The 62,261-nt window shown below is 32.6% G+C and overlaps 5 protein-coding genes and 1 long non-coding RNA gene across 13 annotated transcripts in view; 5 read left to right on the forward strand and 1 right to left on the reverse strand.

The window, feature by feature from the left end:
• Nucleotides 1-785, forward strand: part of LOC107933861 (WD repeat-containing protein 48 homolog) — a 9,708-nt gene extending 8,923 nt beyond the window's left edge. The window contains exon 19 of the mRNA XM_016866161.2: nucleotides 354-785. The gene's annotated coding sequence lies outside the window, so the exon portion shown is untranslated. The remainder of the gene's footprint in view (nucleotides 1-353) is intronic.
• Nucleotides 786-28,305: 27,520 nt separating this feature from the next.
• LOC107933867 (double-stranded RNA-binding protein 2) lies at nucleotides 28,306-31,323 on the forward strand. 3 transcript variants are annotated; one of them, XM_016866169.2, is made up of 4 exons: nucleotides 28,306-28,469; nucleotides 29,007-29,254; nucleotides 29,443-29,662; nucleotides 29,953-31,323. In XM_016866169.2, exons 2-4 carry the CDS (start codon nucleotides 29,009-29,011, stop codon nucleotides 31,074-31,076), a joined length of 1,590 nt encoding a protein of 529 aa, XP_016721658.1. In that variant the 5' UTR covers nucleotides 28,306-28,469; nucleotides 29,007-29,008; the 3' UTR covers nucleotides 31,077-31,323. The 3 variants fall into 3 exon arrangements, with proteins under 3 accessions (XP_016721658.1, XP_016721659.1, XP_016721661.1); XM_016866170.2 differs by having other exon boundaries at nucleotides 28,468-28,781; XM_016866172.2 differs by lacking the exon at nucleotides 28,306-28,469 and adding an exon at nucleotides 28,522-28,643.
• An 8,911-nt stretch (nucleotides 31,324-40,234) lies between these two features.
• LOC107933838 (probable nucleolar protein 5-2) lies at nucleotides 40,235-43,842 on the forward strand. Of its 2 annotated transcripts, none has more exons than XM_016866132.2 (9): nucleotides 40,235-40,386; nucleotides 40,680-40,785; nucleotides 40,967-41,008; nucleotides 41,092-41,271; nucleotides 41,359-41,523; nucleotides 42,058-42,258; nucleotides 42,423-42,920; nucleotides 43,002-43,133; nucleotides 43,217-43,842. In XM_016866132.2, the coding sequence occupies exons 2-9, from the start codon at nucleotides 40,708-40,710 to the stop codon at nucleotides 43,622-43,624; spliced, it is 1,704 nt and encodes a 567-aa protein (XP_016721621.1). In that variant the 5' UTR covers nucleotides 40,235-40,386; nucleotides 40,680-40,707; the 3' UTR covers nucleotides 43,625-43,842. The 2 variants fall into 2 exon arrangements, with proteins under 2 accessions (XP_016721621.1, XP_016721622.1); XM_016866133.2 differs by having other exon boundaries at nucleotides 40,299-40,484.
• Nucleotides 43,843-49,856: 6,014 nt separating this feature from the next.
• LOC107933837 (probable serine/threonine-protein kinase At1g54610) lies at nucleotides 49,857-54,490 on the forward strand. 5 transcript variants are annotated; one of them, XM_016866129.2, is made up of 9 exons: nucleotides 49,910-50,010; nucleotides 50,104-50,238; nucleotides 50,348-50,821; nucleotides 51,103-51,387; nucleotides 51,488-51,805; nucleotides 52,039-52,266; nucleotides 52,414-52,514; nucleotides 53,091-53,205; nucleotides 53,850-54,490. In XM_016866129.2, the coding sequence occupies exons 3-9, from the start codon at nucleotides 50,462-50,464 to the stop codon at nucleotides 54,189-54,191; spliced, it is 1,749 nt and encodes a 582-aa protein (XP_016721618.1). In that variant the 5' UTR covers nucleotides 49,910-50,010; nucleotides 50,104-50,238; nucleotides 50,348-50,461; the 3' UTR covers nucleotides 54,192-54,490. The 5 variants fall into 5 exon arrangements, with proteins under 5 accessions (XP_016721619.1, XP_040960547.1, XP_016721620.1 ...); XM_041104612.1 differs by having other exon boundaries at nucleotides 49,916-50,010; nucleotides 53,853-54,490; XM_016866130.2 differs by lacking the exon at nucleotides 50,104-50,238 and having other exon boundaries at nucleotides 49,857-50,010.
• A 1,091-nt stretch (nucleotides 54,491-55,581) lies between these two features.
• LOC107933839 (uncharacterized) lies at nucleotides 55,582-57,943 on the reverse strand. The gene is made up of 2 exons (XR_005920685.1): nucleotides 56,749-57,943; nucleotides 55,582-56,045 (listed from the first exon to the last, which is right to left on the reverse strand). It is a non-coding gene; the product is annotated as an uncharacterized lncRNA (long non-coding RNA).
• Nucleotides 57,944-58,589: 646 nt separating this feature from the next.
• Nucleotides 58,590-59,782, forward strand: LOC107933841 (cuticle collagen 2). Its single transcript, XM_016866134.2, has 2 exons — nucleotides 58,590-59,010; nucleotides 59,292-59,782. The coding sequence occupies exons 1-2, from the start codon at nucleotides 58,745-58,747 to the stop codon at nucleotides 59,380-59,382; spliced, it is 357 nt and encodes a 118-aa protein (XP_016721623.1). The 5' UTR covers nucleotides 58,590-58,744; the 3' UTR covers nucleotides 59,383-59,782.
• Nucleotides 59,783-62,261: the final 2,479 nt, after the last annotated feature.

The following is a 62,261-nucleotide window of genomic DNA, read 5'->3' on the forward strand; positions in this document are numbered from 1 at the left end:
TGGGGGGCCAATTTATCTTTATTTAGTATTCAAATACATATAAATATATATTGTAGAGAACTTCAGAACAATTTTGGCAATGAGGCTTTTGCCTCTGAAGTTATTCTTTGGGGAATATATTTTCTTGTGATAAAAGTAGGGAACTTGTATTCCCTTGGATTTGTTCTGTTCCTGAAAGAAAAAAGGAGGTTGGTTATCTGTTGGAGAGGATACATCCGATTATTTTAATTCTTCCCTCAATATTTCTGCCAATTTAGCATTGAATCAGACAGTCAGCTTTTACTTCAAACATATTCGAGTTTTTTTTTTTTAAATAGTTTGAACTGCATCCTCTTATATTGTTGGGCTTGCAGGTTGGTCCTCCAATGAAAATCTCATGCTTTTTGCCAAGTGTTAGGACATATTTTTCTGAGGTTGCCTATCATGATCAGAAGTGTCTGTGGATGTGGATCCTTGTATATTTGGAAAGACGTCTGGTTTTCAAACCGGGGGCATTCTCTACTCTGTTGAGAGGATGGTGGTTAATGTTAGACGTGCATGCATTAGCCATACATCAGATAAAAGCTGTAGGACGGACATGCAAGTGGCGGAGCAGTTTGCAACTCTGAGTGACAATCAGCCAGAAGAACACCGGGTACTTTCTTGGACAAAAAGAAAAGGTATATGATGTCGAAAGCTCTGTATATTTAAATTGTGGGGGTACAGGACATAGTCATAGAACTGTTGTCATGAAGTTGAATATTTTTGTTTATTATTTCCTGGAAATAAAACAATCAATTTTGCAATGAATTAGTGCTAGAATATCTAGAAAATTTCCTGTCAATGATTGGTTGTGCATGTTGGAGTAGTTTGCGGAGGCAAGAAATGAAATGTTAAGGAATTCATGTAATTTGATTTTGCCGAAGTGGTTTAAGGAGTTGTGTTGTTATTTTGTTATAAATTGAATGGTGGAAGGCAGAAGTAATAGGTGAGTTAGTTCATTCACCTGTGTAAGCAGATCTAATTTCAAAATCACGAAGGGGGTTTGCAGTAGAAATATCGGAATCTCCTAAGGTCATTAAATTCATATGTCACTCTTTGTTGGATGTTCAAAGCCGCGTAATATTCTGAATTCAATAAATAAACCATTTACTTAGCATACAGATCTATGCATTAATAATAACACATTAAATTTGCAGATTAATTTTTTTAAGTTAAACGATATTTAAACACATGAATTTCTCATATTAAGATTACCAAATAAACACAATTATTTATCATGATGTTGTCATCAATCCTAAGTTGGTATCAAGTTAATTTGCAACATTATTTTAATTAACAACATTAGTAATATAAAAATCTTATCACATGTATATACGTGTGGAAATCACAAATTCTAAACACAAATGTGTTTAAAAATATCATGGTTTCAAACTAATTAATAATAACATATGAATATATGCGTCATTAAAATTTAAAAAATAGATTAAATTGTTTATCATGGTATTGACATCGGCTCAATCAAATACATTATTAATATATATGCAACTGATGGAGATAATAAAGTGTACATAATAAAATTAAAATGTATAAAACTATTAAAATAAAACTTTAGTTGAGTGATAAATTAAACATTTTACTAATGTAATTCGTGTGGGTTTTAATCTCAATATATGCATATTTTTATTGGTTTTTTAAAATGAAAAGTTAAAACACCCTCGAATAATATTACTTATTTTAATTACGGAAAAGAATTCTGGTAATTTCTTAATCGAATTGGTATCCAATTGATTTGTGATACCAATTCAATCAAGAGTTTAAATAACAATATAAATAATGAGAACTAAAATTTTTTATGCTTTTAAATTAAAATTGGTTTTTATAAGCCTAGTAGATGTTGTCAAAAGTATAAGGAAGAACTGATTAGTATCTTTTGTTAACAGCTATATGTCGTTTTTTTTAATTGGCTTTTTAAGCCGTTTTTTTTTAAATTAGGAAAATAGGACTTTTTGGAGAGAGCTGGACACGCTTTCCTCTAGCGGTCGTTTTCCCCAACGACCTTTTAAATATTGGCAACGGTAAAATTCTTTTAAAGGGTTAATGGTAATATTTTTTCCCATAAATATCAGGTCATTTTTCATTCTTTTTCACTCAAATTCAACCTTCTCTATTCTTTCTAAACTCTCAATTCTCTCAGTTCTCTCAAATTTCTCAATTTTTGTTTGAAATTTTCTTATGCAATCTATTTAAAAATACTATAGTTTTATTTAATTATTTCATATACTCATTTCGATTAAATTTTCATGAAAGGTAATCTCTTTGATTTGTTTCGACGACAAGCATATTTTCACCGCTCAAGCGATAATGATAAGACAAAATTTTAAATTTCGTTATTTTCAATTAAGTTAAAATTAAAGTTTTTTAATTTTTAAAATATTTTATTTTGTCGATATAAATAGGCGGATAATCGTGTTTTGGAGGGGTTCATACATAACTTGTCAAAGAGTCTAGACACCGAAATGCGTGGTTACTTGCAAGACATGGGATTCTTGCATGCCTCTCGTATGCTCGGGGGCTGTAAACTCGATCCTACACTCATCAGCGCGTTGCTGGAAAGATAGAGGTCTAATACACACTTTCCATCTTCCATGCGGCTAGTGTACAATCACACTCAAGACGTAGCTTTACAACTTAGTTTACCGGTGGATGGGCCAGTCGTTACGAGGTCAGCGGTCGTTCACAGTAAAGACGACCTTTGCGAGGCATTTTTGGGAAAGGTGTCGAACAAGTTTCAAGGTGACCGGATAGATATGAAGTGGTTGGAAACCAATTTCAAAGATCTTCCTTCGACCGCGTCCGACGTCGTCAAAGAACAATACGCCCAAACATTCATCCTGAGGTTAACCGGAGGAATTCTAATGCCCGATAAATCTCAAAATTTGGTATACATAAGGTGGCTACTACACCTAGTCGACTTCAAAGAATGCAGATGACTAAGTTAGGGATCAGTCGTGCTGGCCACATTGTATTGGGAGTTTTGTCGGGCAATAGAACCGGATAATATGTCAATTGGTGGTTGTCTGCTCCTGCTACAGTTATGGGCGTGGTGGCAGCTATCATTTCTATGTCCCTGAGTGAACGACCCTTATATATTCCCATTGGTGACAAAGTAAAAATCATTTGATAATAATATGCAGTTAATATAGTAAATGTTGTTTATTTATTATATGTTTGAATTAACATATCGCTTCAATAGGTGGAAACATGGGACGAGTTACATGGGACTACCAAAGCAGCTTGAAGATATTCGGTTGCTATTAGATCAACACTCGAAAGCCGAGGTAAGTTACTAATTTTTTCAAACCTATAATAATTATGCAAAGATTTGTAATTTAAAATTCTATACATAACATAATTTACAATTATGCACTGCAGTTTAAATGGATGTCATACGTCGATCCGGATATCTTAGAATGTGTCCCACCAAAATTTTTGGTCATTTGGAGTATGTAGGACATGAAGGTGCCATTGATAGTGTACGCGACTGTAACACCCCTAACTCGAATCCGTTGTCGAAACAGGGTTAGAGAGTATTACCGAAATTTACAGATCAAATAACAAACATTTCATATCATTTAGCACTCATATCAGAAACTAATCCAAATCCATCATATTGTCCCTTATGTGAGCCCTCAAGGCCCAAAATACATGTTAGAAATAAGTCGGGACTACCGGGTACTCAGAGAATTCTTTTAGAAAACATTAAAATTTTTCAAAAGTGCAGGGGACACACGCCCGTATGGCCAGGCCGTGTGTCTCACACGGCCAAGAGACACGCCCGTGTCTCAGGCCGTGTGGACATTCGAAATAAGGACACACAACCATGCCCTAGCTCGTGTCCAAACTTATGACCTCTCTGACTTGGGTCACACGGTCAAGCCACACGCCCGTGTGCTAGGCCATGTAAGCATACTAACTTGCATTAATAAGATGCAGGGGTCACACGGCCAAGCCACATGCCCATGTGCTAGGCTGTGTGAGCATTCTATTTTGCACTAATTAAAAGATACAAAGGACACATGATCATGTCACCTGGCCATGTGTCACACACGACTGAGACACACGCCCGTGTCTCTGCCCGTGAGGACGAAAATAAGCCATTTTCCAAGCCACGTTTCTCACCCAACTTGTCATCTACCTAACTCAACATTTTTACCCAATAACAAGTCATAACAAGGCATTCAAATCAAGCCAAAATCAATACTTAAACATGACATATTACCACATATATACAATTATCCAAACTTACCAAATTAACCAAATTCACATATATGCATATTTTATCAAATGTACTAATTCAAACCAACCTTCAATATACCTAATATTTATCCATCATTCAACCATTACAAACACACATCAAAATATATATCCAATACAAGCCATTCAAATGGCTAGTTCCAACAAAATATTTATATGCCAACATTGGCCAAATTAACCTATACATGCCATTATAACCAAAATTGATTTACTATATAAACCGAAATGGGTCGATGGATAGTGTGAAGTTGCTTTGACCAGCTTCCAACCAAAATGAGCTTCCGAATTACTACAAAATAAGGAAAATAAAACAGAGTAAACATTTCATGCTTAGTAAGTTCGTATAAAACAGGGAAAATAAAACAGAGTAAGCATTTAATGCTTAGTAAGTTCGTATAACATGGAATCTAACTTATCATTATTTTATATATAAGGTAAGCATACAAGAAATATCCAAATAAACTTAGCCAAAAGCCTAAACACATATCCTTATCATGTTAGCCATGTAAACACATATAATAACCCATAAACATGGATGAACATAGTCACCAAGCAATTTCCATACATATATCATCCATCTCATATTTCAATAAATCATGTAATATCATTTCCATGTAATTTCATGTATATATTGATAACAGTTCATATCAGATTCACATTTTCTTATAATAGAACATTGCCCGTTGAATCATTTAAAATATCATTAGATACACAGGTAGTACACATGAAGTGTACAAATCTGTAATCCGTCAATTCATATACAGGTATTCTCATACGAGCATGTAATCAGGAAGCTCTTCTGAGCCATGTAACGGGAAGCTCATACAAGCCATAAACAGGAAGCTCAAGAGAGTTATTAATCTTGAAGCTCATGAGAACCAAATATTGGGAAGCTCGTGGGAGCCATATAACAAGATGTTCATAAGAGCTAAATAACAGAACGCTCTTGTGATCTGTGGTGTGTCCGCAACACATGCAGGACAACAACCAATCGGGAACCCTTAATGACATGTCATTTGTATCCATCAAATTTCTAATGCTCAAACAGGATTTTGCACTTGTCGGATATGTGATCAATAATATACATGGAATTTTATAAAAATCACACACACAACAATATTCAATTCAAATCATACAAATATACAATTTAGTTACACGAACTTACCTCGACAATTATACGGAGATTTGTAAGCTACTAATTCAATACTTTTTCTTTTCCTCGATCCAATTCCGTACTAGGTCTATCCTAATCTATACGAATGAATTTAGCGCAATTTAATACAATTCAGTCCAATACACATATTTGGAAAAATTACTATTTTGCCCCTATACTTTTAATAAATTATGATTTTGTCCCTAGGCTCGGAAAATAAAATTCATACAATTTAATCCTTATTCCAAGCCTAACTGATTTTTATATATAACAATAGCAGCTCATGTATTTCATAAAATTTAGAATTTCTCCATGAATTTTCCATCTTTTCAATTTAGTCCTTAAATCATAATTTCATCAAAATTCTCTTTACAAGAGTTGTTTATCTATCAACAACCTTTCATTTTCTACCATAAAAACTTCATAATTCAACTATACTCATCCATGGAAAAACCCTAATACTTTAATAGTTTTGACAATTAATCCCTGAGATAGCTAGATTAAGCTATTACGATCTCGGAAACATAAAAATCATTAAAAACACGACAAGAATACATACCTAATTAAGCCAAATAAGTTTGCTAGAACTCAACTTCCATGGCTAGGGTTTCCATGCTTTTATTTTAGAAAAGATGATGAAAATTATATTAATTTAATTATTTATTTAATTTATCATCATTATTTTATCATCTTTCCAAAATTAACCTTAAAAATTTACTAAATTCCCATGATGAATAATCATCCTTATCTACTAACTCCTCTAAATGGTTTATTTTCCATATAAGGAGCTCCAATAATTTCGTAGCTATTTGATACCTTTAGCTACTAGAATTCAACTTTTACACTTTATGCAATTTGGTCCTTTTCATCAAATTAGACATGTAATCGGTAAAATTTCTTAACAAAATTTTTATAGGATAGTTCTATCATAATATAGACCATAAAATAATATTCAAATAAATTTTCTTCTAACCTCAAATTTGTGGTCCCGAAACCACTATTTCGATTTCACTAAAAACGGGTTGTTACAGCGACAGTGGAGATGCATGAATTGGACCGAGTGATGCGACACTTCGAGTGGAGGCAAAAAATTTCCACTGCCACTGCGAGACATGGAAGCACTGCACAAGTTGGATCTACGGGGGAGGACCGACGAAAATTGGCGAGATTACCACAAGGAGTACATCGACATTTGAGATTGTAAGATGAAATTCTTACCCATCTGCAAACCTTTTTTCTCATCAGACATGGCGCCCTGTTTAGAGTGCATGCCCTGGTTTAGAGCCTCCGACAAGCCATATTTGCTATAAGTGGAGGCGAAAAGTAGGCAACTTTGTCAAAAGAGGCCACGACAACCACCCTAGCAACGTAGGTCTAGAGGAGGTGCCATGAGGGTTCGTCCCCGACTCCAACCCAACAACCGCCACAATGTCTACACCACATCTCCGTCTACTTATTCCTATTCATTTCACTAACCACGCATTTTTTTCACAACTACCACACTATGCACCACCGCAACACCTTGCATCTACACCTCCTACAGGTACATTTTTCAGGGCACCTCCTTCCCCATTATTTTACGCCCTCATACCGACATCGATACCGACACAAATACTGATACATATATCGACGCATGTACCGACACCGATGTCGACATCGATGCCACCATCAATGCTGGCGTATTTGGGTTTTGTTACATTATGCGGTTATTCCCCGATAGTGTCACAAACACCCACTGCACCGCTATTTTATTGAGGTGGGTCATCGACGCAACAACCTTCTCGTGGAGTGAAGGAGACACAATGGAAGGCTAGGACGACAGCACACTTAAGCATGAAGGAAAGCAATAAAGATGAAGTTGAAGCCAAGTGTAGAGATGAAAATTAGTACTAGGGTGGAGATGAAGATGAGTACGAGGGTAGAGGTGAAGATGAAGAAGATGATGACGATGATCACGATAAAAAGGAGTCTGCACCACTAGTTGTATGTAGAAACCCTACGCGCACCCGTCAACCACAGCCCTGTGGCACACATTCGGCCCAACAATGTCAATGATGTATTTTCGATTTGCTTATTGTGATGTAAATATAAATGACATCAATAAAAAACGATCAAAATTTTTTATATTTTTGTCACAACTCATATTTGTGTTTGTTAAATTCTAATGTAAATTATACATAATTTTCCATATATAATATTTGATATGAAATAAGTAACTTTGAATAGGTATCTTTATCGAACTAATGATTAATAAAGGTACAAATACTAACTCGAAAAAAGGGTAAAAGTTTAATCGCCAAAGAAATTGTAATTGGTACTTGAACTAGCGTTTAAAGTAGCAATTTTTTCACTACATAGATGTTAGTAGACGATGGCAAATACAATTGAAATGCAAAAAAAAAAAGATGTCAGATATCTACATTGCAAGCTCGAAATTCTTCCCCGACTCAAACCCCAAACTTTCCTATTGATTCTAGTCTGTAGCTCACGCAATTGAATGTTACGGTTAAAAGCCAATTCCACGGACTGGGCTCCAGCAAATAAGACCCCAACTTTCATATTACAGATTTGATCGTCGTAGTAAATGACGGATTTCATTCGTCGATTCATTTTAATTTAAAATGAATTAGATATTTAAAACAAAAAATCTTCAAATGGTTATCTAAAGAAATGCAGACGACAATCGCAGTGAAACTCTTCAATGTTTGATATGAATTTTTTGTGTGTCTAAGTTCTGAATATATTAATACTTTAATAGCAAAATAGAACAATGAGAGAAGAAATGTGTGCTTCAAAATGCGTTTCAGAAGATGCACTTTCGTCGAATAATAATAATGAAATGCTCATTGGTGCTCGAAAATGTATTTCACGGATCAAATAATTTCATTAGACGCGTACTTGAAAGGGTATTTGATGCCTTAAAACGTGCTTCAAATTTTACTCGGGATCAGGGTACTTTTTTTAAAAGACTTTAGTGGAAATGGTAAGAAAGCTCATCCAGCTGTGTGAGCTTTCCTATTGACATGGCAGAAAAGCACGCCTAGTTGGACATGCTTTCTTACCATTTCTACTAAAGTTTTCCAAAAAAGTACCCTGATCCTGGGAATCCCGGGTAAAATCTAAACCATGTTTTGAAGATATTTGATGAAAACACTGGTCCTGCGATGCGTTTTTAACCACAGGAATTTTTTCCTTTGCAATCTCACCCCTCCCCCATGCCTATAAAAGGGGGCTCCCCCTCCATACTCTATCATCCCTAAACCCATCATCTCTCTCAACCTCTATCCCTCCAATTTACAATATTTCTCTCTCTCGATTTTCTTCCCTTCTTCAATGTTAAAAAAAATTTCGCTAATAAAATTTTTGATTTGAGGTATTATTAAGTCGTCGGTGATGCGATATCACTTCAAGACGCATACATTTCATATATTTTTCTAAGATGAGACCATTACCTCAGAAACCTATTCTTTAGAAGTCGAGTTCTGGGGTGATTTTGCCTTACACGGTCACGGGTGGAAGTCTACGTAGAGGTTTCGGTCGATAATCGTTATAAGGTCATGGATCGAAGTATAATAAAGGATCCAGTTGATGGTCGTTATGTGGGCATGAGCTCAAACTTTCCATGTAGAGGCCCAATTTAGCCCGGGACCGATTTACAAACAAAAATCATTATTAATTACAAACCCAAAATAACAAGGCCCAAATGGCCAAAACTTTACACATTTTCAGAAAAACAAAACCCTAGCCCCATCCCTTACGCGACTGCCTCCACATGCCTCCGCAGCACGCCCACCACCCGAGGCCTGACCCTTACACGAAAACAGCAAGTCCACTCCTCTGATTGACCTCGCCACAGACCTGCAAACAAGGCAAAAAAGGAGACAAACACAGGAATGGAAACAGAAATAGTAGTAGAACGAAAGCAAATTGCAACAAGAACAGTGATATAACAATGTAATCGTGGCTATAAAAGCCACGAAAATAACCATGTATGTTTTTTACAGACAATCGAATACAAAAAAAAAGAACACACAGCAAACAAAACAGAAAATTATTGAGAGGTAGTTTCTTTATTCTTTTTTTATTTCGTTTATTTTATTTTATTTTTTTAAAGAAGGAAACAAAAAAATAAAATAAAAGAGCCGAAAGCTTACCCTTTTTCACATTTCACACCATTGTGGGAGGCCAAGGTTCGTCGTTTTCGATGAAAAACGACATTTTTGGGATCGAGGAGTCGAAAAGGAAAAAATGGCCTTTTCGATTTTTAGGCCACCGTGGACGGCGACGCTGTCACCGACAACCGGCGGCCTCCACGATGGTCCGGTGACCGAAGCCATGGTCGGATTCTAGAAGGAGGGGAGAGAGTTTGAAAGATTTTTAAAGTTTTTTTAACAAAGGGGTTAAATGATTTTTTCCAAAAAAATTGATTTAAATAGGCATAAAAAACGACGTCGTTTTGGGCATGCCTCTCAGACTCCAAAACGACGTCGTTTTGAGGCCAGACCTTCGCGCTAACCCGACCCACAAGGAAGATCTACGTGTTTTTGATAATTGGGTTATTTACCCTTTCGGTCCTTCCGCTTCTTCGGCCCGCTTCAATTAGATCCTTTTTGTTCTTTTTTTCTTTTGATTTTGCCCTAGGATTTTGCTTTTATTGCATTTTAACCCAGCGTAAAGTGCTGTGTTTTGGAGGGCGGGAATATTTTCCCTTTTAGTCCCTCTATGTTATTCGCGCTTTTCAATGTCGTCCTTTACCTCATTTTTATTTCAATTTATGCCCCATAAATTTCATCCGAGTTTCAATCTAGTGCTTTTTGTGTTTGTTCATTTATTTTATTATAATTTAGGTTCTAAATTTCATTTTAATTCCAATTTAATCCTTATTCGTTTAGTTTCAAGATTTTGTGTGTGTGTGTTGTTTTGTTTTATTTATTTATTTATATATATATTTTACTTTTCTTGTATTTAGAATTGATATTGTTATTTATTCCTTTATTTATATATTTCATTATTATTATTAGTTTTTAACTCACTTTTATTATTTTTAATATTAGAATAGTAGTTTAAAATTATTATTGTTATTATTATTTGGTGTTATTATTATAATTTCACCATTATTATTGTTGTATTCCATTATTTACTGTTTACCCTTTAAATATTCTACTCATATAGTTATTTCATATTATTTTATTATTGTACTATACATTACGTTTAAAAAAAAACACTTGTTCGCTTTTACACGATGTTCGAATAAATTAAACATGTATCTTGTTAACTATTACATTAATTTTTACCCAAATTCGTAAAAAAGGAAAATCTTGAAAATAAAGGCAATATTCCATATTTAGAAATTCGAGAAGTTGTGCCCTAACTTACTGGGTTTCGATTTTTCTCGCGTTGAACCTAAATAACCAAATATCCTTTTAAAACTAAAATAAATGTGTTTTAAATAAAAATAAAGGAAATATTCCGCATTTGGAAATTCGAGAAGTTGTGCCCTAACTTACTGGGTTTCGATTTTTCTCGCGTTGAACCTAAATAACTGAATATCCTTTTAAAACTAAAATAAATATGTTTTAAATAAAAACAAAGGCGAGCTTATTCTCGAAAATACGAGGTGTTGTGTCCTAACTTACGGGATGTGACATTTAGTTTCTTCGAGATAAGGAGGCATTTTACATATTACAATTTATCCGAGTAATTTTTAATTAATATTAATAAAAAAGGATCGTATTCTAAGTTCTTTTCGAGTTTTCAATTTTCGACACTAAGACACTAATTAATCAACTAGGTACCAATTTTGGGCGTTACGAGGGTGCTAATCCTTCCTCAAACGTAATCGACTCCCAAACCCATTTTTCTGGATTTCGTAGATTAAAATTGTTATTTTGATAAATTAAACCGTTACGAGGTGACCCGATCACACCTCATAAAAATGATCGGTGGCGACTCCATTTTTCGTTTTCAAAATTAAAGTCGACCCTTTTACAAAAAAATTGGTTTCGACATTCCAGATACCTTATGATGTTGCCTTATAAATATCATACAGAAGTTTAAGGGCATAATCATAGGGAAAATTTGTGGGGCTTCCCGCTATAATTGACGTAATTTTTTTCTTTATTTCCACGCAGTTGATATCTTTAACCTTCCTTCTTATCCGAAAGTCAGCACCACCATGGACGTAGAAGGACTTTCAAGTGGACAGCGGCTGTTGTGGTGTAGTAAAAGTAATACTCCTTTCGGGGTGACAATGGTTGTCGTTATTAAACAACCCATTAATAACTACAATCGATGCCGCGCTGACCCAAGTTTGACCTCTACTGTGCCGGAACATCCACTTTCCGTCTGAAGGCCCTCTTGTGTCCACCTGTCACCCTTTAGATAAGAATGAAAGGTTAAAAATACCGGTTGCTTGAAAATAGAGAAAAAATTACATTGATTACATCGGAAAAGCCTTCATTTTTCCCTATGATTATGGCCTTAATCTTATGTATGGTATATATAAGGCATCATTTGCGAGTATCCAAAAAGCTTGAACTTGTATCGCATAACGACCGTCAATTGGCCCTTAGTTATACTCGAACCCATGACTGCATCACAATTACCGACTGGGACCTCCACTTCGACTTCGACCCTTAACTGTATCAAACACTGTCACCCTAAAACCTGGCTTCCATATGATGGGTTTCTAAGGTAATGGTCCTATCTCAGCGTGAAATATGAAATGTATGTGTCCTAATGTGCGTTACTGCATCCTCGACCCCTCAAACCTACCTATAAATTTTCACGGTTTCAGTCCTAAAACCGTAACTCTTAATTCTTAAAAAACACCTAACCCTAAATTATTTTTTTTAGAAAAATTCAAAGAGAGAGTGTGAAAGTGTGCCCAACTGGACACGCTTTCATACTCTCTCCAAAAATGACATATTTTCCTGATTTTATTTATTTTTTAAACCTAAAAGGCTAATTAAAAAATAAAATATAAGTCTAATTTAGCCTTTGTTAACACTCCAATAATTAGAATTTAAATTTTATTGTTGTAATTCTTCCTCTCTCAATTTCTAAAAATATTATAGAATAAAAAGTCAACAGCGTTTTTTACATTAAGAAAAGGAAAAAATATTTACCTCAACTTTCTTTCCAAAATTTAATTATTTTTCTTTGAAAGCAAAGAGTTAAGCTAATTACCCATTTCATAATAAATAAATAAATAAATAAAATTAATGACACATGTAATAAAATTACTTATCCCAATCAACTTACTAATAAAAAATATGAATCTTTTAAAATTATATTTAATTAATTAAATTTATAAAAGATTATATATGTTTAAAAATTGTTGCATTCAAAATTTAATTATTTTGTAATTTTAAAATTTTTATAGATGATATATTTATAATTTATTCTATATTTATTTTTAATCAACTTTTAAGATATATATGATCCATTCACAAAATTTTGATATTTCTTAAATTTTATTTTATTTAATTTCTTTTATATATAAGACATGCGTTTTATTTTTAAATGATTTATATAAAATAATTGGAGTACATATCTACAACATTCTACAAAGTTAAATCCTAGCCATATCCAATTTCAAGAAACATAGTACCTAATCCATTTCATGTCCCAGCAAAGGTATATTTATATATTTTTATCTATTATTTCTGCTTTTCGATATATATTTTTGAATACATGTTTTTATTGTTGTTGGTTTTATATTTTGTTTAATTCTAAATGTTTTGCAAGGGATACCTTTGATTTATCTATAATTTGCAGCAGAAAATTAATCAAAATAATGTGTTGGTACGAAGAAGAGATTGTGGAAGTTCATGATAATTTATTCGATAGGTGGAGAGTCGTAGGTAGATTAGGATGATCAAATATGAGGGCCGAGAAAGGATTGGAGAGGAGGGGAAAAAAAAGAGTCAAGAGTCTTAGAGGCAAAAGTGTCTTAGCCTCTTTTCTTCATGTCAATAAGCCTTTAAAGGGTTGTTTCTTATAGTTTCCAAGGTGCCACATGTCACCTGTATACTACTTTCGAACTCTTAGGATTTTAGCTGGCCTACTAATGCCTTGACGTACGTATGGGGTATCATGTCTAGAGAGCAAATATGTGTGGCATGTGAATAGAAAACCTCTTATCCACGTCAAACATAAAGTCCCATTTGTTTTATATTATGAGGTATTATGCTTACATGGCCTTAGGATTACAAGTGCCCTAGCTTGCAAAGTGTTTTCCTTACTCAAAGGTGTTGACTAATGGGATTTTGGGCTTGTGAGGTATAACAGTTGTCCTCCTAGCCGAAGGGGAAGTTATAAAGTGACCTTCCCTAAGACCTTAGGTTTCTGCAATTTTTCATTTGGGATGGTTAAGATATGTTTAAATGTAGCAAGGTGACTTGTGTTGTTGCGAGGCACTTGATACTACAAGGTGTTTATTCCTTAAGTGGTGTAGGTGTTTGAACTTCGAAATTTTTTTTGTAGATATTTTAGGACTTTTGAAATTAAAAAATATTTGAAATTTTGAAATAAATGTTAGCATAACTAATGTGAGAGGAGGTTTTTATTGGGTGATGAGCCACATGTCACTCTTTGAATGGTTTGGTAGGCGATAAACTTGGAAACATGTTGCCACATGCCTAGGGCATTATTGAGTGGTTGCGAAACTTTTGTGACATGTTTTGTTTCTTAGGCCTTTATAAAAAGGTTCATTGGTATCGGGTTTCCACGCTTCAACCATTTTCTTCAAAATCTACGCTTCAACCATTTTCTTCAAAATCTTATTATTTCCCTTGAATTTTCATATCACTTTCATCATTTTTTAACTTAAAATTTCCATTGTTTTCCTTGGACAATGTTGTTACGTTTACTTTTGGGTAAATTTAAAATACCATTTCCTTTATTTTTGCTTCATTTAACATTTACTAATAAACTGGTCAGGGCAAAGATGGCACAAATTCATTGACAACGATCCCACAGATTTTAACCAAAAGAGATTGGAAGATGTAGTGGTGATTGGTTCGATCCTAAGGTGTACCATCAAGAAAATGGAGATGTTGCGATGTTGCGATGTTGCGATTTGCACATCAACAACTATGGATTCGAATTCATTCGTCCCTAGGGTTTCATCTTGTAACACCCTTTGCCCGACCGATCGTCGAGTCTGAGCTATTGGATGTCACATTTATTTTCAGGGAAACTACAATTAACTACAACATAATTTATTTTGATTCGACACATATATCCATAAATATAATTATTATATCATTATATTATAACGTCTAATCTGATCTAGGGTTTATACAAGCTTAGAAAGCTCTTTTGATAACTTGAGACCATTTGAGTACTAAAATACAAAGTTTCACAATATTTTAGACTAGAGTCACGACTTTCAGAGTACAATGTCACGACCTCCAAAATGGTAGGCAGCCATATAAACTTAGGGACTAAACTATAAAGTTTCGAAACTTCACTGAGTGAGCATCGCGACCTTGGGGTTCAATGTCGGGACATTAAAGGCTTGTGTCGCGACATCCATAAGGTGGTGTCACGACCATAAGGACAATCTACTATAAGTCCATTTCATTTTTCAACTAATGTCATGACATCCATGAGATAGTGTTGCGACTCTATAGGCAGTAAACAATAATTTCAATCCTTTTTTGATTCATCTCAACATATCACATAGTATACAACCTTTGTGACTTTAAATAGCATTCATTACTATGAATTTTGATGCCAATTTCATCACAACATCATATCATACCAATCCAAACCAAATTAAACTTATCACACTTATACAATCAATGCTCAAATGGCACAAAACACCCATAATCATAATCTAGCTTATTCAAGCCATTCATATTCCTTAACATACCAAGTTACCATATTTCCTTCAAACATATAAGGTCCATGTAACTTTAGAATCAAGGATTCCAAAGACATTTATATGATCAATTTAGGCTTATACTAGATCATATTTCGAGCTTTTCAAACAAATATAACCTTAGCCAATCACACAACATTGGAAATCACAGTTGAGGATGACCATTCACATGCCAAAAGACCCTATATACATGCCACAAAATTAGGACTCAAAATGAACATAATTCTACCATCTCAGTGATAGTATGTGATTTGTACTGATACGGCTTGATGAGTTCCGCAAGTTGGAGATCTACAAGTAGGGAAACAACGATCGTAAGCATTTAAATGCTTAGTAAGTTCAAATGGAAATTGCAACACTTACCTTGCTCATAGATGAGCATGCTAACTACCATAATTTTGGCACACATTTGGCAAAAACTTGACACATAATGTGCAATAGCTCGATTTTCAGTAGTGTCAGAAAATGTGATTTTGAAATCTCATTTCTGTAAACTGAGTCTATAAATATTTATGGAGTTGGTATAAAAGTATATTGATGTTTGTTACATTAATTTTGTTAATAAAATAGTCAATTTTGGTGTAGGGACTAAATTGTAAAGTCTAATCACTATAGAGTTTTAATTGTCAAAAGGCTTGGGGACTTAAATAGAAATTGATCTAAAGGGGAAAATATGGTTATTAGACCACTTTTGGATAGGAGAAAGTTGATGATGATGGTGAAACCCACTAAAATTAACTAATGTTAGATTAAGCTAATTAAAATATGTCAAGATAATTAAAATAAATTAATTAATCAATAAACCTACTATGTAAGTTAAATTAAAGAATGAAAGTCATCTTCTTCATCTATTCTCTATTTTTGTCTAAAGAAAAGAAGAAAACTTAGGAAATTTCTAAAACATTCGACCTTTAATTGGTAAAAAATTTCAAGTCATTTTCATGTAATTTTTATATTTTTGAGGTCATGGAAGCTTGAATTAGCTAGCTCATGTACCAATTTGTAAAATTGTTGAAGTTTTTGAAAGTTTTCATTATTGGTTTCTTGAAGAATTTGGTGTGAAATTGATAGATTTTAAGCTTAGATTATGAGAAGGACTCAATTGTAACATTTAATTGTTAGTTTTGTACATAGGGACTAAAGTGAATAAAATGTAAAAATATTATGAAATTTTAGCATAAATAGAAATTATAGGGTCCCTAATGAATGTATGTGAAGTTAGATTTTAAATCGAGACTAAAAAAATTAAAAGATATGGCTATTTCGAATTCAGTGGCTAAATTGAATAAAATGTAAATTTTAGGGGTATCAAAAAATGAGATTATATAGGTTCATTCATGTCATGTCATAATATGAAAATGTTTGGTATTGATGGATTGTATAAAATAATTGTTTAGATGTATAACCTGATCAAAGCGAAGATAATCGAGGAAAAGCTAAAATTGTTTATTAGTCCTCAAAGAATCAACTTGTTTGGCGTTTTGATCAAGTAAGTTCATATGGTACTTATTTACTTAGGTTTTTATGTATTTGATTTGTATATGTATGTTTGATTTTGGATTAATTAATTGTGAATTGGTAGGAAAGGTTAGAATTGGACTAAATTGAAATGTGGTGTTTACATGTATAAAAGATGCATGTGTGAGCTTAGTAAATGTTAGGATACAATTGGAATGCCAATAGGGTCTTGTGTGCGCTTGTACGGGATTTATTACAGATGTTACCTAGGTCTAACATTTGTTATGGATTCTCAAGTGTTATGTGACACGAGTTTAGCTTGGACGAGTAATTTGATGTGTCATTATAAAGGTTTAGCCCGAACAAGTAACTTAATATATATATTCAGTTCGGATGAGAAATTGGTCTAATGTAGATACCTTTGTATCCGAGTCCATTTGCTAGGGTTTACTGGGTGAAACAATTTATATGAAATGAGAAATTGAAACGGGATGAAATGAACTTCATGTTCAAATGGAAAAATATTGATTGAATTGAGCATGAAAAATGGATTGGAGTAATGTCTTTGACATGTATGTGATTATATTATCCTTTTATTGAATGGTTTTTTGAGATTGGTTATCTAAAGTGACATGAATTGGCATGTTAAGTAATTGTGGCATCATATGGTTTTGATTATAAGTTAATGCTTACCTTGTTGATGTTTTGATTTGTCATGTCTAACCAAGTCATGTCAAGTTAAGGTAACTTGTAATGTCTAGATAAAAGATAAGGTAAGTCTTGTACTATACATAAGAACTTACAAAGCATTTTATATGTTTATGTTATTTTTTTTCTCTTTCCTTATAGATCATCACCTTACAGAACTTGTCAAGTTGGATCGTCTCGAAGCTCACACTATCACCGAATCAATAGTTATACGACCATTTTGAGTCTAGGTTTGTGGCATGTATATAAATATCTTGGTGTAATCCTTAATGTATATAAGTATCTTGATGAGTTGAAAAATATGATGAATGTGGTATATGATGGTTTTGAATATTGGTCATGGCATGTAATATGGTTGATGCATGATTTCGCAATGTTTGATGCTTTTGGAAAGGAGAAATATGAATCCATCTAAACCTGGTATGTTATAATTGGAAGAATATGGTAAGTAAAATAGTTAAGTTGGTGCCTAGTTGAAAATGCTAGGTTTGATTGTCACGCTTGAGATATGTGTTGGTGTATGGTTGATTTTGTTTATTTTAAGGTAAGGTGAAGTAGGTATTAAGATTGTATGGCATGCCTTAGTGTGTTTTGACATAGATTCATTTGGCATTTGATTGAATATATTGAAATGGATAGTTTTGTAATAGGTTGAACTCATATTGAATTGGTTTTTATTAAAAATGGCTAAATGACTTGTTTTGGTATGAAGTGTTATGAGTTTGGGATGTTTTTAGGTGTACTAAGTTAAAAAAATATATATTGTAGGTTGTTTGGCTCACTTTGAATTGGGACTCAAAATGGCATTTTTTATACCAAAAATATGAGCACAATTGTACAACATCGTAATGTGGTGCCAACAGTGAGAGACAACCGACATTGATATACTCAAAGTCACGACATAACTCACTATGATATGCTCAAAGTCACGACATAACAGTGAGAGACAACCGACATTGATATGCTCAAAGTCACGACATAACTCACTATGTTGGCGATGTCATGACTTGGAGGATGTGAGGTTGCGTCGTCAACCCTGAATTTTCAAAACCTTACAATCTGTTTCTAATACAAGTTGGGTTAACAAGAGCTTTCGTAAGCTCGTATAATACCCGAAATTGTTTGTTTAACATAATTTGAACATGATTGACACTTAATTTCATGTACGAATGTTTAAATGTTGTCTAATTAACTATTGTTGCTCCAGCAACTAATGTAGCATCTTGTAGTTTAGATCCGACAATCGAGTCAGGCAAAGGATGTTACATAATGTCACAATTAGTTGCCTAACAACGTAGGTATCCAAATAGGTTAGGCATTATAACATATACAGAACATCATCAAATCATACCAATTAATGCAAAATCATAACGATTTCATATACTACCATCAATTTAAAAGTTTATACCATTTCAAATGAATTACATATCATATTAGTTCATCGAGTTCATTTCATTTCATTTTCCAATTTTCAGATTCAATTTCAATGTTTCACTTAATGGAACCATATTAAAGCGGACTCGGATACACAGGTGAATTACACCACAACAGGATAGCTCGTATGAGCTTAAACTACACCACACCAAGGCATCGAAGTGCAAAGCCCATAAACATCAAATGTTTAAAAATTTTCGATTACATCCCTCCACCACACCAAAGTCTCTGTAGAGACTAGAGGTGCTCATGGGCTGGGCCCATAAAAATTTTTAGCCCGGGCCCGGCCCGGCCCATTTTTTAATAAAATACCAAAAATTTATTTTAAAAATTAAAAAAATTAAAAAAAAAGTATTTTAAAAATATTTTAAAATTAAAAAAATTTAAAAAAAAGTATTTTAAAAATATTTTAAAATTAAAAAAAGTATTTTAAAAATATTTTAAAATTAAAAAAATTAAAAAAATAAATATATTTATTATATCAGGCTGGGCCGGGCCGGGTCCGAGCCAAAAAAGTTGTGCCCGAGGCCCTACCCGTTTTCTAAACGGGCCTCATTTTTTTGCCCAAGCCCATATTTCGGGCCTATATTTTTACCCAAACCCTCCCATATTTCGGGCGGGCCATCGGGCCAGGCCGGGCCGCCCGGCCCATGAGCACCTCTAGTAGAGACAAAGAATACTCAATGATCCGCAATAAATGTTATACAAGTGCACATATGACCATATTGCATGCCAGTCGTATACTAATCTTTTACTAAGTTTGCATAGGCATCAATATTCATATTTGCATTATCATACCCTATAATTATTCATATTTGCATATTCATTCACATACATATCATACCCTGTAATATTTCACGTTTGCATTTTCATACCTTGTACATTGTACTATCACATAGCAACCACTTATCTCATTTCATTTCAAATTCTATTTCTTTTTAATAATCATATATGCCAATGTCTATTAACATATCAAATTATGTTCAAGCATAATTACAATGAAATAAAAATAAGCATACATATAACACAAGGAAATTTAGTAAGTTTCAAATGAACTTACCTTTTCAAAACACAAAACGAGTAGATTCTTCAGAGACTATTCCACAATTTTTTATTTTCCTCTATTGGCTCCACTTTGGTCCAATTCTTGATCTAGATGAATGGTCGAATGCTAGGAGGGTTTTGAAGCTTTCTTCAATATTTTTCTATGATGGACAGTAAAGGAGGAGGAAGATGATGGCATTTTTCCACTAACTCTCTATTTATACTATGATTAATCTTAATTAACAAAATCTTTGATTTTTTTTATTTTAATTATCATTAATCAAGTTAGTGGTAAACAACATCATCATCCACTATCCTATGATTCAAAATCGTTTAATAACCATTTTAGCCCCTTTGGATAATTGCTACATAGGTCTTCAAACCTTTTCTTAATTAAAATTTAATAGCGATTAGACTTTTACAAATTAGTCCTTGAGCTTTGGTTAACTATTTTATCGATGAAATTACTCGACCATTCTTCAATATATTTTTATATTAACTTTGTAAATATTCCTATTTAATATTTACGAACTCGATTTACGAAAATAGAGTCCCAAAACTGCATTTTTCGATACAACTAAAAATCAGGTCGTTACACATCTTCTTGAGCAACCTAGCCCACAACCCTGATGGAAGCCCTAGTTTCTTTTTTCCATTATATGTCTTTGAAGTGGGATTCTACTTGCCTCTACACCTTTTTTTTCAAGGGGTTTCAATGATAAGTAGGCTTGCATAAAATAGGATCGTAAATTTGTCCAAGTTGCAGATTTGACTTAGTGCTCTAGATGATCGAAAAGAAACTTGAATTTTGACACAAACTGAAACACAAACAAATCCAAGTCAGATTTATGAATGAAAAACACAACAATTAAAATAAAAAATTAAGATGAAAAAAATGAATAGTTAAATAAATCAAAGATTTGTACAATTAAACAAGAATAAGATAGAATAAAGAAGATAAATGGAAAAGGTGAAAAGTGGCGTGTAGAAGTCCTAAAGAGCCTTAAAAACCAAATGAATCTACAACCCCCTTCAAACGACTTTAATTTCTCTTTCAAGAAAGAAAACTTGGCAAGAAAAAGCTTGAAGATGATCCCACAATTTGAAAAGATTGTTAAAACTCTTCTAAAAGAAAACTTAAGAGAAATTCTTAAAAAGAAAACTCAAAAAGAATTTTATTAAGTGAATAATGAATGAAATAATTCAGTTGTGTACAATAAAGAGACCTTTATATAGGCTAGCTAAGTACACCTAAATAAAACTCTCAAGTATACTAAAGCTCTAGTTAATATAAATAACAAGTAGTTTTAAGCTAAACTTTCTTATTGACATAAAACTCCTAAATAACTTTAAATACTTAAAAATTAACCAAAATTCAGAATAAATAAATAATAAAATAATAAACCTTAATAAATACAATATTGGGCTCGTATATAGTAAAATTTAAGCCTGAAACTCGACCCAATATGATTTAAACTCAAATAAAAAGCCTGAAACTCGTAATTTTCGTAATAATCCCGTCCAGAAATTCTGTTCATGCAGTCTTCACTAAAACGGTCATAACTTGAGCTCTCAAACTTGAAATTGAGTGATTCAAAGTGCGTTTTGAAGCTAAGAGACAGTTATTCAAACTCTATGCAGACATCTAAGCCCATAAATTCCTGGATTTTATCCAAAATTTTGTCGCAATTTGACTTAGCTTTTTAGCTTGAAAATTGTCAGTTGCTTCGATCTAAAATCATCCACTTTATATGATCGCCTATACGGATCTACTAGATATATAGACTTTAATTTCATACATTCGTTCGGTACCGATCCACTTGCTATAATTCATTTAACCTTATACCATGTTTACGTATGCATACGAGGGGCTTTTTCATTTATGTTCAGTTCGGAGAAGCCGGATAAATAGGTATCCATGACATCTAAGTCTTGAAAAAAATAGATAAGATTTGCTCTTGGCCCCATCGACTTGGATAAGGAAAATTTTGCCTTGATTCGCCATTGACTTGTTAAATTCTTTGCCTAAAGATTTAATTTATTGTATGATTTATTTATTTATTTTGGTGAATTACAATAATAGGGTAAAGCCCGAACAACAAATGCGACTAGCGCGACTCGAACCAAGGTCACACCTAGGGCGATGAACGCCCTTGACTATCAGGCCACCACATGAGGTTCTGTATGATTTATTTAATTTGACTATATTTTGTATAATCAATTATAAATTTATTTTTATTCTGAGTTGAAATATATATCATGCAATAGGATTAAATTGGATCTTTTTACTTCCAAATCCTTCAAGATTTTAATTATTCAATAGTTGGTCCCTCTCGTTAGCTTTAATTGGGTGAATCAAAGATTAATAATTTATTTTCGCTTTCAATCATTTTTTAATACTGTTATCTTGATTAGATATTTTATTAAGTGTTAAATCACAATTTTTTATCTCCTTTGAAATTTTAATTATATGCAAGTTAACCCACGTTTTCACGATGTAAGTTTATTATATTTTCATAATTTATTTACAAATTAAATTCAATAAATTTTATTGAAACATATATATTTGAAGAAATTATGTTTTTAATATACTAAAACTTCCATAAGTTTGAAAATGTATTTTAAAAATGTAAAACTTATTTAAATATATTATCAAAGCAATATAGTAATTATAAATCGAATTAAAACATAATATTTTTATTATTAAAACCATTATTTAATTCAAAATAATAAAGACATAATTAAAATCATTATTTAAAAATTAAATTACACCATAATAAATTTAATAAATTAAAAACATTTTGATATACATAGTTTAAACAACATATTAAAAAAATAAAAATTTGATGGTAATAATATATTTAATACTTTTTTTAATAATTATAAGAGATAAAGGATGGGCATAATCGGATTTAAGCTCATATCAAACAGATATATGACAAAAACTTTAATTACCATTCCACGCAAATAGTATATATATCTATTTTAATTTTTAATAAAAATAATTTAGAATAATTTTATTAATATTTACAATTAATCCGTGCATTATATATATATATAAATTAATTATTATATTTTTTTATTAGGGGTAAGGGTCTAAAATTTGAACACAATATCTAAACTAAACATATATTTAAGCAACGCAAATTATTTCACACTCCAATTTTTTCCCGAAACTACATCAATTAATTATTACATTCAATATTTATTAATTGGATAAGTGTTTCAATTGATTGGTGAACTAAAATCATTGTTGTCTAAGGGTGACTTTGGATAGGCGGTGCGTTTACCTGCGATTAGTGTAAAAACAATGGTGGCGTTGAGATTAGATGCTGTAGCGATATTGTAGCGTGAGATAAAAAATAAACTAAACGCATCGCACCGCACCCAATCGCCCATCCAAACTTACTCTAAGTTAAGCATTTTTGCACAAATGAGGGGACAATGACTTTCCATTAGATTACTGTGTCGATTGCTGCCATCCCTATTTTAAGCTTACAGTATATAATTGGGACCCAAACAAAAACAACACAGTGGCCCACTACCCAAAATTCCTTACTCTTTTCAAACAAGTATCATGATTGCTGTTTTACTGTTTTAAAAAATTAAATTATTTTTTTTTGTTAAAAATTTTATTTAATTTTATTGTTAAAATTCGACATGGCTGTCAGAATAATCAGATAGTTGCACGTGGCATGCTACATGTTAGGGGCGAAACCAGAAAATTTTGTTAGGAGAGCGAAACTAAATTGTAATTTTTACGATAGAAAAATTGCAATTCCACCATTTTAGTAGACTATATCTTTATAATTTTTAAATGATTAAATCAAAATTTTATATTTTTAGAGGGCCAAAATATAATTTTATCTTTATTAATTTAAATTTTTAAAAATTTTAAAGGGCATATAGAAAATTTTTCATTTTATGGGGATCAAGGCCCCTACCAATCCCCTAGTTTCGCCATTGCTACATATACTTCATTTTAATGTATAAGAATCAATTTTTAATAATAAGAATGGATAAAATTTTTATTAAAACGATTGGTTTATTCTTTAATCTAATGTGTAGAGAATAATTTTTGTATTTTTAAATAGAATAAACAAAATGTAATCCACAAAGATTGAATAGAGCAGACCAACCCACTGAAAGCAGAAGTTTCCATCCTTTTTCAAAGTTTAACCATTCGCGCAACAATAATACAACCTATCTCATCTAACAAATCTTTCTTTGTTGGTTGGACCGTTACTAAAATGCCCAATATCCCTTAAATAAGATTGAGGTTTGAATTATGTGGACGGAGAAAAAACTGTTTCAACTTTAAATTTAATCTTGGATACAAATGGAATAATTTTTTTTACAAGCTTTTACATGATATAATGGTGAAATTATGATTTTAGACTAAATATATATTATACTTAAATAATGGGCAGCCTAGTACATCAATTAACAATTTAAAAGAGTAGATGGTTAAAACTCTAGTTTGAAGTTCAAAATTCAAATCCTAATTTATTATCTTAGTTGAAATATGCTTTAAGATTCTTCCTTTTTTTTTTCATCACGGATTTGAGTTATTAAAATGGTGGAAGATGAGATTCACGATCATCTCGTGGTTTTTCAAGTTTTTCTTTGGAGCTAGGATCCTTTTCTTTGATAAAGAATCACGTCGATCTTTAATCTCTTTTGTTAGGATTCTTTTTTCTGATAAATTGAATCGAATCAAAATCATAGATAAAAAATTGCACAAAATTCTAATTCATATATAACATTATATATTAGATCAAAGTTCATGTGCAAATTTGACATTTATTCTTAAATTTTAATCAACTTAATTTACAATCCTAATTACTTAAATTTTCACGTTTAATAAATATAAAAATAATGGTATTGTTTTGGTTTTAATCTCTTTACTATATTAAAATTTGAGATTTAATCCCTCTATTGATAAACATTTTAACTTGTTTCTATTAAAGTGATAATGTGAATTTTTACCACAAGAAAATTATCCAAATTATTTTAACTATAACTAAGTTATTAATTGAAAAATCTGCATCATCATGGTAGCAATGTTATCAATTTGAGCCTTTCTTTTGAGTTAAAATGTGAGGCTGCCACGTATTGCTATGTTATTTGTCGTCAATTCAATATTAATGTATTTTAACAATATTAGTTAGATACCTAAAAAATAACAAGTTAGCTTATGATTTTTAAGTTTAGATATCAATTAAATCAAAAAAAATTAAATACTAAACTGATATAAATTGTCAAGTTCAAGTACTTTCATATATATTAACCCTTTTAATTTTTATTAAAGATATCTATTCCATATTCAAATAATCAACAATCTGATAAAAATATTTATATTATGACATGAGAATTTGGCTTCCATCACTAACAACACCATCCTAATCTAAAATATAAAAAGAAAAAAACCCTTCAAATCAGTGGTTGCTTCAATGGTAGACTATACAGCGTACTGCCACTGCCCATAGCCATCGCCAAGTGGCCACAACAAAGGCAGCCAGCACCCATGCCCTGCACTTTTTCCACCATTGCCTTTCACAAAGTTTACGTCCCCCTAAATTTTAGCCTCCGCAAAACAATATTTTTCTTTTGGCATGAGGATTTATTTACTTTTTTTCACTTTAAAAAAATATTTTAACCTTCTGTTTAATTTTTTAACCCTTAAAATTATGTTTTTGATAAAATAATTTAAAAATAGATAAATAAATTCATGTTTGTTAAGTTTATTGATATGATATACATATAAATTGTCACTTAGATGACACATCAGTATTTCATTATTTTTTTAAAATTTTTAAAAATTATTGTTGTTTGTACAATATCATTATAGACTGTCCCTCTCCAACCCATAAATAAGAAGATAAATGCACTTCAGTGCCCTCGAACTCATATTCTCCTGTATTGGCAACAATGTTCATACCAATCGAGCTAAGATTTAATCGTTAAAAATTCTAAAAATTATTTTTAAAAATTAAAAATCATTAAAATTATTTAAAATAAATAAATATATAATATTTTAAAATATTAATTAAATGTTGACATCTCTTTATGTAGCAACCCAAATTTATACAACATCAACAAAGTTAACAAACATTAATTTTTCTATCAATTTTGGTATGATTTGATAAAAAATGCAAGTTCAAGATTAAAAAAAACTGAAAAATTAAATGAAAAATTAAAATATATTTTTTATTAAGTTGGATAGCAAAATAAATCATTATACATTTCCCTCCTTTTATATATATATTTGCTATTATCTACATACACTTTCTTTATTTTAATTTCTCCAAATTCAATTTTTTTTTATCTTAGCTAGATTTCAACCAACGTGTACAATCAGAATATATTATCAAAATAAATATATAAAAAAATATTTAAAAATATAAATATTTTTTATTAAACTCAATTATCTAAATTTCAAAAGATCCAATTATATATTTTTTAATAAATCTGTAAAATACTGAAAATTAATTACTAAATTCGTTTGAATAGATATATTAAAAAATTAAAAGACAAGCATTTGGACGTGGTGACTGACATTGTTGTAGAGAGATAGCAACTCTATGCTAGACCTGTCCGTCCATGGGCCGGGCGGCCCGGCCCGGCCCGACGGTCTGTCCGAAATATGGGAGGATTCGGGTAAAAATATAGGTCCGAAATATGGGCTTGAGAAAAAAAACGAGGTCCGTTTTGAGCCTCGAGTACCACTTTTTTGGCTCGGGCCCGACCCGAATATAATAAATATTTTTTTTTATTTTTTAATTTTAAAATACTTTTAAAATTTTTTATTTTTTATTTTTAAAATAATTTTTTAATGTTTATTAAAAATGGGCCGGGCCAGACTCGGGCTTATGATATTTTCCCGGGCCAGGCCTAGGCAAAATTTTAGGCCCATATTTCGGGCTGGGCTGAGCCCGAGCCTAGGAGGCAGGCCGAAAAATTTTCCGAACCCGGCCCGACCCATGAACAGGTTTACTCTATGCCCACTATACCACCCAACCAAACCCGCCATCTTTTTAACTCTTAAGTAATTATGAAAATTTAACCCACAGCTGCCAAATCCAATGTAATAATCAATAGTTAAATGGTTGTTTGTCAGAAAACATTATTGGACCTAAAACCGCCTTCATTTCGCTATTTGTCTCTCCGGCAAGAAATTCTAGAAGTATAGTATATGTTTTTGGAAGACCCTTAACTTTGTGGTATTTCTTTGGCACAAAAGTGTGATTGTTTGGACGAAGCAGAATTATTGCTAGTTGGGAATAAAGGGTCTAAATGCTGTGTTTTTGGTGCTTGAGAATGGGTATTAACGATTTACAATAGTTGTGAGTATGAGTAGGAGTAGGAATGATGGGCAATTGTGTTTTACCCCCTTTTGTGTCTTCTGGTTTTAGCTTTTTGGTTTTGTTTCTTTGTCCCCTTTAATGTTTTAATAGTGTGTAATAACAACTTCATTTCGTTTTCTATTTGTCATCGATAGTGCAATTGCAGGGATTGATGGTGTTTGGATGGGGCATGCTCTTGGAAAGGTAGTCGTGTCTTCACTTCCTAATTTTTTATGTTGATAAGTCACAATTCCATTACATGATGCTAAATGCTAATATGTTGGACCAATGAGTTGTGGTGCGAATAGTTAGAAAAATCGCATTAAGTTTAATTTGTAAGAAAGATAGAGAGGTTATAAACGTTTCCACCTAAAATTTAATTTCTTAGACAGAATCTTCATATAATGTATTTTAATATCACAAAATAAAAACAATAAATAATACTAGAAATTTAATATGGTTTGACAAATTATGAAAATGAGAGAAAAAATCATCTCACGAAGAAAATGATAAGTTTTGAGATAATTTAAAGGTGGATAACTCATTTAGTACAAGCATTCTACAATCTTATATTATGCTATTTCAAAGTAAACTTCACTTTAATAGGAGTAAGTGGAAATAAGTGACAAAACTAATTTTTAAGTATAAATCTATCTCAGACTTGTAAAATGCGATTACAAAATTAATGACTATTTTGGAATATATTAAAATAGAGGGAGGAAAAGTGAAATTAAATCAAATTTCATAATGTGTAGAATTTTAAGTTGATGAATCGTCTAGTTATTTTTTTATCAACATTGAGGGTTTTACGAATATTAAGTGCATAATTTGCAAGAAGAATTTCTTTTTGTCATTATCGCTAAAGCCAGAGAGAAATCTAAATTTCAAGTTTTCAACAGGAAAAAGAAGAAGAAAATAAAAAAAGCTGTCATTTTTTACATTTTGAATGCAGTCAAAAGCCAAAACTCCAATTTTTATTTTATTTTTAAAGTGTTGAAAGAAAATGGGAGAAATGCTACTGCTAACTTTACTAGTGTCATTTTCACACTGAAACCCATTATTTTCTTTCCATCACTTTCCCTAGAGTTTTTTTAAGTACTCACCAATAAAGAAATACCCAGAAAGCCTACATACCCAGAAGGTCAGTTAACCTCTTGTTTGTTTTGGTTTATACCCAGATCGATTTAGGTTCAACTTTTTTTTTTTATCTGTTTACTTGGAATTTGCTTTATATAGGAATTGGGTGTTTGGATCATGTGATCGAAACTTTAGTTTCTGGTTGGTTGATTAGAAAGTGAAAGAACAGAAAGAAAATGTAAGGTCTTTTTCGAGTTTGAGGCTATTGATCATTTGAACAATAGTGAAGAAAGCACCTCTTGGAATAGTTAGATTGAGATTTTCATTTTCTGATGAGTCTTATGTAATTGTATGGACTCTGTTTGAGATTAATGATGTGAGTTTTGATTTAAATGTCTTGCAATTTAGCTGTTCTGATTATCTGTTAATCTAATGTTGCACTTTTGAGAATTTGGTGAAATCTTGCACTACCTGATGATTTTGATAATCGACTATTAACCTTCCTTATGTATTTTGCAAATGTATAAGTATGGAAGTGAAGTTAAATTGTATATTTTTCGTTTCAATTTCAATCGTTAACAAATATGTGTTATGTTTGTAGATATGTACAAGAACCAACTGCAAGAGTTGGCTCAAAGAAGTTGCTTTAATCTGCCGTCTTATTCATGCATCCGAGAAGGACCTGATCATGCTCCTCGGTTTAAAGCTACTGTCAATTTTAATGGAGAGACTTTCGAAAGCTCTACATTTTGCTCTACTTTGAGACAAGCCGAACATGCTGCAGCTGAAGTAGCTCTAAATACGCTTGCCAACAGAGGCCCTTCCAAAGCATTGGCTGCTAGAATTTTGGTAAGCGTTCAACTTAAATTTTATCTACTATTGAGCTAGACTTACTTAGATGCCATTTTCCTACTCAAATTTGCATTAGGCAACCAATTGTTTTGCATCAGTCTTTGAGCTGGACTTTGCAGTTATTGATTATTCATTTCGGGAAAAAAAAGAAGCTAAACTCTTTAGAGTTTATCTCTACTGCACAGGATGAAACTGGTGTCTATAAGAATTTGCTTCAAGAGACTGCTCATAGAGCTGGTTTAAATCTTCCAGTCTACACAACTATTCGATCTGGACCAGGCCATGTTCCTACCTTTTCATGCATGGTTGAGCTCGGAGGGATGAGCTTTACTGGGGAACCAGCTAGGACGAAGAAAAAAGCGCAGAAGAATGCGGCAATGTCTGCATGGTCTGCCTTGAGAAAGTGTATGATACCTTTCCTTTTTATTAAAAGGCTCCTACTTCATTTAGAATCAAACAATTGCATTGTTTATTCCTTCCCTCGGGAGGCTTTTGAGGTTAGACAATGAAGAAAACATACGAACTTAGCTAGGCAAACAATGTATGTTTCTTTGTATTCACCCACATTGAAAAAGGTTTCAATCAAAGGTTAAAGAAAGATCATTTTAATATTAGTTGTTATTAGAAAAACTTTCTTATTTATTTTCTATGGTTTGAAGTTTTTCTTGGCACTTAATCTAGTATTGTGGTTGCAGTGTCTAGGTATGGTTCATCTTCATCTTCACCACCTTCCTTGGAGTCTCAAGGAAGAGAAGAACAAGTGCAAACTGTCATTGCTCGTTTTCTTTCATCATTACAACCATCAGAATCAAAGCAGTGTTTGCAATATGATTGCCAGTATGGAAAGTCTAGATCAATTCCTGTATGTATAGACCTAACCCAATCAACCCCGAACCTATACTCAATGCAGAGTCAAAGTTGGCCTTACCGTTTCTCTCCTGAAATATCCGTTCCTATATACCAAATATGGCAGCAAGAACATTTAATGCAGCTGCAAAACCACCTGTTTACATTCCCCGTTCCTCCAGTTCCTCTGCCTAGACCTCAGATTCTTCCATATATGCAGTCAATTTTACAACCAGGTTGTCACCCGCCCTTTCAAGTTCGAGACCAAGAATCTAATGTTACTACACCCAGACTAGGAATTGCTACCTCATGCCCTCCTCTTTACCTCTCTAATCCCTCCACTTCTCAACCATTGATGGGTAGATCTACTGTGACCATTCAAGAGATACACGAGGAGATAAAAGAAGAAGCATCCAAATACACTCCTTCTGATGTCGTTCCCAGTCAATCTAATGTCGAAACGTCTGTTGAAGAAACGAAACAGGATGTTCGCAAGCAGAAGTATGTTAAGTTGGAAAGCAAAGTGGAAAACAATCATAGGAAATCAGGTGCTGGTTCCCAACATGCTGTTGAATCTAATCTTAGACCACACTATTCTTCAAGAGCAAGTTACTATAGAAATTCTCGACCGCCATCCTCCGAAGCAGTGCCTATGCTGATCAGAACAATGAGCCCTGTTTCTTCCACGAGACTGAACACTCAAAAGCCGACATTAACTCAAGTGCCTGTCCCACCAAGAATGAGAACAGGAGCTCCACCATTTTCAACCAGACCCAGGTTCGAAAGAACGAACCTTGGCGGTATGCGTCCCACTTCCATGGCACCACCAGTTAGAATAAGATCAGTTGTACCAGTGTGCTCGGCTCCACCACCACGAAAAACACCAAGTTTCAACCAGGACAAAGACAAAAAGGATAATGTTTCAGAGGATGTTTCAACTGCAACTTCGGAACTCAATAAGCTTAGCATGTAGAGGGAGAGCTGTTTCATCTTTTCTTGAAGTAGTTAGAATAAATAAAATAGTTGCTTGCTAAAATCTGTATAAAACTGAAAATTCATATTTTTAATTTAAGATTGGCTCTAATTACTATAATAATTATTATAATAGTGAGGGTTAAAATGTAAATTTGTCACTACACTACCAATGAATATTGAAATTGGTCACTATACTTTATTTTGATTAATATTTGCCATTATATATTAAAAATATAATTAAATTTGCCACCCGACTTTTATGTGATTCAATTTTATTATTAAACTTGAATTTTATTGAATTTTACCACTAATCTTGATTTTTTAATTAAAACTTATCAATTAATATTGATTTTGATGATTTGAAAGTAGGTTTTTTTAAAAATATATTATTTCAAATATTTTATTTTAGTAATTAACAAATTAATTTATAAAATATTAAAATATTATAAATTAACATAGAATTTTTATTTAATAAAAGAAAGACTTGTAAAATAAAAAACAAAAAAGATTTAAGTTTATTTTTTATAAGTAAATGTTTTTATTAATGCTTGATGCTATATTAATTTATTATTTTTAAGTATTAAATTATAATCTTAATTTTTATTAAAATTTTCATCTAAATATAACTAAATTAAAATTGAATTGTAAAATTCAATAAAAAATCAAATTTTAGTGACAAATTAAATAAAACAAAAGTGAAGTGGCAAAATTCAAAATAGAACTAAAATATAGGGATAATTTTATCTTTTGTTATAAAATAAATACATAGAGAAAATAAAGATGAGAGAGCGTATTTTCTTGATTTTCCAGATAGGTATAAAAAGTATAAATAAAGTAGAGATCTTCTTCTAGAATTTAAAGTTGATCAAAACTTATTTTGATCATGATGGACATCTACTTAAGATATTTATAATGTCTTTAACTTAAAAGTACAACCATAAATATCAATAAAAAAATATAATAAAAATTTTCAACATTTAACATAAAGTATAGTACACATTAACCCTAATAATAATCATCATCTTCTTTTTGCTCCCAAAAAGACTTATCTGGTTATGCATGATGTATCATAAAAGTAAAGTTTTCTCATCCTAAAAATCTCATGCATATATTTGGTTAGATTTAATTTAACAATTTGGTTATGGATTTGAATTACATTTATGTTACTTTTATATATTATAATTATATTTAAGATATTATATATAAACGTGTTCATGAGTTAGGTCGGGCCGAGTTTGGGCGGGGTCTAAGAATAATATTAACATACTTTAGGCTTGCCTAAGTCTGGTCCGGCCCAAAATCTGGGTCTAAAATTTTGTCCAAATCTGCCCATATTTGCAAAAGAGTAACCTAAGCTCATTTTAAGTTCATCCATATTATTTTTTAATTTTTTAAAATATTTATTTTATTTTATTTTAATATTTAATAATTTTATATATTTTTATTGAAATTTTATATATAGTCATCTTAACATTATTTTAATATTTACATTAGAGTTGTATTATATATTTAGTATAGGTTTGTTTTTTTAATGTGATCTAAATTACATAATATATAAAGATAACATACTATAAACTAAAAACAAAAGAGAAGTAAGTATGTATTAATAAGATAATAAGGCTTGCCTTCTCTGGCACGTCTCTATCTGCCTTCTCTAGTAGGGTTTTGTTTTATTGTTTTTTCAATCTATTGATTTAGCGGCGGCAGCTGGTTCTTTCGTTTTATTTTGCTTTTGTGATTTGGTGTTTTGGTTCGCATACGTCTACAATTATGGAGACAGAGTTTGCTGGGCTGAAGATTAATGAGGAAGAAGAAGAAATCTTACAGTTTCAATTTGAGCCAAGAACAGAAACAGAGGTAGAGACTTTTAAATTAGTGGGATGTTTTTTAACTACTAGCACTATTCACTTTCCAGCGATGAAGAGCACAATGGCCAATCTATGGCATCAGTTCGGGGGGTGCAAATTCGAGATCTAGGAGGGAAAAAAATTTCTATTTCAGTTTTTCCATGTTATGGACATAAAGAGGGTGTTTAAGGGGTCCCCGTGGACATTCAATAATCATCTACTGCTTCTACATAAGTTGCAACTGACGGAGGATCCATTAATTGTTCCTTTGATCTATACCCCTTTTTGGGTACAAATTCATGATATTCCTGCAGGTTTTTTTTCAGAAAGGCTAGCAATTCAATTGGGAAACTTTATAGGCACTCATATGGAGTATGATGGATCAAATCTGGAAAAAGAAAACCGAAATTTTATGAGAATCAGAGTTCAAATTGATGTAAGATACCCTCTAAAAAGGAAGAAACAGATCTTATTTTTGGCAAATGTTCATATGTCAAATTTAGATACGAATGACTATCTCTTTTTTACTTCTATTGTGGGTGATTGGGACATAGCGACTCATTTTGTGAAGCGAAGATGGCATTAGGAGTGGAAGTTAGGGAGATGGGATGGGATCTATCTTTAAGAGCTCAATCTCGAAGAGCTCTAGCAATGAATAGCGTTTGGTTGCGAGAAGATGAAGAAGATTGGGGTGGAAATAAAGAATAGCTTCAAGTATTAGAATCTAGTACGAGAGATTTAAGGAGAATCTTGGGACAAAACAGAAATATAGATCCAATATTAGAATTTAATCTGGAAGGACAATCATTGATATTCAAAAAGGGTGAAACTTTGTATACTTTGATGGATCATGATTTAGAGGATAGGGTGTTTTCTGTGGAGGAAGGGAAGAAGAGAGCAAGGGGGGAGATTGAAGACGTTCTTGCCAAGGAAGAGAATAGCACTTTGGAGTTAAGGAACCGAAGAGTTAGAGATGCTAATATTGTTATATCGGCGGCTGCCAAGAGGCAAGCTGACCGGTCACAATGAAAATCTTAAGCTGAAATGTCCGGGGTTTGGGGAGCCCACGGACAGTGCATAGACTTTAGCATTGGCTGAGGTTATACAGTCCCCATATAGTCTTCTTTATGGAGACAAAGATTGACAGAAGGAGAATGGAGCAAATTCGAAGAAGGTGTGGTTTCCTCAATGGAATTGAAGTGGACGCAACAGGATCTCGAGGTGGATTATGTATGGCTTGGCGTGGGGATATCAGTATCAGACTTCAAAGCTATTCCAAAAGTCATATTGATGTGCTAATTGAGGACGCAGATGGGGAAAAGAATTAGAGATTTACAGGATTTTATGGTTCTCCTTATTCGAATAAAGAAGAATCATGGAACTTGCTGAGACAATTGAGTAATGTAAGGGAGTTGCCTTGGATGGTTTGTGGTGACTTTAATGAAATTTTATATGGCTTTGAAAAAAAGGGGGGTTTACCTCGAGAGGAAAGGAGAATGGAAGCTTTTAGAACGGTTTTAGAGGATTGCAATCTTAGGGACATGGGAGTCTCTGAAAGATGGTTCACTTGGGAAAGAGGAAATCTGCCAGAAACAAATATTCGAGAACGATTGGATAGGGGAGTGGCTACGGAAGAATGGATTTCTTTGTTCCCGAAATTTCAAATTAGACATATGTCTCACTCTGTTTCAGATCATTGTCTGTTGCTCATTACTACCAAGCAAGAGGATAAGAAAAAAATTGATAGAGGTTTTAGAGTGCTGGAGGACAGTTTCTTTTATGAAGTTCAAAGTATTTTTAGGGAACGACCAAAGGTGACGTGCTAAGCAAGATGGAAAGTTTGAAGAGAGGTATTATAAAATAGGCTGATAAGATACAAAATAGCAGGAAAGGGAAGAAAATGATGTTAATCTTAAAACTGGTAGTTTGGAGGAGAATGAAAGAAATGATGAAAATTTGATAGAGCTCATTGACACAAAAATTCAACTTAATTTTGAGATTGAAAAAGATGAATGCTATTGGGAACAAAGGGCGCGGGTTAATTGGCTGAAATTTGGGGACAAAAATACAGCGTTCTTTCATAAACAGGCAACCTAGAAACGTCAAAAAAATTTTATCAGCAGAATGGAATCAGATGATGGTAAGGAAACAGAAGATATTTCAGAAATTGAGGATATTACTAGGTTGTATTTCCAAAAGCTATTCTCAGCTGGGAGGAGGGGAAATTACAACAGAATTCTGGCAGGAATTAAGCAATGTATCTTCGATGAGGACAATCTGACATTGAAGGCAAAGTACACAAAAGAAGAGATCTGTGAGGCATTTTCAGAGTTAGACTCAACAAAAGCACCAGAAGAGGATGGATTCCCAGCAATATTCTACCAAAAATGCTGGTCTATTATCGGAGAGGAAGTTTCATCATTCTGCCTTAATCTACTGAATGGAGGTATGGATGTCAGCTCAATAAACAAAACGAATATAATTTTAATTCCTAAAATTCCTAATCCTATGAATATCATCAATTTTAGACCAATCAGTTTATGTAATGTGCTTTATAAATTGTTGGCCAAAGTTATTGCAAACTGTCACCGTCTCGTGATGAATAGATGTATTGATTTAGCTCAAAGTACTTTTGTTCCTGGGAGACAAATTAGCGATAACGTTTTATTAGCCTATGAAGTTCTTCACTCTTTGAAGAATAAAAGAATAGGAAAAAAAAAGGGCTTATGGCAGTGAAACTAGACATGAGTAAGGCATATGACAGGGTTGAATGGTGCTTTGTTGAAAAAATAATGAAGAAATTAGGGTTTGATTCAGAGTGGGTTGACAAGTTGATGAAATGTGTTTCAACAATATCATATTCAGTGGTTCTCAATGGCGTCAATGGAGAAAGTTTTTTCCCGTCTAGAGGCCTTAGACAATGAGATCCTTTGGAGAGATCCTTTGAGTCCATTTTTATTTCTGTTTTGTGGAGGACTTTCTAGTATTCTAAGGCAAGCAATGGAAGGAAATTTAATTCGAGGAGTGAAAGTTAGTAGAAATGGTCCGCAGATTTCACACTTGTTATTCGCGGATGATTGCATTCTGTTTGGAGAAGCCACAGAGAGAGGAGCTACTGTTTTGAAGAATATCTTAAAGGAATATGAGCTCAGTTTTGGCCAATGTGTTAATTATAATAAATCCACAATCTTCTTCAGTACAAATACGCAAAAGGAAGAAAAAAGAGTTATTGTTCGAATGCTCGGTGTTCGTAGATCGAATAATCTAGAAAGGTATTTAGAACTTCCAAATTTAGTGGGCAGAAGAAAGAAAGCAGCTTTTCAAAGCTTGAAGGACAGATTAAAACAAAGAATTGATAACTGGAGTGTTAAATACCTCTCTCAAGGTGGAAAAGAGGTTTTTATTAAGGCAGTATTACAATCAGTTCCAACTTATTCTATGGCGTGTTTTTTACTTCCTAAGTCTCTTTGTAACGAGTTGGAAGGTATAATAGCCAGATTCTGGTGGGGGGAAAATCGGGGAAAGAAGGGGATCCATTAGTGTGCGTGTAAAGATGTGTATGTCTTGAAAGAAGCAGGTGGCCTTGATTTTAGAAAACTTGATAAATTTAATATCGCATTATTAGCTAAACAGGGTTGAGTCTTATTAATTTTCCAGATTCTTTGTTAGCCCGAGTATTGAAAGCTAAATATTATCTGAATCCGTGTTTTCTAACGGCTCAATTAGGAAATTTACCTTCGCTCACCTGGAAAAGTATCTGGTTGGCAAAAGGTATTCTTGAAAAAGGTCTCTGCTAGAAGGTTGGCAAAGGGGATCGTATTTCTGTTTGGGAGGACCTCTGGATTTCGGGCAATGAAGACGACAGATTGCAAAATCATCAGAGAGATGGAAATATTAAGTTAGTTTCGGATTTGATTGATGTAGATAGAAGAGAGTGGAAAGCTGATATAATTTCTTTTACCTTCAATGCGAAAGTTGTTAAAAAGATCTTGCAAATTCCATTGGCAGCGACAGCAAATGAAGATTTCCAAGTCTGGAGAGGAGAACCCTCTGGCAATTTTTCAGTTCGGAGCGCCTACAAACTATTATAGGAGGGTACTCAAAATCTTATTAATTTACAAACCGAGACTAAATTTTTTTACAAAAAACTATGGAATTTACAAATTCCTCCGAAAATCAAAGTTACAATATGGGGAATCTCTTGGAATTACATTCCTACTTTTGCTAATCTGAAGATCAAACGAACAGTTGTAGATGCTCGATGTCCTCGATGCAAACTGGAAGAGGAGGACTGTAATCATATTTTTCGTGGATGCTCTACAACAAAAGAAGTTTGGAGACTCACACAATTATCATGGATACTTATTAATACTCAAGATACTTTTTGGAATTGGCTTACATGGGTTTTTAGTCGCGGGACAAACGAACAGTGCTGACTTTTCTGTTGCGGGCTTTGGATCATCTGGACAAGCAAGAACAATTTGTTTACGAAAACAGGTAAACAACAAGCAGGGATATCTCTCATAAAATGTCAGATTTTCTCTTTGAGCTAAGAGGAATCGAGGAGAAGAAACTTAACTTGGCAGGAAATGGTGTCCTGCGAACTGTTGAGAGATGTACGAGAATCTCAGTCTACTTTGATGCGGCCTTTGATCAGCAAAATGCAAGATCTGCTTCGGGACTGATTGTTCGAGGCCAGGGTGGGGAGATTTTGGTCTCAAAGTCAGTAATCCATACCAACATTACAACTCCATTCGCGGTAGAAGCACATGCAGGGTTACAAGCCTTAGAGTTAGGAAGATCTATGGGGCTTAAAGATTTACAAATAATGGGAGATTCGAAAACGATTATCAAAAAGTGTCAAAGTTCAGAACAAGACAGATCGGTCATCAGAGCAATCATCAAAGATATTCAAGAGATTAAAACCAATTTTAATAGTATCTGTTTTTGTTATATTCTGAGAACTGATAATATTTTTGCCCATTTGGTTGCAATAGAAGCTTTAAAGAAGGGAGAAGAACATTACCTGGCTGGGGCGATTCCAAATACCGTCCGACAAACAGCGGAGAGGATGAATCCAAGATATTAAGATTAAGAGCAAAAAGGTGATTGTTGGAAGGAGTAGCAAACGGCAAAAAAGATTTGGGGAAATCTGCTACTATTAATGGCTGGGTCGGTGATGGGAAATGAAAAGATAATGGAGGCCAGCTGTTTCTGATCAACTGAGATTTCTAGAAGTATTATTTTCTTTATTTGTATTTTCTTATTTTATTAGGGCCATTTCTTTTTTCAGTTTGTTTTTTTGAATTATAGGCCAATACGTTAGAGGCCTGTTCTGTTTTTTCTTAGTTTTGTTTTAGGTCTGCTTAACTGGACTACTAAGCCTATTTGGCTCTTTTATTATATCTCAGTTGAAATTTAAAAAAAAAATATTATAAAGTATTATAAACTTAAACGGATAGGCCGGACTGAGCTAGGCTTGGGCGTCGAATGTTTAAGCCCAAGTCCATATTTTAAATGGGTCTAATTTTCTTGCTTAATTCCATTTTTCGGGTCTAATATTTTTGCTCAAACTCTTCCAAATTTCAAATAGACCTTCGAGCCTAGGCAGATAACCCAACCCATAAACAAATCTAATTATATATTATAATTTAATTTGACAAAATAAAATTTTAATTAAATTATTATCATGAATCAATCATTGAAAAATATCCAAAGTTCATTTTTTTTTTATAAAAATACCTAAATATACCATAATCTTTAAAGCCTCAATTTTATTGTTTATTTTTTATATAATTTTTCTTTACATATTATAGATGTGTTTAAATCTAGTTGGGTTTAAGCTTTTTAACTAATTTTATTTTGTTTAAATAATTTATTGTTTACCATATTAACTTCATGTTAAGGCCACAAGATATTTTTGATATACTTTATATTATTTGCTACATGAGTTAGATTTTTTTAAATATGATATTTGTGTTTTTTTTTAATTTGATATTTATATATGATAAAAGTTATATATTTTAGTTGGTATTTAAAGGTAAAAAGTGTTAACCCTTTAGTGTTTAATTTGGATTTTATGATTGATTTGATAAAAGTTAATTGCTAATATTATTAGGTTTGAATTTTTCTTGATTTTTTAATATAATAAATTTAATATTAGTTATGAATTTGTTTAATTTTACGTTTAGTTTGTCAAATGCATTTCGACCGATGTGATTTAATTTGAGTTTTATTAGTTAATTATGAATTTCTATCAAAAATAACTTTAAAACCCGAGTTAAACACTAAAAAATTAACAAAGATACATTCAAATACCAAAATGTATGACTTTTGTCAAATATAAGTACCGCATTGAATAAAAAAAACAACACAAGTACCATGCTAGAAAAAAGTGTCAAACTCGTGTAACAAATTGTGTGTTAAGGCCCTCTTTGATACAATGTTGAAAAAATTCAATCGATTGAAAATTAATATTTTCAACAATTTAATTTTTTTTCTACAAAAAATTGTGAAAAATGACAAGGACTGCTTATCATTTAATAGAGAATAAATTCAATTGTTTCTTATTTTATTACATTTCATTTAAGATTATCTTATCATTTATTAAAAATCTAATTATTTTCCATATTTAATTTTAATTAATATATGAAACAAAATTTATAATTTAAATTCGATACGTAGGCCCCTATTTGATATTTTTAGCAATTTAATTTTTTTAAACATGTTTGATAATCCATCATGAAAACTATGAGATAGAATTTTTTTATAATTAATAGAGAAAATTAACATTTTCATTGATTTATTTCTTTTATACAGGCTCGATAATCCAAAATAAAAACAATCTAATAGAATTTCTTTATAAAAAAAAGTGCGAAAAATAATGAGTAGATAAGAGCTGCTAACACTTGGGAGAATATTTTTAATTTATTTATTTAAAAAATTGAGTTTTGTTTAAATTAAGGTGAAATGTTCAAAAATTAATGATAAAATGTAGAGTTTTATTTTTTTATAATTTAAAATCTATATTTATCAAATAATCTAATTAATTTTAACTTAAATTTTCAATACTCTTAAAATTTCAAATTATCAAACATCATAATTTTTTTAATCATGTTTGATAACTCACAATTAAGTGATAAATAGATAGGAATTATTTATTACTTAATAGAGAATAAGTTCAATTATTTATATTTTATTTAATATTATATTATTTTTATCAAAAAAATCTAATTATAGATAAATTTTATAACTTAAATTAATGCTTGAATATCCTACATCATCAAACATCAAAAATTGCAAAACAAAAAGTAAATAAAAGAGAAAAAAAGAAATTGTTCTAAAATAAAAAAAGAGAAACCCTACTGCAGAAATCGTAATATACGGCAATATAAGTGGCGACTTAAAACCCTAAACCCTTCTTTCTCTCTCTCAATAACGCAGCAGTCCAAAAATACTTAGGTAAAAGAAATTTAGGGTTTTCTTGAGTTAGTTTCTATTGTCCTCACTGTTCATCTGCTTGTTCCTGTGATTTTACTTTGCAATTCTTTTTCTTGGTGGTAGGTCTTGTTTACTGTAACTTCAACTCTAATGGGATCATTTAGAAGAGCCTAAATGTTGTTTTTTTTTAGCACTTTTTTTTTAATTTGGAAAAAGAAGAATGATTGCTTTTTGATCATGTTTGGGGACTTTTAAGTTTAGTGGGTTTGAAGTTTGATTGTTTGTTAACCGTAAGTTCATTGTGATGATTTTAGGTCTGTTTTTTGGGGGGAAGGTTGAGAAATGCTTGTGTTGTTCGAGACTCCCGCGGGCTTTGCCCTTTTCAAAGTATTGGATGAAGGGAAGCTAAACAAAGTTGAGGTATTTTGATCTTTAAATCTTTGAGCATTATGTTGAAATATTTTTTCTAGAATTTAGTTTTGAGCTGTGAAAACGGTCTTGATTGAATGAAATTAATGGCTTTGTAGTTTAGTTTATGGAACTTTTCAATTTTGAATTGAAATTGAAATTGAAATTGAAATTGAAATTTTTGTTGTTGTAGGACTTGTCGAAAGAATTCTTGGCTGCAGATTCAACAAGAAAGGTTATTATTTATGGTTTTGAGCATTTTTTACTGTGGATCTTCTTTACCTAGGAACTGGCCGATAATTTTTATGATGTTATTAGGTTGTCTCGTTGCAAGCCTTTTCCAAGTTCGAAAACACAGCAGAAGCATTGGAAGCCGCAACGAAACTACTTGAAAGCACGCCCAGCAAAGGTTTGCGCAAGTTCTTGCGTGCTCATTGTGATGGTGAAACACTAGGAGTGGCTGATTCAAAACTTGGAAATGCAATTAAGGAAAAACTGGTCTGTTAATACTCTTCAGATCATGTGGTGATTTTCCGCTGTTCCATTCAGTTGAATCATATTTTAAGTGGAACTACTTGTATGCAGAAAATTGATTGTGTTCACAATAATGCTGTTATGGAGCTGCTCAGAGGGGTGAGAACTCAATTGACAGAACTCATCTCTGGTCTAGGTGCACAAGATTTGGCTCCTATGAGTCTTGGTTTGTCTCATAGTCTCTCTAGATACAAGCTGAAGTTCAGCGCCGATAAGGTACTTTTATGTTATGATAATTTCTTGCAAACTTGATCAAACATTATCTATTTCCTTTTTGAATGGGAGGGTTTGTGTCAAAAAATTACCAATGGTAGAAATATGTAATTAAGCTCGTATAAGATTTGGAATATCAGAGGAGGGATAACTTTAGTGAGATAAAAATTCATTTTACAGTGTACTAGTTCGTAGCATTTGTTTGATTTGATGCTAATGACCTACTGATTACTGAATGAAAGCACTAAAAAACGCAAAATGAGTTAACCGTTTTCATAGAGCTAATCCTTTAATGCTGATTGAGAACTTCCATTAAAAAAGGATGTCCTATTTATGTAAAAGTTTATCTCTGCTAAACTAGTTGCATCTCTCTTATTTGGTTGGTGTTATCTGGGAGAGGCGTTAATATGTATAGGTGGTATATATAAGGTGGAATTTTTGTGCTGTCAGATATCTGTTCTGTTTTAAGGAACTTCCATAACATTATGAGATGTAGTTCTTTGGAGCTATCATGACAGTATACCTGTATCATTTTAGGTTGATACTATGATCGTTCAAGCGATTGGGTTGCTTGATGATCTTGATAAAGAGCTCAACACGTATGCAATGAGGATTCGTGAATGGTATGGTTGGCATTTTCCAGAGCTTACTAAGATTATACAGGACAATATACAATACGCCAAGGCAGTGAAGCTAATGGGTGACCGTGCTAATGCTGCAAAGCTTGACTTCTCAGAGGTAAGACTTTCAATTTATTAATCAGAAAGCTAATCTCCCGAGCTTTATTATCAACTGTTCCAATACATTAATATGAAGCTTATGATTGGCTTGCAAAATACTGTACATAAAGTACTTGAAAGTAACTGTTTCCTTATTCTTTTTCTTTCCTTGAATTTTGATAGATATTACCGGAAGAGGTTGAAACTGAAGTGAAGGAGGCAGCAGTTATATCCATGGGAACTGAAATTAATGACCTTGATCTTATTAATATCAAAGAACTATGTGATCAGGTTCTAAATCTTGCTGAATACAGAGCACAACTGTATGATTATTTGAAGAGCAGGATGAACACTGTTGCACCAAACTTGACTGCTCTTGTCGGTGAACTTGTTGGTGCTCGCCTTATTGCTCACGGTGGCAGTTTGTTGAATCTTGCAAAGCAACCTGGAAGTACTGTTCAGATTCTTGGTGCTGAAAAGGCTCTCTTCAGAGCTCTTAAGACGAAACATTCTACTCCGAAATACGGTCTTATCTACCATGCATCCTTGGTTGGTCAGGCAGCACCTAAGCACAAGGGGAAGATTTCCAGGTCACTTGCTGCGAAGGCTGCACTGGCAATTCGATGTGATGCTCTTGGAGATGACCAAGATAATTCCATGGGACTTGAGAACCGAGCCAAGGTAAACTATAAACTTGTGTTTGGCTTATTCCTCCCCTCATCCCTTCCAATAAATAAATGCCTTACATGCTATACTTTTTAGCTTGAAGCAAGATTAAGAGCACTTGAAGGCAAAGAATTGGGGCGTTCTGCTGGTTCAGCTAAAGGCAAGCCAAAGATAGAAGTCTATGACAAGGATCGGAAGAAGGGGGCTGGGTTGATAACTCCTGCTAAGGTCTGTGCATCTGAATTCATCAGTTATTACGTTTAGTGTTTTTAGTCCTTTAAGTGGTTAGTGATACAATTTTTTCTATACAGACCTACAACCCTGCAGCAGATTCACTTATTGGGCAAATAACAAACTCCACTGCTCTAGAGGAGCAAGACACGGTCCCAAAGAAGAAGAAAAAGACTGAGGCCAAACCTGCTCTGGCAGAGGAAGCAGTGGATGTGCCTGCCCATGAAGAGAAGAAAGAGAAGAAGAAAAAGCAAAAGAAAGCTGATCAGGAGGCAGTTTTACCAACAAATGAAAATGAACCCGAAGAAGAGCCTGCGCCAAAGGAAAAGGAAAAGAAGAAAAAAAAGAAACGTCAGGCTGAGGATGATGGGGAGAATGTTGAAGTAGAAGAAAAGAAACAGAAGAAGAGAAAGCATGCAGAAGAGGAAGAACCTGAGGTGCAGACCAAGAAAGAGAAAAAGAAGAAGAAGAAGAAAAGTGAGGATTGAGGTGGGGAAATCAATAAAGTTTGTGGTGATTGGCTGCCTAACAAGTTTTGGGTAATATAGGGTTTTAGACACTTGTGCTTGTAAAATGCGGTATTTTTTGAGATGTTGATTATCTTGTAGTGTTCATTAAACCTAATTTAGATGTATTTTCAGCTTCTTTATGGATACAATTGCAAGGATATATCAACTTTTCTTTTTAATTTAAGTTCATTTTCTTATGGAAATGGTAACCAAACCCAGTTACTCTTCAAGCATTTACTCTACTTTTACTTCTAGTTAGCAACTAGTTATGAAGTATATTATTATTCAATGGGAATACCAGCGTGTTGAATGACTTTTCCCAAAGTTTAACAACACTTGAAACTTAGAAGTTGTGGGAGCTGTGCTGAGACTGATACAATGGATGCTAAGCATTGGATCTTGTTTGATAATTTTCATATCTTGTGATAAGATTTAGCATAATTCGCTTTGTTGTTACATGTGAGACAATAATGATGGTAATGCCTGTTACTCTCCTCTTGATGTCTTAATTATACTGTTTTTTTAACTTTTTCACATAATATCACGGGGATTGAAGTCAATGCTTGGGATTCTGTCCCTAACAAACAAATATCTAAAATTTGTCTCAGGGATCAGTTAGAAGGTGCTTTGCCTCATTGCCCATCGTTGCTGCTTGATGAATCCTCCAAGCTAGTTTTAGCCTGGAAGCAGTATTCTGTTTTCGAAGCAGAAAATGCCAATAGCTACGATACCCAAAGTCAAGAACGAGTTTCAAATACGGATATATATATTGTATTCCACACAAATATTTCAAGAAACATAAATAGTCCGTATTTGAGACAAAGCATGCAATTCCTATTTACATTTGCTCATTTGGTACCACGCAAAGCATCAATGGTTTCCCAGGCAGCATGAAAGCTGAAGGGATAATTCTGTGGGACATCAGGAAAAAAACAAACATGTTTTTTAACTTATATCTTTCTGTTTTTCAGGTTATTATGCGAGGAAACATCTTTAGTATGTACTAGAAGTTGTGATTATTTGAAGCTTTTGAACATGGTTAAAGAGTGATGAACAACAACTGAGAGATTCTACCGTGTCTATTTAAGATGAAATCTAATGGACAGAGGATATGGATTGGTACTTAAAAGTGATGCACCTTGTACTCTTCATTCTTCTTAAAATATTCTTTATTTAACATATAGATATGATGATATGACCTTCAAAAATCCTCCAACAGTGGTTTGCATTTAATGGCAAACTTATAATTATAATAACCCTTGGGCAGATTGTGTTGTTTCCTGCTTATCTCCATGAAAAAGAAAACAAAAAGCTTGTATAAATGGCGGAGGAAGTAGGTGAGGAACCTCCTTTTAATGGATACAGATAGTGACGTTGAAGTACCTATGCTACGATGTTTTAACTTGAATGCAAAATAGGCCGGTCCCTTAAATCAGGCTGATTTCATCTGCATCAGGTTGAGTCTGGGGATGATTCTTTTAGTTACAATCATACTATTTTTCGTAAATTATAAAAATAAATATTAATAGGAAAATTATATTTTAAATAATGAAATAAATTTTAAAATATTATTTTAAAAATAATGAAAGAATTTAGATCATTAAATTTGGTAAGGGTTACCAAAAAGCTGTCTCTATTTGGCTCAAAATTATACATATATTATATCCCACATCCCCATTCTTGTACCAACTTTTTATTATTAATTATATCACTAAATTAATATTAAAATAATAATATATTAATATGTTACTAATTTTTATATTTTAAATAAATTATATATAAATTTTACTTCTCTTATTAATTATATATCATAATAACAAAAGTAATCTAATGTATTATTTCATTTCAAATAAATATAATAAAACATTATTGATATAGGAAACAATAATTATAATTATTTATTTTAGTAGTGTTTTAAATGTAATATAACACCATTTTTATTATATTTTTTTATTATCAATGTTACTGCTATTCTCACTTAATTAAGCTTAAGGTCGATATTAAATCTCACTTAATTATCGTTACGAAAGAATCAATTTATTTCGAAAGCATTAGTATTATAAATATAGTCATAAGTACAGATATATGTTCGAGAAATTATAACATAGAATTAAACTAATATAAAGCATAATAGACAAAGAATCAAACTAAACTAAAAAGAATCAGATAGAATTTATATAAGATATACGCACATGATGAAACTAGAGGCCCACGTATCACAAGTGCGTATGGTATTACTTGATGGGTTTTGTTTTCATCACCCAAAAATGTTCGGTTTTCATTGTTATTTGATGTGTATGATTTTTATTATTTTATGCTGATTCTTATATTATTATTATATGATATTTAATAATACTTATTATTTGATATTAATAAGATTTTTTTCTTCTGAAGTTGAATGAAGGAACAAAAGTGATAGTATAATTAATTGCATTAAAAATTAAGTAATTTGAAAAACAAAAATCTTTGTTGATGATGAAGATGATTGATTGAAAACATTAAAATATTTTTGTAATATTATTAGTATTTTTTTAATATATTTTTATTGGAAGTTGAAATTTTTATTTTTATTTAATATATTACATTTTTATTTAAATTAATTTTAAAACTTTTTTTTAACTTAATTATGGTTTTTATTGATAATTTTTTTAGGTTTGATTAGATGGAAATGTTTTGACAATAAATTTAAAAGTTAATAGGTTTTAACAACTATGTAATATTGTTGTAATTAGAGTAGAGTTGCTTACGGACTGGGTTAGGTCGGGTTTAATTAAATTTTGGGCCCGTTTATTAGGTTCGGATTTGGAAAATGGGTCTAAAATATAATACATCACAAATACTAAAAACATTAAAATAAATGTTTCCGAACAAACTGAAAATAAATTTTAAAAAATATGTATACTTAAATAACACTATGATATGTGCAATTTAACAAGCAAATACCTTTAAAATAGTAACAAAATTAAAAATAAAACAAAAGTTATACAATAACAACAAAATAGTAGCAGTATAATAGTAAACTGGTAGTAAAATAGTGAAAAAGAAGAAGAAGAAGAAAATAGCAAAATAACAGTAAAAAAAGCAAAAAAAAACCTGCAATTTTTATTTTACATATTTGGGCTGGGCCCAAGCTGAAAAAGTCTTACCCGAGGCTTGACCTGTTTTCTAAACAGGTATTATTTTTTACCCAAACTCATTTTTCAGGCCTATATTTTTATCCAAACCATCTCACTTTTCGTACAGGCCTTCGGGTCGGGCCGGGTCACCCGACCCATGAGTAGGTCTAAATTAGAGGTGTTCTAGAATGGATGGGCCATCATGCTTTAAATTAAGCTTGAATTGATATTTTGTCAACTTGACTCGATCCAATCCGTTTTATTGTTTAGAAATAATAAAAATATATAAAAACTTTTATACTAATATTTATATAATTCAATTTAAATAAACAATATTTTTTTTTATTCTTTAATCAGTATAACGAGCCATTTAAATGAACTAAACTCGAACTTAAAATATTTTTATAACTAGTTTTCGACCCACCTTATAAACCCCTTCTACTCATAAATTATATCCTTCTATAAATTTATCTTAACATAACATAGGAACTAGTTATTATCCAAAGCTATAAGTGACTTTAAGTTTATATTATTTATGTAGAAAATAAGAAATAAAAAGAGAGATTAATAGCACTTGCATAAAGCACATTTTAGCTTTGTAATGGAGGAAAATAAAGTAAAAGTGTAATTACAATCCAATCCTTCTTTATATTACATAATATTACAACAAAAAGTATTATATACAAAAGAAAAAGAGTTTTGTCTCTCTCTCCTCTCCTACTTCTCTCTTCTCTCTTCATTTATTTCCTTTTCTTTTAACGAAATGAATGATTTCACATAAATAAAATTTAATTTCTTTTTAAAATTTAGGACTTGCCTTAAAAGTATAGGTCACTACTTCATATATATATTGCTTGTAAAATAAATAAAAATAATAAATGTTGGCATCGACTTATATAAACAATAAAAGAGAAAATTAAGAACACAAATTTTATGAGGAAAACTCTTTCGAAGAGGATAAAAATCACGGGAAAAAGAGACTTCGACTTTTCACTAAATAAGCAAACAAACGAGAGTACAATATGGAAAAAATAAACTTAAATATACTAAACGTACAAACCCAAATCCTGAAAATAAAACATAACTCTCATACAATTCTCTCTCAAAAGGGGTACAAAATTCTCTTCATAGTTAGCATGAAAACTCTCACCAAAGCTCATATACGACTACATCTTGTCGCCCTAAAAAAAATTTCTGTAGTACTACATCTTTAATTGCCTTATCGAAACAGAGATACAAGGTCCCTTTAAATAAACTGAGTTTAAAGGGCTAAAACGACTAAAATAACCTTGAAGTCAAGGGCAAAGCCAGAACAATTTTTTTAAGGGGGTCGAATGAAATTTTAATTTTTTATAGTTTATATCTTTACAAATTTTAAAGGATTAAATCGAATTGTTATAATTTTAGGGGGTCAAAGTGTTATCTTTACTAACTTAAAATTTTTTAAAAATATTAGAGGGCTTAAATAGAAATTTACCATTTTAGGAGGGGCTAGGGCCCATGCCAGTCCTCCCTGATTCGCCTTTGCCTGAAGTAATCAGAGTTCGACTGGAAGAAGTCCTGCTTGGCTGTCAAAACGCGACTGTATTATTTGAGGAATATGTTGTATCATCATGACGTCTCATGCATGTTCGTCACAACATCGCCCTCTCCATCAATTAGAGAACTCGTCACGATATCCTGACTTGTAACGGCATGCCTATTTCGCCTCTGTCTTTATTAAGTGCTTACAAACTGTCTGATAAATACGAGATGCACCCTAAAATAAAAAATAGGTGTTGGAGAATTTGATAGTACTTTTATTTCATATATTTTGATAAAAAAAATAAAGTAATAATATTAGGAATTAAAAATAGAAGCTTTATTGAGTACATGAATTATACTAGGATCTTTCTCTCTTTTAAAAGCAACCTTGGTGGATTATCTTTTTCTAGATGTTAATAGCTTTAATACATAAAATATTATATATATATATATATATATTGCACCTTAGCATTGCAAATGTGAGACAAAATTAAGGACGAAATTGATAAGAAAGAAAGTAAGAAAAAGAAAAAAGAAGACATTTGTTCAAAGATTGGATTATTCCATTCGGTTAGATAGATTCAACGTACGGGTTGAATTATTATTTAATAATAAAAAAATTCGAGTTTGGGTAATAAATTTGAAAAATGTTACAAATAAAACTTACTTTTCCGAATTTTTTAAAATTTAAAAATATTTATAGCTAACACATATTCAAATATAAATACAACCAAATCAAGTCTTAACGGATAAAAACTCTAAAATTTAAATGATTAGATTGAAATTTTTAAATAAATAAATAAAAAAGAGCACAAGGATTAAATTTTAAATTTTATCAAACCACGGGGACTGAGAACATATTTTAACGTAAATAAAATTAACCAAGACTTGAAGGATAAAGAAAACAGAAAATTACTTGGGTGAAACTCAAACATTGACAGCAAATCCAACCCAACACAATAATAAACAACTTTCATTTGATGTCAAGTAACCAAACCACTAAACATGTCTGGTCTCCCTTTTAAAAATAATTGCTGATTTCACCTTACCTCCGTTTTCAACTTATCCTCCCTTATTTAATGCAATTCCAATTAAAATACTCCCAAATACTTCAACAATACTCTACTCTTTTTTATCATTAATAAAATACTCATCCATAAATAATTACCCACACCATTATTATTTTTAAAATTATATATATATTGGTAACTTATACTTAATTAGCATTCAATTTACCATTGAGTCTTAACTCGATTGACATGAGGATTGTTATCAGTGCATGAGGAGATGAGGTCAGGTGCGCTCCTATTTATATTTTATAGGTTGGAAAAATGTTATGCTTAATTTTAAATATTATGTCAAAAAGAATAGATATTTAATAATTTTATTCTTCTCTTAAATTTTTGTTTGGAATTTCACTTTTATTATAATAAATACTTTAATTATACAAAAAAATAGAATTAAAATTACTTTTTTCTCAAGAATAAATTTAAATAATAAAAGTCGAAAATTAAAATTTTAACCAAAAAATAAAATATAATTGAAGGGAAAGAAGAGCAAAAAACAATAATTAGATCTACGCTTACTCTCAATTTTTGTTTATTTGGTATAAAATAAAAGAAAAGTCCAAAACAGCAGAAAACGAAGAGAGCAAAAAACCATTTTACCAATAGAAAACATGAAAGAAATGAAAGAAATCTCTGTTCTGTTTCAGATTCAACCAAAGTAAGTATCAAATGTTCTTCTCTCTTTGCATAACAACACCAAGAAATAGCCTTCTTCTGACTCTCCCACTTTCTCTCTTTGGTGCACTTTCAGATCATTTTCGATTTGACTTCCATAACTTCCTTCTTTAAAACCTCTCAAATTCCCACCCTTTTTACTCCACCCCAAGGTTTTTTTCTTTTTCATTTTTAGCTGAATCTTGAACTTCTCAAATCTAGCAGTCAAACGGTAGGGTTTTATTATTATTATTATTATTGCTCAGTTGAATTGTAGCTGCTATTAATAGCTTAGATTGTTAGTTTTATTTGGGTTTTATTTTAATTTTTATTTTTTGCAGATTTATCAGCTTGATTACTCTTTTTTGAAGTTGTTTGATTTGTGGGTGGTTAATTGTTCATTAGAGGAAGACCCAGATTGGAATATGTTGGGAAATGAGGTTTAGATTTAAGAAATGGGGTGTGTTTTCGGAAGAGAGGTATCTTCTGGGATTGTTTCAGAGTCTAGAGAGAGTAGGAATGCTAGCTTTGAATCTAATAGGAAAGTAGAGCATGTTACGGTTGCGAAGACTGATGCTAGTGTTGTAGGGGTTGAAAATGAGGGTACCCAAAAGGAGGAAAAATCTGATGGGGAAAGGAAACAAAAGGGGGAAAGAAGAAGGTCAAATCCAAACCCCAGGTTGAGTAACCTACCCAAGCATTCGCGTGGAGAGCAGGTGGCAGCTGGATGGCCTTCGTGGCTGTCGGATGCCTGTGGCGAGGCACTTAATGGGTGGATTCCACGGAAGGCTGATACATTTGAGAAGATTGATAAGGTAGCCAGTTTTTGTTTTTGTTCAATATTTTGTGTTTATTTATCCTTGTTTAGTAATGATGTTGCAAAATTCAGTTTGTTTTGAAATAATAGTGAATATAACTTGTTGTTCTATTTTAGATTTGTAGTTTTGTTCTTTGTTTAATCTATGACATATTGAAACTTTTACCTTTTGTTACATTATCTCAAATGCAGTTTAATTGTCGGTCTTGTTCTTCATTATTGGATACTTTTGAAGTTGGTATGTTGATTCGGATACTTACCATTCCTTGTTGATGGTAGATTGGCTCAGGAACATATAGCAATGTGTACAAAGCTAAAGATATGGTAACAGGAAAAATTGTTGCTCTAAAGAAGGTCCGGTTTGATAATCTTGAACCTGAGAGTGTAAAATTCATGGCTAGAGAGATTCTCATATTGCGGAGGTTGGATCATCCCAATGTTGTAAAATTGGAAGGCTTAGTTACTTCGAGGATGTCTTGTAGTTTGTATTTGGTATTCCAGTACATGGAGCATGATTTGGCTGGGCTTGCGGCAAGCCCAATAGTAAAGTTTTCAGAACCACAGGTAAGCTCCAACTTGTGATTTATTATAGTAAAATCCATGGTTTACATGCTTGGTTAGGTAGGTAGTGACTCAAGAAATATGGTTATAATGTATGTTATAGGTTAAATGCTACATGCATCAACTACTCTCTGGTCTTGAGCACTGTCACAACCGCGGAGTGCTTCATCGTGATATTAAGGGCTCAAATCTTCTTATTGATGATGGGGGAGTACTCAAGATTGCTGATTTTGGGTTAGCGACATTCTTTGACCCAAACCGCAAGCATCCAATGACTAGCCGGGTGGTTACTCTTTGGTATCGAGCCCCTGAGCTTCTTCTTGGAGCTACAGATTATGGTGTTGGTGTGGACCTCTGGAGTGCTGGATGCATTTTAGCTGAGCTCTTGGCTGGCAAGCCCATTATGCCTGGTCGAACGGAGGTATATTCTGCTTAATTTGCTGTTTATTCATTTTAACATTCTTTAGATTATGTCCACATGACTGCAAGATTATAGGGGGAGGATGTTTGGGCATCACTAACTTTTTTAAATTTGCTACTTTATTGCAACCAAGAAATTACAGTATCAAATGTTGAACGTGAATAGGTGATTCGACGTAGTTGTACTACCACTTATTATTACTAACTATATGTATATTATTTATGCTTGATTAGGTAGAGCAACTACATAAAATATACAAGCTATGTGGTTCACCATCAGATGAATACTGGAAAAAATCGAAGTTGCCAAATGCAACCTTATTTAAGCCTCGAGAGCCATATAAAAGATGCATAAAAGAGACATTTAAAGATTTTCCAGCATCATCGCTGCCCCTCATTGACACTCTTCTTGCAATTGATCCAGCGGAACGTCTGACTGCCACTTCTGCACTGCGAAGTGAAGTGAGTTGTTTGATTTCTGTGAACACTCTGGTTCTACCTTCTGTTGGTATCTTTTAACTTTTATATCTAAAGATTGGTTTGTTATGAAGATAACCATTTCTAGAAGTGTTCCTTTTTCTTTAACACCGTTTTATTGTTCTTGTGCAGTTCTTTATGACAGAACCTTATGCTTGTGAACCTTCCAGCCTCCCCAAATACCCACCCAGCAAAGAGATGGATGCAAAACGACGAGACGATGAAGCTCGAAGGTCAATTCTTTTGCTTTTGCTTTCTGTTGACTTGAATCATTGGCTCTTCTACAAAACTGTGCTGGCTGATTAATGTTGTTTGTTTCAATTTGATGGATTTATGGTATATTGACTTCTATGCATATGCATAAGAATGATATGGACCCTTAAGCACCTTCCCTTTTGGAAACCCCTTACCCATATACTTTCGGAAATGGAGAGAGGCGTACAAACTAATGCAGTTTGCTTGAAAAGATATTCAGGTTTTATGGATGTTGTTTGCTTATTCTGGAACGTGTTAAAGATTCTTCCCTACATGTAGATGGTCAAGCTTGTCAGAACCCTAGGAATTCCTAAATTTTCTGGTAGGGGTAGATACTCTAGTGTTGTTAACCATGTGCAATAATATTTGGATTGTTCAATGTGGAGCTACTGCCATGTGTTCAAAGTTGAGTCATCATTCTGCATTTTTCATTGGTTCCATTTGAGTTTGACTACACTCTAAATGTGCGTTTGAAAGCACCATGGCATGTGCCTGTCCATTATATTTCCACTAATTTTCTATGAACCCTTTCTCTTTCTGGTGTAACTGTGCAGGCTCAGAGCTGCTAATAAAGCTCAGGGTGATGGTGCAAGAAAGACAAGGACACGTGATCGTGCAAGGGCAATTCCTGCTCCAGAAGCCAATGCTGAGCTTCAGTCTAATCTTGATGTATGTGTGATAATTTACTTTTGTTAGCAACAACTATCGTGTTGGCTTAGATGCATTTGGTTGCATATCTACATTGGGAAAAAAAAATCCCTAAAGATAGATGACTAGGATTTGATAGCAGAAGTTGTTGCAGGTTCTATTGGTAGATAGGAAGTTAAATACACAATGAATGCACAATTACTTATGGAGATTTGGCATTGCAAGTTTGTATTTCATTATTCGTAGCTATGCTGCTCGGACTCCTCTGTTTTCTTGAAGTTCCCATGTTTGCTACCTGTATTCGGTTCATATCTGAATATGGGTTTGCGGATATGACCCTCCCATTACAAAAACTAAGAAAATTTTGAACATATCTGTGAAAGACACATGCTTGTGCTTGGCACTCACACTAGAGTTCGAGTAACATAGTTTCCTAGTAAGATCTTGTCCCATTTCAATTGGGCTTAAATTTTAGTCTAATATATTAATGCAGCTATGTCTAGTTGCTTGCCCCTTTTGTAACATCTACTTTAGAGTATTTGCAAATATTAATTCATATAGTAAGATGTCTACTCCAAGAGGTTCTAGGTTTAGCAGCAGTTGGCATTTGGTTCCCTTTTTAAGTCTTATGGCATCTTTAACTAATTTGAGGTTTCCTTGTGAAGCAGAGAAGGCGCTTAATAACCCATGCGAATGCAAAGAGCAAAAGCGAAAAGTTTCCTCCACCACACCAGGATGGAGCACTCGGCTTTCCTTTAGGAGCATCACAGCACATTGATCCTTCATTTATTCCTCCAGATGTCCCCTTCAGCTCTACATCATTTACTTATTCAAAAGAGCCGATTCAAACTTGGTCTGGTCCATTGGTAGACTCTACTAGCATGGGTGCTCCAAGGCGAAAGAAGCATGTTGCAGGCGATTCACGTGAACCACCTAAACCTCCTACAGGATCCGAAAAGGACAAAAGTGGCGACTCCCGTGTTAAAGGGAAGAAAAGCATACTTTAAACTCTCAGTGCATACGTAAGAAAGTGATTTATGAAAGCGGTTGAATGCATTTGCTGATATCGTTTTCATGGAGTCTTACACTGCTACTTAATGCAAGTATATTTAATAGGTTCTTGTTTGTTTTTTGTCACAGAAGCATGTATTGTTTTGTTAAAGGGTTGAAATCAATTTTTCTATATATTTTTTTGTTACCTTTACTTTTTTATTCTTTTTAGCCCCCAAAGAATCTCTCTAATTTGTTGGACCCTTGAGTATAAGTTTCCACTGTTATGTATATCTTTATTTCTCAGTTCTTAAAAGTTGTGTTTCAAACTGTACACTGTTTAGATTAATGGAGACCGGAGAACATAAGAAGGAAAGAAAAAAAACCTCTAATAGATGCTTCCAAGTCCATTTCTTCTTTAGCCGATATTTATGTTTAAAGTTAATTGTTCCCTTTTAGTATATTGGTGTTTATTTCATCCCATAGGTGATTGTTGTCGTGTTCATTCAAACCAGTGAAGAATGATGTTACATTCATTTTGTTGGTGCAAAAAGATTTTTTGAGATTTTCTCATGTTTTTTACAGATATTTTTTCAATGCTTACTACTCATGTCATTGGTGAATGAATGCTTTAGAATTGCAGATACATATTTGCCTGTGTAACATCCACATCCCCACCCAAACCATATTTATTGGCAATGGGCACTACCAGCCATGGACAGATAGCTCATGTCTGGTACGCTTCATATAAAGGAGCGATGCTATATATTATTCATTTTACCATGTGTTAGTATGTAAGTGTTATGTATTAATGTACCATTCTACTTTTAATATTTTTTTCCTACTTTTATCATACATTTTATTTTTTTTCTTATGTATATATTTATTTCATCAAATTAAAAAAATAAGGGGAATTATGGTGAAAGTAGCCCCCAATATTAGTAGATTTTTTAAAATAAAAGAAAGCAATATGAAAAACATCAATCTGTTGAAAGCAATTTCCAAAATCATATTTAAAATTAAAAGAAAAAAAAACCAAGACAAAAGTTATAAACTTTAAAAAACTTGTTAGAAATTACAAAGCTAAGCTAACTATACAAATAAAACAAGAACAATGAACTCAGAAACTCGAGTATCTAACTAATAATTTGAAATAAAAAACAATTACCTCGCCTCAACAATTTTTAGATTGAAGAAAACAAAGGCAATCTCTTAGTGTTTTTTTTATTCAAACCACTTCTAATAAGCGGTAACGGAACACTCAACTTTATTAAAGTTCATTACAACGTGAAATAGAATAGAAATCGCAGACTCATGAAAAATTAAAAAGCAATATGGAAAAAAAGACAATAAAATCAAATTTTGTTAATGTAATTCAAACACAACAGTCTTACAATCTACGAAGTCTCACTTAGAATATAATCTTATTCAATCAACCAATTGATACATGTCTTTCATCGGCTAAATACTAACAACTCCCTTACAAGTAGACTTCATGCGGTCCCAATAGAGAACAATAAATCAACTAACATAACATACAAGAATTCTCATTACTAAAGTGCATATGAAAATCTCAACACAAAAATGCAAATAAAAACTAGAGATAAGTACTTGAACAAGAATGATTCAATCTTCTAGCATACCAAATCGCACACCACACCAAATGAATGAGCCTTCCATGTATAAAGTCAATCCGCAAGATAAAATGAACTTGATAAGCCTTCTGAATTGGAGCTTCAAATTCAAGAGTATCTAGTAAAGGTAAAGCATTGATCCTTATCCATAAAACTACTCATGATCAACAGTCCATTCATTTAAGGAGATAATGAAAGAGGTAAAGTTCTCCATATCCAAATAACCATTCCAGTGGCCTACAATATTGTTTTGTCAAAGATGCTATAAGAACCTTTCAGCCCAAGAAACTGAAAGCACCACCTGTTTCAAACAACACTTGGAATAGAGAGATAATACCTTCGAACAGAACATGAATCAGACAAAAATCTCAACAATAAGTGTTGAGTGAAGATAAAAGTAAATTAAAAATTAAAAAAAAAATCACATGGCATTATTATAGAATGAGCTTGAAGCCGGCCAAATGGCTTAGGAATAGAGCTGATCATGGGTCAGCTCGAATGGTCGCACGAAAAGTGTAAAAATTTGAGTAAAAATATAAACTCAAAAATTAAGTTTAAACTGAAAAATAAAACCTAATTTTTAAATGGACCGGATTTTGTGTAAGTTTTTTTAGCTAGACTTGACCCAACCCGAGTTTGTAAAAAAAATTGGTGCTATTTTGTCACTATTTTATTATTACTTTGCTGTCATTTTGATATTATATTACTATTATATTGCTACTATTTGGTTGATATTATTTGGATATTCCAGAATGACCTTCACCTTTGGAAATATCAACATTCTCCCCACTGCTATCTTCTCCAGTCTTAGGAACAAAAACACAACTTCATATTCTCCGTATTTTCCCCTCATTCTCATCCACTTCTCTACCGCCTTGGACCGTAAATGAATTAAATTAAAATTTGGGTGCAAATCGTTTTGATAGAAATAAATAGTTACCTGATGGGGAGGAGCGTAGTCGTGCTGGTACGCGATCTCGTTGCATAGGATTCTGATGATGTTGGCTGTGAAAGGCGATTTGTGGGTTTGGGGGTTAAATTGGAGTAGTGAAGATGCAGATGCGATTCGTGATTGGCTGCCATTAGTTAGGGTTTTCGAAGCAGCAGAGACAAATGCTCTCTGAGCTGTTCGAATGAAGCGAGCTACTTTTATTTTGACTGTTGGGACTTTGTTGGTGACTTCAGTTTCCCGAATCGATGAAATGGGGTTTTAGCTTTTTAAGATTAGGAACAGCAAAGTTAAATTTTGGGGAAAAAATAGTAGTAATAAATGGAGAACAAATTTATTATATGTTGAATTTCTTTTTAATCTTTACCAAATTCCAAACCCTTAAATTTGAAGCTCTGAGTTGAAACACCAAATTCAGTGCACACTTGAGGTGGAAATGATGAACACCCTAACCCTGGGATTATTCCTATAAACTACTTTATTATCAGGTATCCTAAAACTTATTTCAAATATAAAATAAGGAATACTTATGACTCCATCAAACAACTCCAGCAGGTGCTCATTATTTTAGTGTGCTAGGCTTCAACTCTCCTAGTGTTTGCTGGTTTTTTAATGAATAATTCAAGGCCCATTTATGTCAAACATGCCAACCAATACACTTTTTTTTCTGTTCTTTTTGTTACACAAGCTGTTCTAATAGATTATGGAACACTAGAAACTCCAATAGTTAGCACATTTGGCGAAAATTTGAAATGAAATTGGTATTGATAGAAATAGAAGATATCCGGAATTGGATGAGATTGATCAGCGGCACAGCGGGACGGAAACGGTTGAAGGCTGGAGAGGAGAAGGCGACGACACGGGAAGAAGCACCTTGACCGAAATGACGATAGTGTTTTGATGGAAGAACAAGTGGGACGACGCAACCGTAATGGGTGCCGGCGACAGAGAAAACGGGAGACAGATTGGCCGCCGGAGTAGAGACGGCTGTCTACAGACAATGGCGCTAGACATGTAGAGGTGGTACCGGTGACGACACGGTTTTTTCGTGAAAATAGGAACTGATTTGGGATTTGGGAATAAGGGTAAAGAGTATGATGGTTTTACAAATTTCACACGCATAGATGTTTGTGGGAAGTGATTCGTTAAAACCTCAGTTAAAATTAAATCAATCGATTAAATTAATCTAATTCAATTAACAGGTCAAATTTCAGTTAATAGTATTTTGATATTTTAATTATTGATTAATTTGGTTAGAAATTGAGAACTTAACTTAAATTTTTGGTTAACTTTAAGATAAATAAATATTATCGAAGTGACTTTTTTATAAGTTTTATACTTATTTTAATTAAAAGATAAAAATATATAAATTTCGATTATTCGATTGAACTAATCAAAATATTTTAATTTAATTAATTTTTTTAAAAAAATTCAATTTAATTAACAATTAAATAATTAAATAACTCGATTAATAATAATTTAATTTGATTAATTACCCAATTTACCTTTTAATTCTACATCCGTATCAGGTGTCAGTAAAAATACAATTCACATCCTCGACAAGAGTGAGTTGTGTTGCATCAACTAGTCAAAGCTTAGACTGTAATTTTATAAAGTAAATCGTCATTTTTTCCACTCTCGAGACTTGGGTCTAGTGTGGATGATACATGCCCATTTACTTCATGGTTACCTAATATCGTGTCAAAATTGGTCAAATGAGGAAAATCGATTGCTCTTCTTGGGGAACAAGATCAAATGCCAAAAAACAAGTTTTAAGTTTTCGAGAAAGTTAGGTCTAAGAATGGCAGTTGGAGAAATATGGCACACATAATCTGATTTGGTAGATACATCCTTGTTTACGGCTAACTAACTATAAAAACCCCTACTACCCACCATCACTGCCAACAATTCGTGACACCAGTTTCAAGCTTTCTTATTACCTTCCCTCCATTCTTCTGTAAGTTCATTAGTTGTTGCTTGGGAGAAAATGGGACCAGGTGGGCCAGGAGGGCCACCGGGGCCAGGTGGACCAGGGGGGCCTCCAGGGCCAGGAGGACCAGGAGGGCCTCCAGGATGGGGCGGTCCTGCACCCGGACCAGGAGGGCCACCGGGATGGGGCGGTCCTCCACCCGGACCAGGAGGGCCACCGGGGTGGGGCGGTCCTCCACCCGGACCAGGGGGACCACCGGGGTGGGGCGGCCCTCCGGTCGGACCAGGGTTTTTTGGTGGCTTCTGTGATGTAATTGGTGCTTGGTAAGTGAATTAGGGCTTTGTATCTGAATTATGAATGAAAATTGTTTCAAGTCGTTTAACTGGTATTTTGGTTAGTTGTTCTGAGTGTCAAAAAGCTCATATTTTACTACATTGTTGTAAAGCTTTCTAATTTGAGATGAGTGTTGCATATGCATATGAATATGAAAATGAATATACTGTGTTTTTTTTTTTTTGGGAAATCGTATTCACATATTTTTGGTATTTATATCCAAATGGGGCATCTGTTTGAATGCTGAAAGGTTTTGTGTTTATTTTTGCAGTGTCAACTTCCTGTGCTGCTGCTGGCTGTTTCGAGACTGTTTTGGTGGTCCAATGGGTCCTCCTGGGCCACCTGGACCTCCACCACCATAGTTAGATGCTTTCTTGCTCCTTCATAAATAGACCTCCTATCTGGGTTTAAACTTAGCTATCTAATTACAATATTTATGTAAGAATTGTTTGCTTTTTAGTAGTAGAAATTAATATGAATGAAATCTGTTAGAGCGCTTATTTTTCTGTCTCCTCTTTAGAGCGATTCCTTTATAAGGCACTGTCCATTGATGTGACGTGTTAAACATAAGTAAATTACATGATAAATACTCTAGCAAAGGGCTTGCCAAATTATGGGTGAGCTATTGGGGAGCTAACCAGCCTCGCCAACTAGGACGAGTGGGGAGCACACGTGTGGGGCAAACATGACTTACGTAGCGTGTTGTGTATTATTTGTATAACAAAATCATTCTCAATAAATTGATCTTTAAATCTTGGTTTTCTTGTATGAGTTTAATTTTTATCACATCAGTAAAAAATGTTGTATTTAATGGCTGAACTATAAACTGTGTTAATATTCATTCCTAATAAACAAAACCTAGATGAAAAATAATTGCAATATGTTGGAACCTTGATTATAAGTTATGTATATTTTTATTTCTCAGTTGTTAAAGCTCTCTGTGTTTCAAACTGTACACTGTTTAGTTTAATGGAGACTAGACAACATATGAATGGGGGGAAACAAATGCAAAAATTTCAGATACACATTTTTAACCTTTTTCCTACCCAAAACTATTTTTATTTGCAGTGGACACCAGGCTACTTGGGGTGTTTGTTAGATAGTCGAGTTTTACTCGAAAAATATTCGAATTCGATTATATTGACCAGAGTTCAAGCAATAAAATCAGAATTCAAGTATCATAATACTTAATTTGGACGGTTTACAAGCTTAATTAGACTTTTCATTCTAATATTTTTTATTATGAATAAGCTCGAGTTTGGATATGACCAATTTTAACTGAGCTCGAGTATGAAAATTGATAAATAAACTCAAGTTTAAATATTGAATCTCAAATTTTGAGTTCGACTCGAGTTTGAGCTTGATACTATTTAAGTTTGGCTTGACTCAATTACGCCTCTTCTATTCGAGCATCATTGTTGATCAAGTTGATTTAACCAATCATGTGAATTGACTAATGTAATTGGAGTAATAAACTTTTAATATACTATGCAAGTGATTAATTATATATATATATATATAACATTGATAATTTCTCATGTCCTTTATTAAAAGCTAAAAGCTAAGTATGTAAGAACAAATGTAGCAAATAAACATTATTTTAAAGTAAGTAAGAAAGAAAACATGTTGAATAATGAAAACAAATAAAATAATAAAGTAAATTCATTTATTTTTATCTCTAATAGAATAAAATTCTTTAATCATGATCCCCGAAAAAGCCTTCTATTTCTAGATGTGTTAGTATCATCCAAACCATTAGAGTTATCATTTTTGTATGCTAAATTTGATTCAGTGTCAATTTTATCATAAATTAGATTCATATCCGCATTATCTCCTTCCGGTTTAATAGAATCTTGATAGAGTTTAATAAAATGTTTAGGTGTATATCAAGTATGTGACCAATGATATTTATACCATATTAATCACATAAGTTATTTATTATGACTATTATTTTTATGGTTATTATTATGCCATTGACAATTTTAAAATCTTGCAAACTTAGGTGCATCCAATTATAATGAGCTTTAGATAGAATTATTGTCTTTTGCGATGATATTTATTGTCACATCTACTCTTTTTTATAGAATCTCTAGAACTAACCCATAACTCCTCCCAAACTTTTAAATAAGAGGATAATGCGCTTCACTGCACTCGGATCCATGTCCTCCTACACTGACAACAATATTAATATCAATCGAGTTAAAACTCAATCCACTTCAATTGCCTTTTAAATTATACAAATTAAGACGAAGCAATTCAACATAGAGGAAGCATGCGTGGTATATTCAAAGGGGAAGCAGAAACATCAATCCGAGGCGATCGATACTGCTTAAGTGATACCTATAAATTAAAAAACTATTTTATATTAAAAAGTATTTTTATAAAAATATAAGTGGTAAAAATTCTTTTATATTGTGTTCAAATCTTAAATAATATTTTTTAATTGTCTTAATTAAATATGTAAAAATATAAAAAGATAAAAATACTTTTAACTCGTGGTATTAATTCAATTAATTATTTTATATATAATGTACATATATTTAATTAGTATATTTTTTTTCATATCTATACAACCATAATTGAAAAGAAACACGTGGCATGCCCGATAATCTAAAAATATTAAAGATTGGTAGGTGGCTTGGCTTCCTACTTATTTTAGATTTGCGTCTGTTTTTTTTTTACATCATATTCATAAGGGTTAATGGCACCATTGCCCCCTGTACTTTGGGGTTTGTTCTTTCAAAATATCCAATTAACCCTCTGTACTTTACTTCCGTTAGCTAAAGTGGTCTCTGACCCAAACGGCGTTACCTTTTTTATCATGCGGCGCTTATACTTTACTTCCGTTAGCTAAAGCTGTTGACTTGAAGGTTGACTGTTAGAGACCCTTATGAGCAATTAAATCATTTTTCATTTAGAAAATTAAAATAAACGAAGGGGCCAACGATGCCAAATTTAAATGAAAACATAAGATTTTTTATAGCAAAAAAAATTTTCCTTGTAGGTTACTTTTTTTATCATTTTGTTTTCATTTTTTTTCTACTCTTTCTCTCTTCTCTTCTAGCCGCGGTCATCATTGTGTCTAATCATCGGTCGGTCAGATTAAAAAAGAGAGAAGAGAGTAAATCTGAGCATAGTACAAGTATCAAATTATATAAAAATTAAATTTTAAATTTGAGCATAGTATAAGTACCAAAAGTAATTGCTAATATCATCAAATCAAAACGAAAAACAAATTGGA

The sequence above is a fragment of the Gossypium hirsutum genome, chromosome D11, assembly GCF_007990345.1.
Source record: "Gossypium hirsutum isolate 1008001.06 chromosome D11, Gossypium_hirsutum_v2.1, whole genome shotgun sequence".
NCBI lineage: Eukaryota > Viridiplantae > Streptophyta > Magnoliopsida > Malvales > Malvaceae > Gossypium > Gossypium hirsutum.

Coding starts and splice junctions, on each gene's coding strand:
- LOC107933867 (XM_016866169.2), top strand. CDS start 29,009: ATGTACAAGAACCAACTGCAAGAGTTGGCTCAAAGAAGTTGCTTTAAT. Junction 29,255..29,442: donor CATTGGCTGCTAGAATTTTG/GTAAGCGTTCAA, acceptor TCTACTGCACAG/GATGAAACTGGTGTCTATAA. Junction 29,663..29,952: donor ATGGTCTGCCTTGAGAAAGT/GTATGATACCTT, acceptor TTGTGGTTGCAG/TGTCTAGGTATGGTTCATCT.
- LOC107933838 (XM_016866132.2), top strand. CDS start 40,708: ATGCTTGTGTTGTTCGAGACTCCCGCGGGCTTTGCCCTTTTCAAAGTA. Junction 40,786..40,966: donor GGAAGCTAAACAAAGTTGAG/GTATTTTGATCT, acceptor TTGTTGTTGTAG/GACTTGTCGAAAGAATTCTT. Junction 42,921..43,001: donor GACTTGAGAACCGAGCCAAG/GTAAACTATAAA, acceptor TATACTTTTTAG/CTTGAAGCAAGATTAAGAGC.
- LOC107933837 (XM_016866130.2), top strand. CDS start 50,462: ATGGGGTGTGTTTTCGGAAGAGAGGTATCTTCTGGGATTGTTTCAGAG. Junction 51,388..51,487: donor TAAAGTTTTCAGAACCACAG/GTAAGCTCCAAC, acceptor TGTATGTTATAG/GTTAAATGCTACATGCATCA. Junction 52,515..53,090: donor CGAGACGATGAAGCTCGAAG/GTCAATTCTTTT, acceptor GTAACTGTGCAG/GCTCAGAGCTGCTAATAAAG.
- LOC107933841 (XM_016866134.2), top strand. CDS start 58,745: ATGGGACCAGGTGGGCCAGGAGGGCCACCGGGGCCAGGTGGACCAGGG. Junction 59,011..59,291: donor TGTGATGTAATTGGTGCTTG/GTAAGTGAATTA, acceptor TTATTTTTGCAG/TGTCAACTTCCTGTGCTGCT.